Source organism: Callorhinchus milii, unplaced genomic scaffold, assembly GCF_018977255.1.
Source record: "Callorhinchus milii isolate IMCB2004 unplaced genomic scaffold, IMCB_Cmil_1.0 Scaffold3, whole genome shotgun sequence".
Lineage (NCBI taxonomy): Eukaryota > Metazoa > Chordata > Chondrichthyes > Chimaeriformes > Callorhinchidae > Callorhinchus > Callorhinchus milii.
This window is the reverse complement of record NW_024704744.1, coordinates 53,724,384-53,785,533: the sequence shown is the minus strand read 5'-3', so window position 1 is coordinate 53,785,533 and position 61,150 is coordinate 53,724,384. Positions and strand designations below refer to the sequence as shown.

The 61,150-nt window shown below is 43.0% G+C and overlaps 2 protein-coding genes across 2 annotated transcripts; both read left to right on the top strand.

The window, feature by feature from the left end:
- The first annotated feature begins 846 nt into the window (after nt 1-846).
- Nucleotides 847-1,162, top strand: LOC121848577 (mitoregulin-like). The gene has a single exon (XM_042333509.1). It carries the CDS (start codon nt 990-992, stop codon nt 1,158-1,160), a length of 171 nt encoding a protein of 56 aa, XP_042189443.1. The 5' UTR covers nt 847-989; the 3' UTR covers nt 1,161-1,162.
- A 5,043-nt stretch (nt 1,163-6,205) lies between these two features.
- nphp1 (nephronophthisis 1) lies at nt 6,206-35,441 on the top strand. The gene is made up of 20 exons (XM_042333503.1): nt 6,206-6,448; nt 8,418-8,494; nt 10,011-10,071; nt 11,298-11,434; nt 12,781-12,958; nt 13,819-13,924; nt 14,443-14,557; nt 17,334-17,376; nt 19,010-19,094; nt 20,863-20,957; nt 21,666-21,794; nt 22,292-22,366; nt 23,551-23,661; nt 25,304-25,386; nt 27,753-27,829; nt 28,542-28,635; nt 30,129-30,241; nt 30,767-30,840; nt 31,529-31,573; nt 34,722-35,441. Exons 1-20 carry the CDS (start codon nt 6,383-6,385, stop codon nt 34,998-35,000), a joined length of 2,043 nt encoding a protein of 680 aa, XP_042189437.1. The 5' UTR covers nt 6,206-6,382; the 3' UTR covers nt 35,001-35,441.
- The last annotated feature ends 25,709 nt before the right edge of the window (nt 35,442-61,150 follow it).

Below are 61,150 nucleotides of genomic sequence, written 5' to 3'. Positions count from 1 at the left end.
TGAGCTGTGGGGGGTGGGGGCAGTGTGAGCTGGTGGGGGGGGCAGTGTGAGCTGGTGGGGGGTCAGTGTGAGCTGGTGGGTGTGTTGGGGGGGCAGTGTGAGCTGGTGGGGGGGGGCTGTGAGTTGTGGGGGGGGGGGCGGTGTGAGCTGGTGGGGGGGGCAGTGTGAGCTGGTGGGGGGTCAGTGTGAGCTGGTGGGTGTGAGGGTGAGTGTGAGCTGGTGGGGGGCGGTGTGAGCTGGTGGGTGTGTTGGGGGGCAGTGTGAGCTGGTGGGGGGGGCAGTGTGAGCTGGTGGGGGGGGGGCAGTGTGAGCTGGTGGGTGTGGGGGGGGCAGTGTGAGCTGGTGGGGGGGGGGCGGTGTGAGTTGGTGGGGGGGGGGGCGGTGTGAGCTGGTGGGGGGGGCAGTGTGAGCTGGTGGGGGGGGCAGTGTGAGGTGGTGGGGGGGGGCAGTGTGAGCTGGTGGGGGGGGCAGTGTGAGCTGGTGGGGGGGGGGCAGTGTGAGTTGGTGGGGGGGGGGGGGGCAGTGTGAGCTGGTGGGGGGGGGGCAGTGTGAGCTGGTGGGGGGGCAGTGTGAGCTGGTGGGGGGGGGCAGTGTGAGCTGGTGGGGGGGGGGCAGTGTGAGCTGGTGGGGGGGGCAGTGTGAGCTGGTGGGGGGGGGGCAGTGTGAGCTGGTGGGGGGGCAGTGTGAGCTGGTGGGGGGGGGCAGTGTGAGCTGGTGGGGGGGCAGTGTGAGCTGGTGGGGGGGGGGCAGTGTGAGCTGGTGGGGGGGGGGCAGTGTGAGCTGGTGGGGGGGGCAGTGTGAGCTGGTGGGGGGGGGGCGGTGTGAGCTGGTGGGGGGGGGGGGCAGTGGCTGCAGTGTGAGCCCTGTGGGCGGGTGTGTGAGGGTGTCGGGTGTTTCCGCGCGCGGTTCGGTTTTGAATTTAAACGCGGACAGTGGGGGTCGGTTTGGCTGTTGAACCGTCTCCTCAGTGTGTGGCCCTGAGGGGGAAAATGGCCGAAGTGTCGGAGCGGACGCTCCAGGTCGCCATCCTCGTCTCGTTCACCTCGGGAGTGCTGGTGGGCTGGGAGGCCAGCAGGCTGAGGAGGAAGTTCCTGGCCTGGAGGCGGAGGCGGCTCCGGGCCCGACTGGCCGACACTCAGAAGAAACTCGACTTGGCTTAGAAGGGAAGGGACGGGAAGCAGCGCGTGATGGCGGGTGAGGCCCTCGGGGACGGGATCCCCACCGGATTCCCAAGAGAAACGCAGAGCTTTCGTTTGGAAGGAATGAGGACTCCCAACTGCCGCCCCGAAGCCCTCTTTTCTCTAACATATATATATATATGTTATATATATATATAAAACCCCTCACACTTAACATGTCCACCAGCCCTGTGCAGGTCAGGAGAACCACAGTGCCTCACATGACTGACTGACTGACTGGAAGTGGAGAAACAGTGTGTGTTTTGTAGGTCAGACCCCACAGCCACAGGTTATTATTCACACACACACACACACACTATATATACAGTGCAGCAACAAAGTGCTTAACAAGTCCATGTTTGTAATGCCACTTTGTTCTTGATCAGCCAGGCGTCTGACACGGGCGGAAACCGATTTGGTGTCTGCATGTCGCCTGCACAATCGATATATAATAATATATTATATATAATATATAATAATATTTAATGGTGTAATCAATATATCTGATATGTAATGTCCTGGAATAGAGTGCGCGCTCTCTCCGCTCACCTCATTCTGCAGAGTATTTGGTCCATGAGACAGGGTTTGGGGGTATACCAGACTTATGTTTCGTTATTTCTGGAGTTTAACGAACTAAAACCGCATAGCTTGCCATTGCGATCACGGTCATTGAGCAATGCTTGTCCAGCTAGGTCCACCCTCCCTGTTAGGCATTTGGGTTGCAGGCTTAATGAGCTGAGTGGAAAAAGTCCTTGCGCGACCCCCCCCCCCCCCCTCCAGTTATTCTATGATTCTGTTGTACAGAATAACTGAAGATATTTTGTCTTCAAAAAAAGATTTTCGTCAATGAACATGGTTTACAACTTTTATTTCAAAACAAAATTAATAATTCTTCCTATTTTGTGCAACTTACCAAATTCCAGTCATTTATTGTTTTGATGTTGCTTTTCATTCTCTAGGACTGTGAGGATACCAAAGAAGCTACAACAACAATTTGCACTTATATGGCGCCCTTCACACAGGATAGCGTCCCAGAGCACTTGGGTAGGTCCCAAGTTGCTATCAATTAATGACATTCATCAAGGGAAGAGCCTGGCTTTACTATATATGAAACAAGGCAAAGGACTGCTCCAGTTTACAACTTGCAACCTTTGTGATGCACAACTACAAAACTCTTGCTGCTCCAGATCCTATGCAGTTCATATGTTCTTCTGTAGAAAATTTATACAGCTTGAATGAAAATGTATGCACTTTGCCAAAACAAATTCTAGTACAAAGATGATGGGAATATTAGGGCAATTCTTAAACTGTAAGTGTATCCCTGAACTCCAGGATTACTGACGTCCTGACCGACTGCCTGTCCGACATCAAGTCCTGGATGTGGGCCAACTTTCTCCAGCTCAACATCAGCAAGACCGAGGCCCTCCTGATTGGCTCGCGCCAGCGCCTCCGCACCTCAGGCATTGGCAGCATCAGCCTCCACAGCTGCATACTCAACCTCACTAAGCCAGTCAGGAACCTGGGTGTCTTGTTTGACCCTGAACTGTCCTTTCTCCCCCACCTCCGTGCCATGACCGGCACTACCTACCGCCACCTCCGCAACATTGGCAGACTCTGCCACTGCCTCACCCCTCAGGCTGCCAAAACCCTCACCCACACATTCGTCACCTCAAGGCTTGATTACGGGAACTCCCTCCTCATCGGACTTCCGAACTCTTCCCTTCACAAGCTGCAGATCATCCAAAACTCTGCAGCTCTTGTACTTTCTCACGTACCAGGCTCCGTGACCCCATTACTCCCACCCTCGCCTGACTATTGGCTCCCCATCCCTCAGAGGATCGAGTTCAAGATCCTCGTCCTCACCTTTAAGGCCATCTATGGCCTTGCCCCCTCCTACCTCTCTGATCTGCTGCTTCCCTACCAACCTGCCTGCTCCCTCAGCTCATCAGGCTCTAGCCTGCTCCATGTCTCCCGCCCGACCCACCCTACCATCGGTGGCCGGGCTTTCAGCCTCTGCCCCCACACTCTGGAACTCCATCCCACGGTCCCTTCGCCTCGCTTCCTCCCTTGCATCTTTCAAGGCTGGACTCAAGACCCTTCTCTTCGACCATGCCTTTGGTCTCCCTCCCACCTCTCTGCCTTCCCTCACCCCTACACCACCCCTCCCCCATGCTCGGGCCCCGACATCTGACTGTTCAGCGCTTTGGGATGTCCTCCCGACGTGAAAGGCGCTCTAAAAATGTAATTTTGTTGTTGTATGTCCCTGGATGAGTCTCATTTTTTTCCTTTTAAACCTGTAGAGTTCACAACAATTTTGCAGCTAAAAAGGATGAATGCAGAGAAGCATTGTTATGGAATTATTTGGAAAAGATAATCAATTTTAAGCTAATTTTTGGATGCAATCTTAAAACATAATTACCTGGAACTCTTCAGGGCTAAATACTTACCACTATATTAAGTTTCCCCTTTAAGCACTGAATGTTTTAGGTGAGCATTGGAAATGTGGCTTCAGATATACTTAGGAAAATTTTGAATTTTGTTTTAAACTTGATATTTTTCCAGTTATGTTATCTCTCCCACAATCTGAAGTATTTTGCGCTGATAATCCAAATTAATTGAATCCTTGCATTTGATATAGCTCCTTATCACATATTTCAAATGCCTCAAAGTGGTTCACAGAATGTTACTATAAAATCACGTGACTGTATTTGTAGACAAATGTGGCAGCCGATTTGCACAAACAAACAGCCATGAAGTGAATGAACAAATGTATCTGGAGTATTGTTAATCAGGAAAATGGTGGAAGCTAAGCCCTATCTGCTTCTCTTGTTGTTTTGAATGGAGACATTGGTGTATTCCTATTACCTATACTAATACAATATCAAAAACTAAAGTTATTGTCTACAGAAATTCTAATCTGGATGCAAGTGTATCCAAGCTGTGGGAAGAAAGTCCATTTGTCTAGATTTACTCAGCATTTTAGAGCATTTGGATTTTGTAGATTCTTAAATCCAACCTTACATTAGAAGCTGATTTTCTGTGAGTTTTTTTAAGAAATACTGAACACCAATTTCAAACTCGAATTCAACAAGTTGCAAAATTTTTGCAAACTCTGAAATGCTATATAAATTAGACCTCGGTGGAACTTCTCCTCACTAATGCTGAATTGAAATGCTAACCCAAGAAGTAGTATGTTTTATTCTATTCTATGTGCTATGATGCTGGCAGATCTTTTGGAGCCTATTGCGTTTGTACCAATTACTATACGATTCTACAGGCAATTGATGTAGCGCTGTATCACTTCGAAATGTCTCGAATTGCTTTACAGACTACTTCCATAAAGTTCAGTAGGCAAACCTGCAGTCAATTTGCACAGCAATTACTATTGAGTACCTTAATACTGGTGGTGGACTGGTGTGAAATTCCACTTTATTTGGAATTCACCACTGTACAAGATGTTATTTGGGCAAATGTAGAACAATGGAGAAAAGAGAAGAAATGGTATATCTCTGAGGTGTTTCTAAATACAGTATGGTCATCTGTCATCATTACTGTATCTTAACTAATAAAGTTGGGTCATTTGTACTTGTACAATTATTTGTTTTTTGCCCCATCAGTATAATTTGTACATCCAATAGATCAAGTAATGCCTTGCCACTTTGTTTTTACAACTAGGAATTACAACTTTCTAATGACTCAAATGAGTGGAAATATGGCAAGCAGTCCCAGAATCATACAATGTTTGGCCCATTGTGCCTATGACAGTGCTAGGCTCCTTCGCTGGCGCTGTCTACTCCTGTAATAACCATCTCATGATTAACCCTTTCAATTGTGAAGTTTAAAAATACTGATCTTTCAAACAAAAGTTTATTTTCTCCTTGGTTTACAGACTTTATTTTCAATGCATGCATTTTCAATTCTTATCTATTTACTGGTCTGAGGTTGGAATTGAAGTCTTGTATTCCAAGAAATGATAAAGAAACCAATGCCATTTGTACGTAACTAACCTGATTGAAAGACTGTACAAGTCTCTCAGGCAACACTTGCAAACTCTGAAATAGTTGGCTTTTTTTTATGTGCGTGAATACAGTAATAGCATTTTAAGATATGGATGGCATGTCAACCCAATTCCAACCTTTTACTTTAAAAAATAAAAAATTTCAGACAAAGACCCTAATGAGTGAAAATAAAGTACAAAGTGTTCAGTAATTTGACATACTTAAGATTAGGTCCATATTGTACTTGATGAACGAAAGCTGACTTCATAGGTGAAAGTGGCAGATGATTTGAGCACAGAAATTTCCCACAAATAGCATAAAGTGAATGACCAATATTTACAAATATAACTCGCTGGCCAGGACCCTGGGAAAACAGTCCGCCTTTCAACTGGCTGTGGGATCTTTATAGATTCACGTGAACAGGCTGGTGGGACCTTGATTTGACATCATCTATAGGACAGCAACTCAACTCTTGTGTTCTCCCAGCACTGCACTGAAGTGTCATGAGCTCAAAGTCCCAATGTGGGACCTTTTGACTCGGGTGCCAGAGCGCCACAAAGTGAGCCAGGCTGGTTCAGGTGGAATTTTCCATTCAAGCCGTGTCATTTTAGAAACTCTGGAGACTACAGACCCGCTGACATGAGTGCAAATGGTAATAATAATCCTTGCGTTCGGCAATAGAGCCTTAAAACGATGACATGCATTCATATAGCGCACTTTGCACGAGGTCGCACCCCGAGGAGCTACGCCTTATCCCCGGACCTACATCTTATTGACTTCGTCAAGATGTTGCAAAGAGTCTCACGGGAATATACCGTTAAGAGGACTGACAGTGCATTGTGTGGACGAATGCGACGCAGCTTTGCACGCGAACAACGTCCCACAAACAGCCGCGGAGCGACTCTGAGCCACCGCCGGGACCTGCTGTCGGTCAGCTCGGTGGGGAGGCGGGGCAGTGCTCGCGCTCTCCCCGCCCTCACTTCCGGTCTGGCGGCTGTGATTGACAGCGCGGGCCGGGGGTGGGGGGGGGGGGTTGCCGTGGTGACGGCGAGGGAGGCCCTGGCAGCCCCGCAGCCTGTCCTGGCGGCTGAGGGCGGGTCACTCGATTCGCTTACGAACTAATGTGTTCCTCACTGGGGGTTTTTTTTTATATATATATATATATATATGTATCTCAACAAAAAAAGAAAATAAACGAAGGAGGCGATGACCTCCAGACGGAGAGGGCCGTTGCAGGCCGTCCAGCTGGTCACTGAGGACTTGAAGACCCAGGTATCACACACCTACCCACCTCTGAGCAGCAGTCAATCCGCTGCACTTACATCATCTCTTCCTTTCACATCTCTCCTTATATTTCTCCTTTCCCGCTGCTTCTGTTGGTCTGTATGGCAGTTGCAATTTATCTCTGATATAAACACGTTTCGATACCCCCCCACACACACACAACCCCACACCCCCACACACAGACACACAACCTCCACTCACACACCCCCCACACACCCCCCCCCACCCCCCCACACACACACAACACACACAACCCACCCCCCCCCACACACACACACAACCTCCACTCACACACCCCCCACACAACACCACAACCCCCCCCACACACACAGACACACAACCCCCCCCCACCCCCACCACACAACACCCCCCCACACACACACAGACACACACAACCCACCCCCCACACACACCCCCCCCCCCACACACACAACCTCCACTCACACACCCCCACACAACCCCCCCACACACACACAGACACACAACCCCCCCCCCCACACACACACCCCCCCCACACACACAGACACACACAACCCCCACACCCCCCAACACACCCCCCCACACACACACACACAACCTCCCCACACACACACACCCCCACACACCACACAACCCCCACAACCCCCCCCCACACACACAGACACACAACCCCCCCCACACACACCACAACCCACCCCTCCCCCCACAACACACAACCTCCACTCACACACCCCACACAACCCCCCCCCACACACACACACAACCCCCCCCCCACACACAGACACACAACCCCCACACACCCCCCCCCCCACACACACACACAACCCCCCACACACCCCACACACCCCCACACACACACACAGCCTCCACTCACACACCCCCACACAACCCCCCCCACACACACACACACAACCTCCACTCACACACCCCACACAACCCCCCCCACACACACAGACACACAACCCCCCCACACACACACCCCCCCCACACACACAGACACACACCCCCCACCCCCCCACACACACACAGACACACAACCCCCCCACCCCCCCCACCACACACAACCTCCACACACCCACACAACCCCCCCCACCACACACAACACCCACCCCCCACACACACACAGACACACCCCCACCCCCCCCACACACACCCACCAACCACTCACACATCCCCACACAACACCCCCCCCCCCCCACACACACACACACACAGACACACAACTTTGGGAGGATGAAAAGTTACGTTTTCAGTTCAGATTTCCAAATGCCAGGCTCGTTTGGAATGCATTTTCAAATGCAGTCTTAATAATAATAATAATCCTTGCATTTGATACATCACTTTTCACGTCTTCTGGACGTCTCAAAGCGCTTCACAGAATATACTGTAAAGTGAATTGACTGTATATTTGTTGACTGTATTTTTGATTCCTGCATGAAAAACATCTTAGTTTGTCATAATCTGGATTGTCATATAAAAAAATGCATCCCAATCTGGAGGGAGGGTGTATGAGTCAATATTGATCAACTAATTTTATATATATCGTGAAGTCCTGTAGCTCTGGTTAGAGCACTTGCCTTGTGAGCGAGAGACCTGGGTTTGATTCCCAGGCAAGGCGAAATGTTGGGTGTACCCTTATTCTATATGCCTCTGTTTACCAAGCAGTAAGTAGGAACCTGGTTGTTAGTCGATTGGTGGATCGCTTTTCCGGGGGTAATAATTCCTTCCAAAAAAAAACTAATAAATTGGTCACTAAATCTTGTTTGTGGGATACTGCTGGCGCAATTGTCTGCTTCGTTTTGCCCACAAAACATACAGTTAATTCACTTTACAGTATATTCTGTGAAGGTCTTTGAGACGTCCCAAAGATGTTATAAGGTGCCCTATCAAATGCAAGGATTATTATTATTTTGTACTCACTATCGTGCACACAAACTATGTTTTCTTTACATTATTTTGGATTTTTTTTCCTGTTAAGGTTGATGTTTTGTTAAAGAAAATCCAAACACCAGGAATTGCTCAGCACCCTACTAGACAACGGGAAGCTTATGAGAGGTGAGGTGCTCATTTCTTGATGAAGCAGTTTTATTGTAACAATTAAAACAAAGTTTGGCTTATTTTGAGTTATATTTGCACTTTTATCTTGCACCAGTGAAAAAAAACAAATGATTTCTACGCTTTAAAAATGTGATGGCATTTCTGTTGCTAAAGCCAGCATACTATTTTAAATACATGCAAAGTTGAATGGGATTTTCTGAAAATATACTTTTTATTTAATCATCTTCTCAATATATGGTTCAGACACTAATTATATTGAATCTTGATGCACTGCAGCCAAAGTATTATTATTCAGATTTTGATGTTAAAGGAAAATATTTAAATAAAGGGATCACATTGGAAAGTTTAAAACAAGTTGTTAGTTAATGTAAATCCAAATATAGTAATTTAATGTGCATCAGTACAAATCAAGTTCATAGTCCCATTTAAAAAAATAGCTTTAACGGTATATTTAAAAGGTTCACACATTATGATAGATACATAATGTGTACATTTGTTTTTTACTCTCTCTGAGGGTAGATAGTGACTCCGTTCTACATAAAGCTTCATAGTTCCCTTGTGAATTAGTGAATTCACTGCCTTGCCCAATAATAATAATAATAAAATAATCCTTGCATTTGGATATAGCGCTTTTCACGTCGGGTGGACGTCCCAAAGCGCTTCACAGAACACACTGTAAAGTGAATTGACTGTATATTTGTGGACGAACGCGGCAGCCAATTGCGCACAGCAATGTTCCACAAACAGTCGTAGATTGAAAATGACCAATTTATTATTGTTTTTGGTTTTTGGAGGGATTATGTCATATGTCAGATGATGAGGCTGTTCTCTAATGGGAGGAGATTTTTCCAGTAAAGGTCACTGATCAGTGACCATAGTGATTAGTGTTTGGCATGAGAACCCCGATTGGCTGGTTCAAACGTATAACATAGATAGTATGCAGAACCAGTGATAGAAATCATTCAATTTAATAATAGCCATTTGGGTTATTTATGTTCTGTATATCACACAGACTTTGGCTTACAGAAGTCATGCACAAAATATTAATTTAACTTTCTTTCATATGCTTTTCTATTTGTGTTGTAAATTAGTGCTGTTATCCCTTCCTCTCTCAGATACATAATATATATTTAGAAAAATCACATATTATGGGGGACAAAAACAGAAGTCGCTGGGAACACTCAGCAGGTCAGGCAGCATCTATGAAGAAATGCGAGTGAGTCAACGTTTCGGGTCCACGACCCTTTGACCTGACGAAGGGTCGTGGACCCAAAACATTGGCTCACTTTCCTTTCTCCATAGATGCTGCCTGACCTGCTGAGTGTTCCCAGCAACTTCTGTTTTTGTTTCAGATTTCCACCATCTGCAGTATTTTGCGTTTTGCTTATACATATTATGGGGGAATTTACAAAAAGAACAAAATATGGAATCATAATTTTGGATCATACTGTGATGCTTGTATTCGTTTTACATAATATTTATTTTTATATATATTTTGGGGTGGTGACTATAGGTGCTTGGAGTTAAAGAATTCGGTGATTGAAAACCTGGAAATTTTACATAATTTGAAGAAAGTAAGTACAATTTACTAAAATCAGTTGGAGATGTAAGTTTTTTTGGTGCCCATAGTAACTCATAAAGCAGCAATAACCACTGTGTAGCTGTCAACAGCAATGTCTAATGTCAATGGCTTATCTCCAGGGGGATTGAAGCAATTGTCTTGGGAGTATTTGTGATGTACAGGGGATTCCATGGAAGAAATGATTCTGTAAAGTATTGTCCCACAAACAGCTGTGAAGAGAATGCCCATTTTTAAAAAAAATCTGGGAGATTGTTGGCCAGGATACTGGGAGAAACTCTCTTTGTTTTTTCGAGTAGTGCCTCCCACCCTCAAGCTCTGGTGCCCAGACAGAATTGTCAAGCGCTTTGGGAATTCCTTCCCATGTGAAAAGAGCTATATAAGTGTGAATTGTGTTGTATTGGCACCTTTAATGTCCACTTGAACAGGTGGAACTCCATCCTAAAAAATTCTTTAAAAAAATAACAAAAATTTGTTCACTCAATCCACACCGTTTGTGGGATGCTGCTGTGGCAAATTGGCTGCTGCGTTTATCCCACAAAATACATAGTCTATTCTGTGAAGCACTTTGAGATGTCTCAAATGTGTGATAAAAGTGCTATATCAAATGCAAGGATTATTATATTATTACACTCCCTTTGCCTCACTCCCTCTCTTGCCTCCTTCAAGGCATGATTCAAGACACTCCTCTTCGACTGCGACTTCGACCGCCCTCCCTGATCCCAGCCCCCCCCAGCCCCCGCTTGGATCCAAATCCCTGGCTGTCCAGCACCTTGGGACATCGTCCTGACGTGAAAGGCTCTATACAAATGTAATTTTGTATTGTATTGTAGAAAGGCCCTTATTTTAACAGGTCATCCAAAGAATGGCACCTCTGATATTGCAGTGCTGGAATGTCAGATTAGACTATGAATTCAAAGTCTTGACATGGGAGTTGAACTCACAACCTTCTACTACACATGCGAGAGCTGAGCCAGGCACACACCCAATTTTCCACTATCTTGCAGGACCTTAATTTTTATGAGAAAAGTATCCTATACGTCAAAATTAGGTGACATTGTGGGCTTCATGTGAAGAGGAAAAGAATGAAGTTTATAAAATCGAATATGTGTAAAAATATACATCTGCAATTAAGCAATCCAGTTCCTTTAAGAAATCAGAGCAAATTATTCATTCTTTAGATTCTCTATGTACTCTGATAAGGTACATGTCTATTATCAGGCAAACGAACCAGCTCCTGTGGGTAATTATGCTCAACGGAAAATGGATGAAGGGAGACAGCTTACCAGCTTGTCCCTTTTACTTGATGAACTTGCAGAAAAATTACAAAGCAGAGGTTTGGAGAATATCTTGGAGAGGTAAGAGGAAGAAATTCACTGTATTCAAGACCCGTATCAAGACCCTCCTCTTAGACCGTGCCTTCGGTTACCCTCCTACCCCTAACTGTCCTCCACCCTCCTGATCCCAACCACTAGCTCGGGTGTGGATCCTTGGGTCTCCAGCGTTTTGGGACGTCCTACTGACGTGAAAGGCGCTATAGAAATGTAATTTGTTGTTGTATTATATCATGATGCTTTGCAGTTACAGCTTGACTAAGTGGTGTGTTCAGACATCAGATTCTGTAATGTACACCCGGACTAGCAGAATGGCACTGAAAATAACCAGTTCCATAACAAAAATAATTCTTCCCATCTCCTCCCCCTCCCTCACCTCTAACTAGTTAGGCCTTGAAACGCAATTTAATTTACGACAACAACTGCCATTTAAATAGTGCATTTGAGAGTGATTTAACTGGATGGAGGTTGGACAGTGAGCAAAGAGTGGGAGGTGGCCATAGGCCTGTTCAAAGAGGTAGGATTTGAGGCTGGACTTAAAGACAGAAAGAGATGGGGTGAGACAGAGGAAGTTCCAGAGACATAGGAATTGAAGGTCTGGCCACTGGTGATGAATTGGAGAGGATGGGAGACGTGCAGCAATCCCAAAAATGTAGAATTTAGCAGAATTCTAACAGTCGTCCAAATTGAGGAAATTTCAGGCAATGATCTGATCAGCTCATTCTGTGACACTCTCTTCCTTCGCTTCCTTCACTTGCTCTCTCGTCTTCTCTCTCTTTCTTCCCGATGAAGCTCCTGGTTTGGAAACTCTTGACGTTAATCTCAGCGGAGAAATGAAGTGAATTTATAATTTTCCACCACTCGCCATGTGGTGATACTGTTGGTTGTGATAAAGATAGCTGTCTGGCCCATTTGATATCCATCCACAACAGCGACCTCACTTTCTTCAATTACAAATTTAAGTTGTTTATTAAATGAGGCCAATATCCTGGACTTAACAACACTGCCTGGTAACCCATTCCAACTGTTCATGACGCTGTGTAAATAATTATTAACTGTCTGTCCTAAAATAATCCTTGACAACTCTGTCCCTTGTCCTGCTGCTTTGCTGTATCTGAAAGTATTGCTCTAAGTTTACTGTATATACCTTATATGACATACCGTCTCAGACACCTCTTTTCAAGGCTTGGCTTATCTCATCATTTCTCATAGCTCATTGTTAACATTACAGATCAGACTCATTATTTTCCTCTGCAGTATCTTTAGGGTCTCATTGACATCATCCACATCACTGATTGCAAACTGGTGCTTGACTTGTAACTGCGATTCAGACCCTGTAGGAACTTACTGCTTTAAATTGTTTTTACCAGGGACAAAAAGGGTCCAATTGCTGCAGCGATTGAGAAAGAAAATGCTGCTTCAAGTGACGACATAGAGGATGAGGATGACAGTGAGGATGAAGAGGAATCTGAAGACGAGCAAGATCCTTCCCTGTTCATTACAATTAGTGACTATGAAGGTCAGCAGGGCTGTGATCTGACATTTAAGGTAAATCTCTGTTTGTACCAGTCACCGGGGAGGGAGCATAGGTTTGTCCCACTTAGTTCCTACTACTCATGCAAGTGAAAGCTCTAACAGGTAGGGTGGCCTAGCTGGAAAAGCAGCGGGAAGCTTGCCAGAGTATTCTCAATGACAGATTTTGCCATTAAAACTTCTGGTTAAACTAGCAGTACCTTATATGGCATCTGATGTCCTCAAGTCTCAAGTTGATGAATGAGACATTAATTAGAGGTCCTGTTTGTCTGTTCAGGTGGATACTAAAGATCCTATCACACTATTCAAATGGAGAAGGGAGTTTTTTCTGTTGGCCAACAATGCTACAGATGTTCGGTCACTCACTTCTGGCTGGTTGTCGGACCTTGTGTGAATATTGGGCGTTATATGTACCTGCAAGACAAATTGAGCCCTTTGAAGCACTTTGAAAGTGTAGGCACTATATCAAAAATGCAAAGATTTTTATAAAATACTATAAAAAAAAGTGTTTAGTACAGTTTTCTAATTATAGAAATGAGTCTCTGTTTGTGGAGTCCTGTGGTTAGAGCACTCGCTTTGCAAGTGAGAGACCTGAGTTCAATTCCAGGCAGAGGGCGAAACCTTGGGCAAGTTTCCTTACTCCACACGGAGCCTAATAATAATCCCTCCAAAACCAATAACAATAATAAATTGGTCATTTTCAATCTACGACTGTTTGTGGGACATTGCTGTGCGCAATTGGCTGCCGCGTTCGCCCACAAATATACAGTCAATTCACTTTACAGTGTGTTCTGTGAAGCGCTTTGGGACGTCCTCCCGACGTGAAAAGCGCTATATCAAATGCAAGGATTATTATTATTATTATTATGATGCAGAAAGGCGAAGTTCTAACAATTCTTCAGCAAAAACCTGATGGCTGGTGGATGGGACAAGATTCTCGGGGAAATAAAGGCTTGGTCCCTAAAACCTATTTACAGGTTAGTACTTTACCAACGAAGGATGATACTGTGAGATAGTTACGATGAAAGTTGAACCATATTGTTGATTATGGAGTTGTATTTTCTGGCGCACATGATAACACATTTTTACAAACTGTCACATTTCGGATCCAGGATGAGAAGCCAATTGGTTTCCACTACCCACTAAACAACTACCGTGAGTGGGTTCAGCCATTTCATTACATCTTGCTAGAATTTCCTTGCCTTTTCTTCACATCTCACATCTTCATATTCAGTAAACGCTGTCGAGCACAGGGTGAAATAAAGTAAATTGATTAGATCTTGGTTTAATGTTTCTTTAACTTTTGTGAGATTCTGTAACAATTTGCAGTGCTGCAAATCAACCTTTATCTATAGGAGGTTTGCTTGAATCGTTCTTCATTTCAAACGTTACTTGCAATTCCATTTGTCTATTCTTGCAGGTATATAAAAAGGACAAGGCTGTATTGTCAACTGCAGCTGGTGAGGAAGAGGAAGATGGAGAGGAAGATGGAGAGGAAGATGGAGAGGAAGAGGAAGAGGAAGAGGAAGATGAAGAGGAAGATGACGAGGAAGAGGAAGAGGAAGAAGATACTGACATAGATGAAACTGGAAGAGAAGGGCCTAAAGCACAAGGGTATCATGCTGTTACAAGATCATTAATTTCTCTGCTTTCTAAACAAAGGGTAAAGGTTAGGAGTCATATCCTTATATTTGGAAGTGAGTAGATTCATGTTTACAGTATTGTACAGGGCGAAACCTTAGGGACGTTTTCTTACTTCATACGCCTCTGATTACATTGCAGCATGTAAGAACCGGCTTGTGAGCCTCTCCTATCCTCACCTCAAATGCCAACTGTGAGGCGATGCTGGACTTCCTTGAATCCAAAGTCCAGGGAGTCTGCTCAGCTGCCTCTGCCACTGCATCTGCTTCCCCTTGTACCTCTCACAACACCTGCGCTTCATCTCCACAAACGGCTTCTCCTCTAGCCTCCGGACCGTCTTGTGTGATGTTCCTCAGGGCTCTGTCCTTGGTCCCCTCCACTTCAATATCCATATGCTCCTCAGTGACATCATCCGCAGACATGGGGTCAACTTCCACATGTATGCGGATGACGCCCAACTCTCTCTTTCTGCCTCCACCCTTGACTCCAGGACCACTGCTGTCTTGACAGAATGTCTGTGAGACATCAAGTCCTAGATGAGAGCTAACTTTCTTCAGTTCAACATCAACAAGACCGAGGCTCTCGTAATTGGCTGCCGTCAGCGCCTCCTCACCTCAGGCGCTGACAGCATCACCATCCGTGGATGCGCACTCCACCTTACTAAGCCAGTCTGAAACCTTGGCATCTTGTTTGACCCTCAACTATCCTTTCTACCCCACATCTGTGTCATGACCCACTCTACCTTCCCCCACCTCCACCTTCTGCCACTCTGCCCCCACCCTCTGGAACTCCATCCCGCAGTCCTTGTGCCTCGCCTCCTCCTTTGCCACCTTCACGACCCATCTCAAGACCCTCCTCTTTGACCGTGCTTTCGATCTCCCTGCTTCTCCCTCTACCCTCCACCTTCCCCCACCCTGACCCCCAGCTTGGTTTCGTAACTCTCTGTCCAGCACCTTGGGACGTCCTCCCGACGTGAAAGGCGCTTTACAAATGTAATTTTATTGTTGTTATTAGTCGATTGGCAGATTACTTTAGTGGGGAGTAATCTCTTCTAAAATAAAATTAAATAATAATTTTATCTCTCAATCCACGGCTGTTTGTGGCACACTGGCTGCTGTGTTTCACACACAAAATACGCAGTCAATTCACTTTACAGTATATTCTATGAAGCGCTTTGAGACGTCTCAAAGATGTGATCGGGTAACATATCAAATGCAAGGATTATTATTGTTGAGAAATTTGCACAAAAAAGCAAACCAGATTTGGAAAGTGAGAAAGGTGAAGCAGTCCGGTGTTATTTGTTCCACAAATGCCAATTCAATCTTGTTGCCAAATATAAGTTTATCTATTTGAAAGTGATATCTGTGTTCAGCAAGTTGAGGGTTGTCAATGGCAGGGAATGGAATATTTTCATCATCAAGTGTTTCATACCGTTTCAACTAAACACCTTTTGTTTCATCTCAGAAGACCTCTGTCTACTTTGTTCTATTTTAAATGTTGCTCAATTTAGCAGCAGGATTCTTCCTTTTTACCCTATTTTCACGTAGAATTGAATTATTGTTACCATTAGATTAGAAAATCACACAAGACACTGTCCTTTTAAGAGAATCATACCCTAAATGTTGAGGCGATCTTTTCCCCCTCCAATATAAAACATTGTGTTCAGTGCTACCGCTGCACTGCTGATTCTTTTTATCTGGTCATTGGCAGCAAATAGAAAAAAAAACACTGTTGCTTTTTTAATTTAAAATTAGTTGAATAACCGCTTAAATCCTCTTACAATCTCAGGGTACGTTGAGTGGTCTTTTTCACGTTTTGTTCAGTTTGTTTTGCAGCATCAGTCTGCAAAGTTCCTGCTATTTTAAGTGCATTGGTCTTCCACAGCCTGAACCAATTGCGTTGAGTTTATGTCTGCCCCTACACTGAACAGACCGATGGTGGGTGCCAGCTCCTGGCTTTAACATCATTGTTGAGTGATCTGCGTCGTTCTCAGGAGCCATCTACAAGACTGCCTGTCTATTGTGTCTTTCATCAGTACACACCTTTCTGAAGTGTGAAGTTCATGTGTCTAAAATCTGAACAAAGGCTCACTCTGTACTGGGTCATTGGCTCAACGGCAATCATAAAGTTGGGCTAAGTAGAGATTTCTGAAACCAACTCAGCAAAAAACTAACCCCGTTCATTCTGCCATACCTTGGTCAGATAGAGAGTAGAAAGTGGGCAAATAATGTTCACATGATTAACTTCATAATGATATATCACTCAAGCCAGTTTTGCATTTGTGTAAGAGGTGAAAAATTGCAGTTCTGATAAGAGCAGGAAGTCCATGAATTATTTAGATTATGAATTGTACATTGGAGACGTGCAAGTAAAACTGCATCTGCTGAGAATTTCACCTGAAGTGAAAGATAGGATGAATTATTTCTGTCTTATCTTGGCAGCCAGTGATTACAACCTGTTCAATCGTCTAGTACGCAGCACTACCCTACCTGTTTATAGTATAGAATTCAAAGGCATGAGGCGGTGATTAGCAGATTTTACCTTAATGGTGCCATCCGTTAAATCAAACAGCTTCAGTTACTGAATGTCGCTGTATCCACCTGAAGTGATCAAAAGCAGTGTCCAGGTTAATCTAGCTAGTCACAAGGGTCGGATTTGTGAACAGTTCTAGGGACACAGGATTTCTCTGTGTTCACTGCTTCATGTTAGATGTCCATATTGACTAATTTACCACTAATTGTTTCTACAGTAAAAGCTCGTCCCAGGCTGCTGTCAATAAAGTTGCTTTGGAGGTGAGCACTTTTTACTTTCAGTTGTTTCAGTCTCTTGCTTGCATCAAGCACTGTTCCCTTGCTTGGAGGACAAGGAGATAAACCCTTCTAAAGCCTCTTCAACTAGTCATTAGCAGGTCCCTTGCTTTCTCCCTCCCTGTCTGCAAGAAGCGTACACTACTCAGCAGTGCAACTGAGGTTGAGAAGTTGCCATGTACCAAATTGTGGACAAGAACCCCTAGCCTGCTGATGGTGCCACTAAGTTTAAGCGCTCTTGAGATGCCGTCTAGCATGGAGGGCTCCATACAAATCCAAGTTGTTGTTGCTGTAAGTCTGCCATTTCAAAACTGTTTATTTTTGTCATTATGGTTACCATGCTTATGGTACCATTGTGATAAAGTAAATGATGGGCTACTGTTTTTTCCATGTTCATCGGCCTTCCCATCTCTTCCCTCCACAAACTGCAGATTATTCAGAACTCTGCAGCTTGTATGTTCTCTCCCACATCAAGCTTCATGACCCTATCGCCCCCCTCCCCCACTTCAGCCGATTCCATTGCTGGGCTGGGAGAGTGTTACATTTCTGGAGGTGCCATCCTTCAAATGAGACATAAAACCAAAGTTCTGTCTGCCTGTTCAGTTAAATTTCTCATGGCACTATTTGAACAGAAAAGGGAGTTTCTCTCGTTGTCTTGACCAACGATCCCCCAAATAAAGTTGCTCATTCACTTCATGGCTGTTTATGGGACACCGCTGTGTGCAAATTGATTTCTGTGTTTGCCCACAAAATACATAGTTATGGTACAGTAAATCCTGTGAAGTGCTTTGAGGTGTCTTGACAACACAAGATGCATAATGGAGCGTTATTTATTATTTATTTACTTGGGTGTCTGTCAACTCCACTTTGCAAATGGCCTCCAAGAGAGTGATGGTTCAGTGTTTCAGAGCCACATGTGTGCAACAATTGTGTGTTTAATGTGGTTCAGACAAGCATTGTGTGATTTGGGGGGAAAATTGTTTTTGCATAAGTAGTTGGTTGCATTTTCGTCTGCTAATAACATTGGCAATATTCTTCTTGTTTTCTATATTCGATATTTCTAAAATTTGGCATTTATTTCACCATGATCCTCTGGGTGGTCCTTTGATTTTTTTAAAAAAAATTCTCTGGCACGATCCTAAACTGTAGCTCCTGATTTAGCTAGAGTGACAGCTTTTAAAACTGCCGTGATACAAATATTTAAGGTAGTTGTGTTGAAATATGCAGTACTCTAAACTCTGAAATGCAATTGGGACTCTTGAGAAGAATTACATAAGGTATCAGGTGCTCACAGTCTCTATGCAAGCATTATGTGTTATTTATTTACTGTATTTACGATGTCTGTTAACTCCACTTTTCAAATGGCCTCCAAGAACTAAATGTCAATAAGACCAAAGCTTTCCTGCTTGGCTCCCATGAAGAGCTTTCTCACCTCAGGTGCTGACGGCATTGCTCATTCCACCTCAAGACACCTCAAAGCACTTTACAGTGTTTGCTGTATAGTAACTATGTTGAATAATGTAGGAATTAGTCCTGTGCTTACATCAGTTTCTGTCTTGCTGGACTATATTGAATTGAATAGTTTTTTTTAATGTAAAATTCTTTGCTTAATCCTCAGGTTAGTGCCACAGACGTACTAACATCAATGGGAACCATTCCCAAAGGATTCAGGCCATCTACTCTTGCATCGCTGTTGGAAGAAGGTACAGGAGACTTCAGTGTGATCAGCCACAATGCAGTGAGATTGGTTGTTAATCATTTATACATATCTGTCATTTAGATGAGATGTTAACTAATCTGCCTGTTCAGGGGGATATTAAAATCCCATGGCACCATTCGAAAAGAGAAGGCAGTTTCTCCCCTGTTCTGGTCAATAATCCCTTAGATAAAATTGGTTGTTCAGTTCATAACTGTTTGTAGGACTAATGGTTGCCACGCACACCTACAAAATATATAATTACTACAACAACAACAATAAAATTACATTTATAGAGTGCCTTTCATGTCGGGAGGGCGTCCGAAAGCGCTGAACAGTCAGGTGACGGGGCCCGAGCATGGGGGAGGGGTGGTGTAGGGGTGAGGGAAGGCAGAGAGGTGGGAGGGAGAGCAAAGGCACGGTTGAAGAGAAGGGTCTTGAGACCGGCCTTGAAGGAGGCAAGGGAGGAAGCGATGCAAAGGGACCATGGGTTGGAGTTCCAGAGCAGAGAGACTGAAAGTCCGGCCACCGATGGTAGGGCGGGTCATTCGGGAGACATGGAGCAGACTGGAGCCTGATGAGCGGAGGGAGCGGGCAGTTTGGTAGGGAGTCAGCAGGTCAGAGAGGTAGGAGAGGGCAAGGCCATGGATGGCCTTGAAAGTGAGGATGGGGATCTTGAATACTACAATTTACAGTAAATCTTATGAAGTGTTTTGAGATGTTTAACAATGTGATAATTACTGGGGGCTGGCAGTTTTCATTTTTTCAGTTTGCATTGGGTTTCAATAGGCTGGCATAAAGGCATATTAAGGGAGAGATTTGAAGGAGGTTCTGTATCAGGTCTGAAGCGGTGCAGAATTCATTGCAGACATGGTTTGATTTCCAGGCTTTGAGATAGGCACATATTCAGGATTAGGCTCTAGCTGGCCTCAGATTGGCACAGATAGATAGATGTTCTTCACCAGCTTTACTTGTACATGTGCATTCTCACTGGTCACATTCTGCCTTCCGAAGGCATGAGCACTTTTAACATTCTTTGAGCACAAAAAATAAGATTTAATAATTTAACTTAAAACAAAAAAAAGGAACTTGCATTTTTATTACTGCCTTTTTGTGTTGAAATCTCAAAACACTTCACAGCTAATTATTGAAGATATTGACTGTTTTTTTCAACCCATTAATGTCTCTCCATAAGCCAATGGACTTGCCAACAAAGTCTCACAAACAATGATGAGATAAATAAGCAGTTAGGATTCTTGTCCATGACACTGGGAGAAACTTCATTCTCTTTTCAAGCAATATATATCCACAAAATATACAGTCAGTTCACTTTACAGTACTGTGAAGTGCTTTGAGATGTCTCGAAGATTTGATAAGGCGCTATATCAAATGCAAGGATTATTATTAATATCGTGGGATTTTTAAAGTCCACCTAAACAGGTGGATGGGACCTCGGTTTAGTATCTCGCTGAAAGGTGGCAGCACCAACAATAAAGCATTCCCCTAGTATTGTACTAAATTGTCAGCTGAGACTCATCTCAAGTCCAACATAGGATGTGAACCTTGTGACCCAGAGGACGTGTGGTACTATCTGTCGAGTTGACTTTCCAGTTCCCTGATTTGGATCCACCCCAGTTGTAAGACTGAGCCAGGTGTCTTAAGGCATAGTTTCAACCTCCCAAGTAATGCTGTAGTTCAGGTCTAATTTGTTTGCCAGTCATCCCTAATCTTTTTGAGATAATTGTACACAAAGCCATTGTTTTTGTTTTACACAGGAAACAAATTTCACCTGAATTCCTTTATGCAACCTGTATTAAGTGAGTCCAACTTAGCTTTTAAAGACCTGCACTGGGACCTTGACAATGATGGTGTGAGTATGTCAGTACTCAATACAATTACCCTCATCAGAACATTTAATTTTAACAGTGAGTTAATGTCTATCAGCTGAGTGCTATTAACAGTTATATTGTGTTATATATTAAGTCCCTGTTTGAAATTGGGCCATTTTCTGTTTTTTTCAACCCATTAATGTCTCTCCATCTGCAAGCTCAATGTCTCTACCACTTTTGATACCATTGACTAACTCCATCCTGCTCCATTGTCTCCTCTCCTTCTGCCTCCATGATTCTGTCCTGGTTTCACTCTTGTATCTCAGCATCTTCATTTTGTGTCTCCCTATGACCTCAACCTCCCAGCCCTCGTAGACACATGGAGCATTCTTCAGAACTCTATCCATGGTTTTCTTTTTTTCACAATCTGTATTTTCCCACTGGTGACATCGTCTTCAGATATGCAGTCCACTCCACATGCATACCAATGACATCCAACTCTATCTCTGCTTCTACCATTGATTCCAGCTCTAACTTTCTTCAGCTTAATGTCAATAGAAAGGAGACCTTAAGAAGGGAGAGCTCCTCTAAAATTGCCAATCTTGACGAGCAGATAAGATTTACAATACAATTTACATTTATATATAGCATCTTTCACATCAGGAGGATGCATCAAAGCTCTTTAGATACAAATGCCAAACGTCTTTGTTCCCCGCGAGGGAGTTTACCTAATTTCTGTCTGTTTGCAGGTCCGACCTAGTCAGGTGCGTGTATCACTCTTGTTTACGTTGTGGAACTGTAGAATGATTCCTGTACCTGGGTCTGGTCTTCAGGTGCTGAGCAGACATGTTCGATTCTGCCTTTTTGATTTTAAAAAGGTAAGTCTTCTGCTGGTTGGACAAACACTTGTGAAGAAACAGAGTTCAAAATAATATTTGCTTTTTTTAAAATAAAACTAACCCTATCCTGTTACAATAATATAATGAGATAGCAACAGATAAGATAATGATAATAATCTTTGCATTTGATATAGCGCTTTTCACGTCTTCTAGACGTCTCAAAGTGCTTCACAGAATAGACTGTAAAGTGAATTGACTGTATATTTGTGGACGAAATGCAGCAGCCAATTGCGCACAGCAGTGTCCCACAAACAGTCGTGGATTGAAATGACCAATTTATTATTTTTTTTTGAGGGATTATTATCAGGCATGTGGAGTAAGGAAACTTGCCCAAGGTTTCACCCTGCCGGGAATCAAACCCAAGTCTCGCTTGCAAAGCGAGTGCTCTAACCACTGAGCTACAGGATTCCACAGATACATGGATTGAAGTTTTCGTTTTGCACTCTTAGTATTTATCACCTTAATTATTTTTTCAGGTTCTCAGCAACATTCATACAATTAGAGCAACCTGGCAATCAAAGAGCCCCAAGACATGGACTTTCTCTCCAAGAGTAAGTTTACTGTTCTCCAGCTTAGATTCAGTAGATGCACAAGCCAGAATACTTTGAAGGAAATTGGTACTCATTTCTCTTTAGTAGCTGTCTGTGAAACCATTGATAATGTCTTGTATGTAGTTGGGACCTCTTGGGATGTCCTCAGTGCCTAGGGACGTACTCCTGACGTGAAAGGCACTAAGGTAATTTGTTGTTGTTGTAGTTCCTTCAATGACTTTTAAGACAGCAACAAATGTGCAGTACTAAATCCTTATTCTAGATGAGGGAGGTCACAAGTTTAAAACAGGTTTCTGTTGAATTAGCTGAACTCAGTTAAGGTAGCAGAGGCAGATCCAATTAGCCTAAAGATCCCAGCATTAGGAAGGGGAAAACCAGCCAGGTTCTCACCCTTGATATCTATCCATAGACCTGTGCTAAAATGTGTGGGGAGATATGTGGATGTTTGGTGAGGACAGAATTGGACTGCGCTGTTAACACTTGCTCTCAAGAATGACAATTTGGGCCGGGTAGTAGATTGTGCCTATGGGATCGTGACACCAATAGGAAAAAAAAAGAGTCAGAAATGCCTGCAGCCTGCTCTCTCCACACCACCTCGATGGGTGAGCTTCAGATCCAATGCCAAAACTGAAATTTCGGGTGGCATTTTTTAGTCTTTAGTGATGTCGGCTGCTAATGGGATTCCCCCATTATAATCACCAAAGCTGCCACGTATAATATCAACTAGAATTTCACTCCAGTGATGTGTGAGGTTTACATAAATCCTATTGACTTGTGTCCACGTTATTTCCCCTGTTGAGTTAGTTAGTATGTGGTGAAAGCGACGAATAACATACAAAGTCCTTCTGATTTTCTTTTTAATTTGAGAATGAGAATTTGGGAATTTATTTGTAGAATAAGAATTGTCAATCTTGTATTTGTTTCTTCACGGCTCTTTTGTACCTCTCGAGTGCCTCAAAATGTCTAAAATCCCAAACAAGTCCGATTTCCAAAGATAAATTCTGTTGCTAAATAACTTTCTGTATATTGTGGCATGACGTCACAAAATCTGTCTTATTGTGAAAGGTATGGTACAGATAATGCCTACGTTTTCTTTTTCCAGCAATATGACTGTTGATCTAAACCTGTGACAATAGTGGTTTCAAAAAAATATATTTTCATTTATCATTTTTGGATTGTTGCAGGTTACAGGAATACTTCCAAGCCTGCTGGATGGTGATTGCTTTATTAGATCAAATTCTCAGTTTCCAAACATCGGAATTCTGTTTGAGCTTGGGATTACCTATGTCCGTAATGTAAGTGTCTTTTCCTACCTTTTACCAACTGTTAGCAATTTCAGGACAACGCTGGATGACAGATACTACAACATTTTAGAGGATTTGCTCAGATCCTACAGCATTAGGATTGCTGACTTCAATGAAATGTTTATTCATTTTGAAATTCTGCGATTGAAGTACAACAAAGACTATTTTAAAGGGAAGAAATTGCTAGTGAATTGATGTAAATGTTAAATAGGCAACTAGTCTCAATTTTCACGCCAGATATCTCCTAATTCAATTTTAAGACCAAATGGACTCTGGAGTCCACTGTCAGTGAGAAGATCCGTAATGGCATCAACTCACCAGTTGCTCTTGAATGTTAGCCTTGAAGCTGTAGGTCACCTATGGACCTGTATGAATTAATTTAAAACGTAAATATCTACAAAGCTTTAACTGTATCTATTAGCAAGATCAGGAGAGCACTGTACATTGAAATTACTTCCCTATACACTTACCTGCAATGTATACATATTTTTGCCTGGCTCGGTTGACAGGACTCATCGCTGCATCAGGAGATTGTAGGGGGTCAAGACCTGAACCCTAGTCCTAGGCATCCTGTGCAGTGCAGTACTGGAGAGTGCTGCATTGTAAGAGTTACTGTTTCTTGGGTGAGAGAAACAATGACACAATTCAAAAAGAGAAGGCATGTTAAACAAACCTCGATTTTAATTTCATACGGAATATGAGGTCAGTAACAATCATAAAATTGTAAAATATATACTGCAGTAGGAACATATTTGTCCCATTGAGCCTATATTGGTGCTAGCTCCTGCAGGGGAGCTAACTACAGTATTCTAATCGCAATTCCCTGCTGTACAGAATCACAGTAAAGGGTTTTGATTTAATGAGAGTGCTTAGATTGTGCTTCAATTGAGCATTAAAACAGTGATTCATTGGTCAGAGTAGATTATCCACAATGGCTTAACTAACAAGAGTTCAATGCTAATTATTGCTAAGATTCAAAATAGAAAGTAACATCTCCAGTGGAGCTGAACAACATGCCACGCAAGTCACCGTGGGGGTGAAATTGCTTTTGATGTTGACTGTCAAATACCCCATTATCATCAAAGTCAGATGGCGAAAAGCATCTGCAGAAAAATCCTTCAATGAGTTTTCACCAGCATTTCTGATTTATCACAGTAGCCTGACAGCATGCTGACATTGAAGCCAATAACCGTGGTAGTTTTATAGACTTAATTTTATAAGTATTTGTTTTTCGGTCGTAATACTAGATGAGATTGCAATGAGACCATATGATGTACATTTTAGGAAGTGCTCACACAACAATGAAGGCCATTTGAGGCAGCTGTTCCATGTATAAAGAAACGTGAAAATATTCACAGAGTACAGTCTGTTGTGATTGCATATGACTATTTCTATCTATTTTGTTGAAAGTTTTTGATGCATTCACTGCGATGGTGATTTTCTCATTTAAACTGTTTCCGTAACCTAATATGAAACAGTGGAGAAAAATCTTCAGAGCCTCGTCTCTGGAGGCTGGTGATTGATATTACTTTTCCTGAAAGAGGGATGGGGGAGTGCTGGTGAGCAGAATACTTAGCTTCACAGTGTCATGTCCTGCATTTTTTTGATTGTAACTGTTGTTTCCATGTCCTAGTTGACTGGACACCAAGGGGAGTTGAGCTGTGGCTGGGCTTTCCTATCGCTGTTTGATGTTAATGGAATTGCTGTCCCCAACAGGTAATTGTGTGCTCTGTAAAGGAAATCCTGCATGAATACAAGCCTACGTTTGTTTTTATGCAATCTCTATAATTTTTATACTTTTATCAAAGCTTTAAATACATGCTGACATTTTTGTAGTGCAGTTTGAGTCCATAGAATAAAACATGCTTAAAATAAAGGGTGCCGGTCAGCACTTCCAGGTCGTTACGTTGCTGCTAATGTCACTTGCTATGTGTGGGCGCTCTGCACAGGAGTGGGCCAGTCAGTATCAGAAGTGTAATTTGCTGTGGTTTAGCTGGGATCCACTACACCGTCTCTATAACAGAATAGATTTTCTCCTGAGGGCCTGCCAACAATCTTCCTAGATAAATTCACTTCATGATGGGTTGTGGCACTTTGCTGACTGTTTTTATAGGAGGTATTTACCTATAAAAACAGTCACTACACGTGATAGTCATTACTTTTTAAGTACTTTGAGACATTTTGAGATGATAAGGCATTATAAATATGAAAAAAACCTTGCTCTCTTGCTTGCATGCATTCCTGTTGTCCACTTTGGTTTGCTCACCATTGTACCCATTTAAATGTGGCTGAGTGTAAGCTGGTGAGCATTAAGGGTGCTGTCTGAGCGTTCCAGTAACTGCAGTGGGAGCTGTTAACCATTCCAGAAAAGGGAAAAGGCAGGTGCAACAAAGAGGCCAGCAACCAAAATAATAATAAAATAATCCTTACGTTTAATATAGCGTCTTTCACGTCTCACAGGATATACTTGTAAAGTGGAATGACTATTTTTGGGTGGGCAAAAATATACTTGTCTTTTTAAAGTATATGCATAATTACCTTTTTGAAATTTTTTATGGCAAGTTAATTCTAGAGTAAAGATGTTGCCAAGTCTTATCCTGGAGCATTTACTCAATGTAACTTAGCACTGGAATAATGTTTCTCTACCAACATGCTGTGCTGTAAATTCTCATTGTTTTTGCACTATGCTGCATTTATAATATCTGCAGACAGGTGGCATTATGTCTCTTTGGCAGTCTTGATTATGCTACAAGACCTGCTTTAGGAGTTGATGCTATCCTATGTAATTGAATCCAACTGAAATTATTTCTAGAGTGGGATGGGCTCTCTCTCACTAATTGTTTGATTTTTTCATGCAGCACAAAACCTGCATTGGTTTTTTTTGTGTAGTTGGTGGTGGGTGGTGGTCGATGGTGGGGCGATCCAGGCGGGTTACATTAGAGCAGGCTGGAGCTAATTTAATGCAAAAGTGTTTTAGTCTTTTCCACTATAATTTAAGCACAGACCTGCCTAGAAGTTATTGTGAGACAGTTATTCCGATCCAGCAGGTTAGTCCCCCCGTATTTTGGCTGGTAGCATTGTCACCTCTGAGTGAGAAGATTGTGGGTTCCAACCCCATGTTGGGCTTTGACTTCATAGTCTAGGCTGACACTCCAATGTAGTGCTAGTGTAGTTTTGCATTGTCAGAGATGCCATCCTTCAAAAAGAAGTTAAGCCAAGGTCCCGTCTGCTTATTCAGGTGAAATAATCCATGGCAGTATTCAAAAAGAAAAGGGAGTTTCTCTCGGTGTCTTGACAAACAATCCTTCAGATGAAAAAGTAGTAATTCACTACATGACACTTAAGTGCACAAATTGGCTGCCTAGAAATACACAGTCACTGCACAGCAGATCCTGTGAAGCACTTTGAGATATTTTGAGAACATGAAAAGGCACTACATTGAATGTAAGGATTATTATTATTTTTAAGATATGACCTGTACACTACATTTCTCTGTATTTTTGTATAGTTTTTAACTTCATACAGAGGATTTAGCCTGTTGTGATGACTCGTGCTGGACACTCACCAGTGGCCTGCATGCAGTTATTGTTCCATGACCTGGCCAATGAGTGGAGACTAGAAGAACTATGACCTTTTCTATTGGAATAAAGAAGGTTGAGGGGTGATCTGATTGAGGTCTTTAAAATTATGATGGGTTTTGGTAGTGAATAGGGAGACATTATTTCCACTGGTCGCGAGTCTGTAACTAGAGGGCATCGACTTAAGATAGTGAGTAACCAAGCAAATGGGTAGGTCAGGAGAAAGTTTTTTCACAGACAGATATGGAATGCCCTGCCAGGAGTGGTAGTTGAGTCAACATCCGTATTGGGCTTTAAAAGGGAACTAGACAAATACCTTAAGTATCATCTATAGGGGTACGGAGTAAGGGAAGGTAAATGGGATGAAAGGATTGAGGTTCTATGATTTTCTTGCCAGATTGACAGTTCATCGAGGAATAATTTAGCTTTGATTGTCTTTGTGTGATTGAGATATATAGATAGTGATGCTCGTTTCTCATTTCATATTTTACACAATTATTGTAGGACCTATGAAGTTGCTATACATGGTGGAACACCTTATGAGAAAGACATAGAAGTGGATCCAACATTTTCTAGAAGGGGTAAGCTCTATTTTATTGTTTACTTTTGTGCCATTATCAAGTCATATTTGTGGAGTGGTTACATAGCAAATGAAGGGCTGGAAAAAAACATTGAAGTCCATTTACATGGGGCAAAACAAATCGTTTACTACTCCTTTCTTCAAATCATCACTTTGTCAGATGGCTACCTAATTCTCTTCTGTATTTGCTCCTACAATCTGCCTCCACCATCTCTCTGTTTAATCAATTATGTTTATTTACCACTCTGTACAGTTTAATGTCTTTTCACCTCAACTCCTCTGCACCCATTCTATGGCCTTCAAATCCTTCCTATAGTGAGGTGGCTGAAATGGACACAATTCCCCAACTGCAGCCAAAGTAATGATTTATACAGGTTTACGATTAATCCCTTTGCTTTAATATTCTATGCTATTATTCATAAAACCTAGAATTTCATTACTTTCTTTGCAACTTTATCCCCTTGTCTGCCTATCTTTAAAGATTTGTGTATACAGTGCAGCTTTGCTCGACTAAGCTGCATTTGTTTAATTTGGATCGATTGATCCAGATTTAACTACGCATGCACACAATCCACTATTCTATTCTATATAAAAAAAGTGTGATAAAGTTGCCTGAGTAATGAATTTTCCTGAATACTGAGGCGTCTAAAGATGAAGTTCAACTGTATTTAATAATCATTGAACCATCCTAGTTTATATCTTTTTTGCTTTAGCCTCTCTTTTAGGGCAGTTGGTAATGGCCAGGAAGCAGCCCAAGCTACTGGTGAAACTGATGTCACCAGCCAGTAATTTGAGAAATACATTAAAGTAAGTATTTGTGTATACTATTAAAATGGGTGCTCATCTGATTGCAATGTAACTTTTGTCTGTAAATTTAACATCTTTAACTTGGTGTGAAAACCTCAGTGTTTAGCTTTAATAATAGTAATAATCCTTGCATTTGATATAGCGTTTTATCACGTTGTTGAGACGTCTCAAAACACTTCACAGAATTTATTCAGGCATTAGTTTGTAAGGTAAATACCTTAGACAAGGTGGGGCCCCATCTTCAACAATGAGAATGAAGGAGCGACTGACTCTCAACTGTTTACTGTCAAGCTCCAAAGTTAAGCTAATCTGGATCATGACCAAATAAATAGTAATAATAATTTTGCATTTGATATAGCGCCTTATCATGACTTCAAAGCGCTTCACAGAATATACTGTAAAGTGAATTGACTGTATTTTGTGGGCGAAACACAGCAGCCAATTGCGTACAGCAGTGTCCCACAAACATTTGTGGATTAAGTGACCCAATCTTTTTTGAGTGGATTAATTGGATTAAGCGATCCGCTAATTGACTAACAATCAAAGTCTTATTTATTTACTGCTAGATAAACAGAGGAGTGTGGATAAAGGAAACTTGCATAAGGTTTCGCCCTGCCTGGGAATTGAACCGGTTCCTCTCGCTTGTGAGGCAAATGCGCTAACCACTCCAATAATAAATATAATATGCCCCTTACCCTGGATTGTTGGTCTCAACTGTGTTGGTTTTGGGTCCTGACGTGGGGCTTGAGCTCGCCAAAATTGATAATTCCCTTCATGGCTGTTCATAGGACATTGTTGTGTTTAGCAGTTACAAAACATTATTCTTCACAGAAGCACTTTGAGACACCTTGACGACGTGATTATTTGTCAAATGCAAGGATTATTATTATTTATCATTATAATTAAACGTACAGGAATTTCATGAACAGGTATGACTATTATAATTCTTCCTTGTTCGTTCAACAGTGCCTTTGGGAAATCCATACCTTGAACAGTCAGCTGAACTTTCTTTACTCTGTTGCATACAGAGTCTTTTTCTGGATCCTTAACATTTCTCTCTCCCCCACCCCAAAAAAACATTGTCAGAAGGTGTGACTCACTAGGAAATTCCTCTAGTCTGGGAGACTGAGAATCACTCTTTCTTTGGTTTATAGCCACACCATAGTCTCTTCCCACAGTATTTGTAACGTAGTGAGCTATTGTGCGCTGTTGTAACAAATTGTAATCTTATCTGACATTCAGTCTTTGGGAAGCACTTTGAAACGTTCTCCCTATGTGAAAGGTGTTGTATCCACAGATCATTTATATAAATGTAAATTGTTTTTAGAGCATGCTGGCTCATTAAACATGCAGTGATCATTATGGTGCTTATGGGAACCCTTAACAACATTTTTGAATTAAATATCATTGAATAGTATATAGTATTAGTCAGATTTCCTACAAAGGCCTACAGTGTCAATTCCTATGATATAATTGCTTCCTTTTATGTACAGCTTGCTTCCAGAAACTCTGGTGGGTCCCAAATGCTACATCCACCTGCTGGGATTTTATCGGCAGTTGCTTGCAGATGTGCTTCTTAAAGACAGAATCAATTTGCAAAATGCTGGTAAGAACATCAAGAGAAACCTACATCCAGAGTTCAATCTCACTGAATTTACTTAATTTTTACAACAACTTATGCTTATAATAGTGCCTTTTACGTAGCATACGTCCTCTTATTTACAGCCTGAAAGACTCACTTTTTAATTTTGACTCACCTGAAAGAAAGATTTTATTTTAAGTTTAAATGAGGTAAAACATGAATGAATTCACACAGGCGGAGACAAAACGCAACAAGTGTTGCTAAGATCTGGTGTTAGATGCTTAACATAGAGGCTGTCACATGCTGTACTTAAACCATGTGTAATGCAGGCTAATTGGCAGCTGCATTAAGTAAAATTCTGAGGCGTGTGCGCTACCACTGTCCGAGTCTGATACACACAAGAGTACGACAATTGTCCTTACTGACACACGAGATGTAGTTGGTCTTCCATGTGGAGTCTCACCGGAACACTGCACAGCTTATTCTATGTCGTAATCTACTAGTCAAATAAAAAGTTCATCATGACGCAATTGGTTATTGTCATTACAGATCTTATCTCTAATCCAGTGCTGGCAACATTTTCGGATCTCCTGGAACAACCAGATATTGTAGATGGTCTGAGGGTAAGCCTTTTGTTGCTCATTACTGACACATTCCCTAGCTTGTTCTCCATACAACACTATATAGCCATCTTCCCAATATGACAGGGGCTATATATACCAAGTATAAGGATTATTATTGCTCTGCAGTTTGACAATTCATTAATATTCTAATTCTGTTTTTCATAAAACGTAGAGAATACTTTTTTTTAGTAATTGATTGGGAATAAAGGGGAAAAATTACAATTTGGAATAAATAATCACTTATCTTGAATAACATCATGCAAACAGTATGACTTCTCATGGATTTCCAAAAAACAGCTCCTGTTATCCCTGCAGGCCAAAGCTCTAATGGGTAGGAGGTTCTAGCTGGACAAGCAGTGGGAAAGCTTGCCAGTCAGTGTCTCAATGGCCAGCTATGTGATTTTAGCTGGTTAGACTCCAGCAGTATCGCAACACACACTTGAGAGTCCCCAAGCCTTGGCTCTTGCCAACCTGCACCAATACTCTGGAACTCAGTAAGCAGGGTGTGTCCCTCGAGGGAGAGAGTGAGCATTCCACTCCAATAAACATCTCTGAAATTTCCATTTGTAGATGGGATGCATGGAATTCTTATTTTTATTTAACTACTCTTAAGCATGATGCTGAGTTTCCACATGTGTCAAACACTTGGCTGACCAAAAAAAATAATGTTTCTTTTTTAAATCGACAGAGCATGTGGTTTGAAAGGGAAAGACTTTTAAAACGTTCAGAAAAGGTACCGTATCATGTTTTATGTGCATACATATTGAGCTTGACAAACTTCTTGGTGCTGCTTGTAAATAAATTGTATGAAAACGCGTTGTTTAAAAAGTCCTTTACTGGAACTTGTGTCATTCAAGTTCTCAAATCTCAGCCATGCCACTGTGAAAAGGTAACAATACTGCTCTTTGTAAAGGGAAAGGATATCAGTGGAGGCTCCTGTTGCGTGTCTCATCGATTAGCCAAGTAAGCTGCTCTTACCTCTCTGAGTGGAACTCAGTAGCTGGCTTTTATGAGTAATGGAGAGTGTCCCTGGGTGGCTCACCTGTCAGTTGTTGCTTTAAGTTATATTTTTTTGTTCCCTGGATGGATGCATCTAACATCCCTTCCTTGTGACCGAAACTTACGTCAAAAGTTGAAAATATAATATTCAGTGAGTGTGGCAAAGCTTCTGTTACAATGTGGTGGTGGGTGGGAATAAATAGAAGGGAAAGGATTGAGTGCTGTCTCCCTGTGCTCAGGACTGTCTTTAAAACTGCCTGCAGTTTGTAAATGAAGGTGAAATTACTCCCCATTTGGATTGTTTTGGCTGTTTTATTCCCAACTACAAACACAGAGTGCAATCGTGTTAAGTATCAAATTACATTAAAGCCGCCAAAACACAAGCCTTCTTTTAAAGTCACAATGAATTTGTTTTTTGCCTGTCACATAAAGTACACCTTAGCTGCAGATGCACAAGCTGCTGTTGCAGTCTGGAAAGCATTGGTTAAAGGTGATGATGCTGTTCAGCGCTCTAAGATACTCCTTGAAGTGAAGGGGACTATATAAATGCAAGTTGTTGTATTTAATTCTTAGTCATCTGGAATCTTTATAATGGTATGTGGTATTGTGAATTTGGGACTAAAATATCAGCTAATCAGCTGAAATTAGCATGTAAATATTCAAAACCAAACATTCGAAGATTGATTGCAATGGGGTTTTACTTTCTCAGCACAAGTCATAGTAACAGAAATCTCTGCTGTTATTTATAACTTGGATTCTTATCTACCTGTAATCTAGATTCCTCATGCATTACATACTAGCTAAAACCAACCAAGCAAGGTGCCAGATTCTCAATCTGGTGATAATCGAGTTTCTCTCAGCCACCTCAGGACTTGGAGATCTGGAATGCTAAATAGAATGCCTGCATCTGGGGGACCAAACCCACCTTCACATATTTCCCTGAATAGTTAACATTTTCTGATTCGTGCACTCCTTCCTGTCTGCAGTCATTCGCTTGCTTAAGCTTTGGAGGTGGAGAAAGGGGTGCTCGTGTGAGCCAAACACTCAATATGGGCTTGAGTTTGTGCTATGTGGGTGCTATTTTGATCTCATCTATTCTGCTCTAGGAAGAAATCTCTTTGTAGTTTATCTGTGACATGTCTGGCCATGGAACAGATAATATTTCCCAGATATTTCATATAGGTGATCATTCGTTCAGATAGTCATCTTGCCATACTCTCCTTTCAGTGGTATCTAAAGGTAATGGTGCAAATGGTTCAAACTTTACCCATTTAACTTTTGTGCACAAATGCAGGGAAATGTATCTGCCACCTCCCAACCAAATGTTAATTGAGAGTAACAAACAAAAGTTATTGGCAAGGTAGCTAACTAATGGAAAGTTACCTAAGGCAGTGTTCAGGTTTTTATGAACAATGGGAGCTAGACAGTATGGAAATGATTAAATACAATTCTTTAAGTGATTTAAGTGTTTGGAAAAAGGGTTTGGTGCTTGTAAAATAAGACAACATACAGTGCTCCCATGAATCTTAAAGCAAATTGCAGAGAGCAGGAATTCTTCCCACTCAGCTCCTATTCACCCTGCAAAAGCCTAACAGGTAGGGTAGTTCTAGCTAAACAAGCAATGGGAAGCTTTGCAGATGTTTTTTTTCAATAACATTGGCTATGTGGTTTCAGTGGTTAGACTCCAGTTGTACCCCAGTACGCATTCTGGGGTCCCCAAGCCTTGGCTGTTGCCAACCTATGCCTAATATTCTCCAGAATTAGGTAAACAGGATGAGTCCTGCCAGGGTGAGAGTGCACATTCCATTCGAGAGCGGGGAAATTTCGATGTGTAGGTGGCAAAGATATGTGGAACTCTTAAATTGGTTTGGATACTCTTAACCATGATGATGGCTTTGTTATGAGGTAGACACTCGGCTGGCTAAAAACATATTTTAATAGTAGATTGAGAATGAAATTATTGAAGATTTAAAATATCATCGGTGTGGTGGACAAGTTGATATTGCTCTCGATCCTATTATAGCACAGTGGTATAACAGGGTAAAAATAATCTCCACAATCTGGATCAAATGAGATTCTGTGTTACAACAGGCTGATGCCTTGTGTGTCATAGTGGCTGGTGTGTGTTGCAGTGCCCTCGCAGTTAGCACTTGCAAGTTGTGATATTCTATTGAGCACAGAAAGCTGTCTCACTCGGTTGCTGTGATGTTGTTGGGAAGCCAGCAGTATCTGCATGCTATGCACAGGAAGTCAGTAAGTCAATGGCAGAAGTCAGAGGTGCAGTGATGTATGGCAGCGCTTCCAGGAAACTGGGTTCATGAAGTGCCTGTGGTGTATGGCAGTGGGGTCTGATTGAATAGAGTAAGAAGCGGAGTGTTTGTTCTCTTGCCTTCCTGCTTAGCGATGCATTATTGTCTATAAAGATACGTTATTCTATGGCATAAGTGAAATAATAATGTAATACAATTTATATTATATAATTGATAATATAGGAAAGGCTTACATAAGAGCAACCTGTTGGAGTGGTAAATAGGATCTTTCAAACTGCCTAAAGTTTCTGGACACAGTACCCAGGGTTGGTTGTGGGTACTCCTTCCCACTTTTAAAGTAGGTATCATAATGAAAATCTTCAAGGTTGAACATACAGTAATATCAAATAGAGCCAATTGTTGAGAGCTAACAGAGCGATTTGCTGCTGGGGGAATCAAACATAATGATTGAAATGTGAGGAGAGCAAGTTGTTCTGAAGAGGAATTTAGGAAAATGCTGAAATCCAGCATGCACTTAATGGAATAACCTGCAGCTGTAAATGACAGCAAATACTTATTAGCAATTATTAGATACTTGATCCTTAATTACTTTATATTTTATTTTTGTTTCAGAGAGATAAAGAGTTTATGAAACAAGAATTTGTCAATGTGTACTATAACAGCGCATATCCCCTCCTTTATTCCGTGACTCTACCAGACAACAAGTGGGCCAATGATCATGTGGAAATCAGCCGGTGGAAGTATATTGCCGAATTCCTACAGAAAACCCGAGAGAAAGGCAGCTCTCTATATTCTCTACTCTCACCCGAGAATATTCATCAAGCTTTTGATATATCAGAAACAACCTATGATTTATTGGGAACACGCAGGAAAATGACTATCAATGACTGAGGCATCATTTTCGTTTTGCCCAAAAAAATGTTTGGCAAAACTTGGGAGAAATGGGCAACAGCTGAGCACTGTGTTTCATCTTTCTGGGATCATCTTGCGTAGTATTTGCAAACAAATGGAATGAGATTGGTCAACAAATCTTGTGGAGATGGTTCCTCTATTAACAGTTCGAGTTGCATTTTTTTTAAACATGCCAAATACTGTTTACTTTTTCTGAACTAGTAATCATAAAATTCACTACAGTTACCGTTTACTGCAATCTTTATCAATTTTTTAGTGTTTACTGATAAATATTTATTAAATTCACTGCAATTAGTTACAGTCAATCCTCTAAGTTTTAAATTTAGTCCGTTCAGTGTTTAGTGTAATTTTCATGTACCAGTTTTCTCTTGTGTATACTGCTGCATATTTTTTGTTAGTAAAGTTAATTTAAATTTTAAACTTTGTCTGTTTTCTGTCATCGGCATCTACCATTTTTGAAAATAATAATAATAATCCTTGCATGTGATATAGCGCTTTTCATGTCTTCTAGACGCCTCAAAGCGCTTCATAGAATCTGCTGTAAAGTGAATTGACTATATTTGTGGGTGAAACGAGGCAGCCAATTGCGCACAGCAGTGTCTCACAAACAGTCGTGGATTGAAAATGACCAATTTATTGTTTTCTTTTGGAGGGATTACTATTAGGCGTGTGGAGTAAGGGAACTTGCTCAAGGTTTCGCCCTGCCTGGAATTGACTCCAGGTGTCTCACTTGCAAAGCTACACTGAGCTACAGGACTCCACCCATTAAGTAATAAATATAGATTCTGTATTTTTTAAGTGAAAGGTGACCTTTCCATGTTATGGGCTGTTGATAGGGTTATTTTTTTTNAAATCCACAAAATTAAAAACCCCAAGTATTTTCTGGAGTCTATTTTTAGGGGCAAAAATTAGGATAAAGTCAGTGGAGGGAGGAATTGATGCAAATAGCCCCAAGTAAGTTCAGTGAAAATTGGTGAAAGATTAACCTCTGATTTACATTTTCAGCCCTATTTAAAGGGAAGCAGAGCTTTCGCAGCAAAAACTCCAACCAGCTCCTTCACTCTCAGATCATGAGCAACACATGTAAGGGATGGTAACAAACTTAGTAACATTAATGCGTTCAGATGGTCACAGAGTCAGTTAGCTGAATTGTGATGCAACCTCGCCTTTTCTCATTCCATGTATTCTTTGTGCATTGGGATCAATATAATTTAACCATTGCAGACTAAAAGTAACATAAACATAAAATCCCAATAGCTGTATAATTTTGTTGTGGCTGGTAAATCATGTGCTCACGAGTTACAGCCAAAACCTCAGCTTAATTAATACTGAAGCACTTCATGGAGAAGCATAGTAAACCTCTTCACCTGAGTAATAATAATAATCCTTGCATTTGATATAGCGTTTTTCACATCTTCTCGATGTCTCAAAGCGCTTCACAAAAATAGACTGTAAAGTGAATTGACCGTATATTTGAGTATACACCAATTGATCATGTAGTGGGTAAGGGAACACTAGGTGCATTAGTAAACCTTATGGAATCAGGTTCAATTACTGATCTGTACCAAGTTAGCTCACCTTATCCAGGGCAACAGTTGAGATGTTGCAATTCCTTTGTAGCCCTGGGCTGGGGAGGGACAGAAAAATTATGATTCGTGCATATAATCATCATTCAGTGCTCACTCCCCTCAGTGGAATGTAATGGGAAAATTGTGGAGTCCTGTAGCTCAATGGTTAGAGGACTCGCCTTGCAAGCGAGACACCTGGGTTCAATTCCAGACAGGGCGAAACCTTGGGCAAGTTTCCTTACTCCACACACCTAATAATAATCCCTCCAAAAACAAAACAATAATAAATTGGTCATTTTCAATCCACGGCTGTTTGTGGGACACTGCTGTGCGCAATTGGCTGCCGCGCTTCGCCCACAAATATACAGTCAATTCACTTTACAGCATATTCTGTGAAGCGCTTTGAGACGTCTAGAAGATGTGAAAAGCACTATATCAAATGTAAGAATTATTATTATAATGAGAAAATAGGATGGAGCTCGTCTGTGCAGCCCTCCAAAATCCTATTAGAAATCAAATGCAAGAATTATTATTAATCACACATATTGGCCACTTGGGGTGTGATACTGTTGTATAGCGAGTGGGACTGTAGCTCAGAAAGAGTGTGTGTCTTCAAAAGAGGGAGGAAGGATAGGGAATTTTTAAAAAAAAACGGTTTTGAGCAGGTCATTGGAAAGACAAAGGGGGTTGAAAAGAGATCTGAGTGTGAGTTTGTGTGTGTGGCATTTAGTATGATAGAGAGTCTGGAGAAGATCAAATGCGAGGAGAATTTGAAACATAAATGAATTTGGTACAAAGATTTGGATAGAATATATTGGCCACCCTCTCCCCCTGCCTCTGATGATCTTGCAGGAACAATATACCAGAATTATGCTAACAATGTCATCAAGTATTTTAAGAGATTGGACAGATATTATCATTCATGCTGCAGGGATCAGGAAAGAGTGTTGCTCTCCCTGGTGAAAGGTATCTTTCACGCATTATAGAAGAGAGAGTTTCACTCTCACCTCTCATCCGTGGGTCAGAATATATATCCCACACATTGTAAGACATTCCACATTCCAACAGGACTCTATAAACATTCTTGTAACCTCCCTCTGGGAAAGGTGGGCATGAAAGAGACACATTGCACATGACTGTTATATGCATACCTACATAAGTATTTAAATTCCTAGCTGTGTGGACCTTGCCCCTGTGTTTTCAGTGTTGCATTAATGATAATGCAAAGCAGCAGGGGAGATTAGGATCATTTTATCTGAAACTCCCTTTTTATCAGGTGAGACTAAACAGGTCTGTATTCAGGTGGACATTAAAAATCCCATGACGTTATTTGTAAAGGGAGGGAGTTTCCCCCAAAGTCCTGGGCACAATTCCTCTGGATTAAATGATTATCCAAACATGATTGTTTGTGGGACCTTTATATGTGTCTACAAAACCACTTGACAGCAATCACCTGTGACAACAACAACAACAACAACAAGATTCCATTTATTGAGTGCCTTTCATGTCGGGAGGACGTCCCAAGGCGCTGGACAGTTGGGTCAGGACCCGAGCAGGGGGAAATGGTCAGGGTGAGGGGAGGGAAAGGAGGGAGCGAGGAGGGGGTAGAGAGTCGAGAGGCGAGCTGAAGGCACGGTCAAAGAGAAAGGTCTTGAGACCGGCCTTGAAGGAGGAAAGGGAGGAGACGGCGAAGGCACTGGGGGTTAGAGTTCCAGAGCCTGGGGGCTGAGAGGCTGAAGGCCCGGCCACCGATAGTAGGGTGGTTGGGGCGGGGGATGTGGAGCAGACCGGAGCCAGAGGAACGGAGGGTACGGGCAGGTAGGTAGGGGGATAGTAGGTCGGAGAGGTAGGAGGGAGCAAGGCCGTGAATGGCCTTGTAGGTGAGGGTGAGGATCTTGAATTCGCTTTGACACGCTTTGAGATGCTTCAATGTGATAAGGCACTGTAACGAAGGTCTTTAGTTCTTTCTATATCAATGTAGGAGCTGGGGGGAAGACCACATTTATTTTATCTGCACTGCTATCCATTGCATTATTTAAAATTGCAGCCCAGAAGGGAGATAACATTGTATTTTATCTGCTAGCAGTACTTTTTTGGACGTTGTTCAAGAATTGTTTTTAAAATGGAATTTAAGATCAAACAATTGTAACTACATAGCAGCACACCGTGACCTGAAAGTGACAAGATTAATTTAACTTTTCATTTACTCTTGATCTATTTACTGCATTGTTCGGATCACCTGCTGAGCAGTGCGATCACTGAGTCTTTATCCTGGAGGAAGATACTGTTCATATCTTACCATCAGTTCTTTCAGTTGCAGGTTAGGCTGTGCAGAAATGGTAACCTAGTGACACAGTTTACATACTGGAATGGTTTACCTTTAAAACCCGCAATTGCTGAAGCTGATTCCAGACTTTATTGCTCTGCTCTTTCATTTCTCAACCATGTGACATAAATAAAATTGGTCATTCACTTCAAGGCTGTTTGTGGGACATTGCCTTGTGCAAATGTGCTGCCGTGTTCACCTACAAATATCCCAGTCACTATACTTAACAGTAAAATCCCGTGAAGCACTTTGAGACGCCATCCTGATGTGAAAGGTGATTTACCAAATGCAAAGATTATTTATTTATAATGGGGGGGAGAGTATCTCCATTACTCAAACAACATAAGCAAAGTCTGAAACTCGGGTGACTTTGTTCCCAGCTTTTTTGGTGATTCCAGCCAGTGGTGATCCCCAGATGATCCGAATGGCATTTTGTATATGAAACTCATCATAATACGTCTGATGGGGTCAAGTTGGGGATAGAGAACATTGCCGGCTCTGCTCAATCTAACTCAATGACTATTCAGTCTCACGTTGGATCTGCTGTATGCAGAGGCCAGTGTGGCAATGTGGCAGGCTGTGGTGTGTAGTATCTACAGAGTATACAGTAGCACCTCCCAGCCCTCTGACCTCCACCATCCAGGGAGCATCATGCAGGGGGTACCACCACCTCCAAGTTCCTCTCTACGTCACTCATCCTGCTTGGGCATACATCACCATTCCTTCATGGTCACTGTGTGAAATCCTGGTACTCTACCCAACCCCATTGTGGGAGCACCATTGGGAGTCCTCTGAACTCCTCTCCCTCTGGCCTTCAACCCTCACTGACCCCTCTTCTGCTCTCACCCTCCTCCACAACACCAACTACTCCACACTCGACACTCTTGCCCCTATCACCTCCCGTATTGTCTCTTACTCTCGCTCCGCCTCCTGGTTCACCACCCACCTCCGCTCACTGAAGAGCCAGGTGCGGGCTGCTGAACGCACCTGCCTCAAATCTGGCCTAACGGTCCACCGGCAAATCTGGCTGGACCTCCTCAAAATCTACGGCTCCACTCTAGCCTCGGCCAAGTCGTCCTTCTACTCCAGGATAATCCTGGAGGCGAAAAACAACCCCAGGCTTCTGTTTTCTACCACATCCCGACTCCTCCGTCACCCCCGCCACCCCGCGCAGGTCATCTCCTCCAACCATCACTGCGAGGAGATGCTGGATTTCCTTGAATCCAAAATCAAGGGAAACCACTCCGCGGTCACTCTCTCTCCAACATCCACCCACCCCCCACCCCTTCCCTCCCACACTCCAACTCCTACCCATCCTCCCCTACACACCTTCGAACCCGTTTCCCCACCCTCTGTTACCAAACTCATCCTGGCCCTGAAACCCACCACCTGCTCCCTTGACCACATCTCCACTCCACTCCTTATCTCCCAGCTCCACCTCCTTGCCCCACATATCACAGACATCATCAACCTGTCCCTCTCCTCTGGCTTTGTTCCCATTCCCCTAAAAACTGCCATCATCACTCCCACTTTGAAAAAACCCTCCTTTGATGCGTCGCAGCTATCAAGCTACCGGCCCATCTCGAACCTCCCCTTCCTGTCCAAGGTCCTTGAAAGAGTTGTCGCCTCCCAGCTGCACTCTTTCCTCTCCACCCATGCATTAATCGAACCCCTTCAGTCGGGTTTCCGTGCTGCCCACAGCACAGAAACCGCACTGGTCAAAGTCACCAATGACATCTTGACCATCTGTGACCAGGGCTCCCTCTGCCTCCTCGTCCTCCTCGACCTATCGGCAGCATTCGATCGATCGACCACGCTATCCTCCTCCACCGCTTGTCTCCCACCTCAACCTTCAAGGCCCTGTTCTTGAGTGGTTTAGGTCGTACCTCTCCCACCGTCTTCATTTTGTTTCCACAAACGGCTTTTCCTCCAGTCCCCGCACTGTCTCGTGCGGTGTCCCTCAAGGCTCTGTCCTCGGTCCCCTCCTCTTCACCCTCTATATGCTCCCCCTCGGTGACATCATCCGCAGACATGGGGTTAACTTCCACATGTATGCGGATGACACCCAACTCTACCTTTCCTCCTCTACCCTCAACTCCACGACCACCGATGTCCTGACAGCCTGTCTGTCCGACATCGAGTCCTGGACGAGAGACAACTTTCTTCAGCTCAAAGTGCGCAAAACTTAGGCCCTCCTGACCTCTGGCTCCGGTCTGCTCCACATCCCCCGCCCCAACCGCCCTACCATCGGTGGCCGGGCCTTCAGCCTCTCAGCCCCTAGGCTCTGGAACTCCATCCCCCAGTGCCTTCGCCGCCTCCTCCCTTTCCTCCTTCAAGGCCAGTCCCAAGACCTTTCTCTTTGACCGTGCCTTCAGCTCCCCTCTCGACTCTCTACCCCCTCCTCGCTCCCTCCCTTCCTTCCCCTCACCCTGACCATTTCCCCTCTGCTCGAGTCCTGACCCAACTGTCCAGCGCCTTGGGACGTCCTCCCGACGTGAAAGGCGCTCTATAAATGCAATCTTGTTGTTGTTGTTGTTGTTGTTGCTACAAGCACTGCAGCAGATAAAAGAGGCCACACCACACCTTCTCAAGTCACCAGGGATGGGCAATAAATGGCCCACATCCTGAGATGAATTTTTAAAATTACAATGTTAGTTGCTCTGAAGGTGCGGTTGAAGAGGAAGGTCTTGAGACAGACCATGAAGGCCGTGAGGGGTTTGAGTTCTAGAGGGTGGGGGCAGAAAGACTGAAGTCCTGACCACCGATGGTGGGGATGGCAGGACAGGGGACACGGAGCATGCCAACACCAACCGTATTTCACAATTAATTGCAGTGTTGTCAATTGCACATGAGCTATGAAGGGGGGAAATTGAATAGGATTCCTGTTCTTCATTTCCAGTGACCTGTGTTGGAAAGTTAAAGTTAGGAAGCTAAACTGGAGGAGGGAGGAATACAGCCATGAGACTGGGAGCACTCTGAGACGTGGGTCAACTTCTACACGTATGCAGATGACACACCCTTAAGGTCCATTTGATCTCGTCACTGTAATGTTTGTAAATCCAAAACACAGTTTAGATTCACTAGTTCCTTTATTTAAACCTTACTCTTCCATAATCTGCCCAGTCACTTTCCCAGAATGCTTTTACGCTTGCTTGCTTCTCATTGTCAATGTCCAATTGGTAAATAAGTCATTAAAGCAATACGCAATAACCCCTCCAGAACACCCACCCTATCATCCTCCCATTAGAGCATTAAGCTGCTTTTTAAATTGAGCCTGAGTCCTGGCCTCGACTACCCTCCCTGTCACCCTGGTCACAGTTTCTGCAAGGATTTTATCTAAATTGACCCCCTCATTCGCCTACAAATAATAATAAAAATCCTTATATTTGATGTAATGCCTTTCATGTTGGGAGGACATCTCAAAGCACTTCACAGGATATACGATAAAGTGTAGTGACACTGTATTTTGTAGATAAATGTGGCAGCCAATGTATTTAAACACCTAGCCACTATACTTTGTGATTACTGTGAAGTGCTTCAAGATGTTTTAGGATGATAAATTCCTATCTCTAATATGAATGACATATTGAAGGTGCCAACTGTATCCCAGAAGGGAAAAGTTGTCACAGGCTTTTTAGAAGGAGATAAAATAAACAAAGGGAAAAAAAATCAAAAATGCAATGTCCTAGATAGTCATTTCAATAATAATAACAATCATTGCATTTAGTATAGCGTCTTTTATATCAGGAAGACGTCTCAAGGTGCTTCACAGAATATATATATGATAGAATGACTGTGTTTTGTGTGGGCATTTGGCTGGAATTTTAAAAAAGATGCATTAAAACTACTCGCAAATTTTTTATCTCTAGTCAAAATGAAATCGAAGAAAGAGTCATGCTTCTTTGGAAAAAATAAAAGCTTTCAGTACATTTGTATTCAAGGGTACGACGACTTCAGGTATTTTTGCTTAACTCAACCGAATACTAATTTTTTAATTCAACAATAAAAGGTTTGAGATGTCCTCCCCCGACGTGAAAGGTACTATATAATTGCAAATTCTATTGTATTTACTTTCATTGCAAAGTTGTTAATATGAAGAGAAGAAGCTGGGTCATGGAGTTTTGAGGTTAAACAACCAAAACCAGTTCTTCAAGCGGAAACCATAATAGGAGCTGTGTCTACATCTAGATCTATTCAGCGGCGCCATAGCCTACCTGTTGCAAGCAGCAAGGCATTGGGATTTTCAAGAAGATTGCATTTTAAGGGAAAATCATAGCATCCACAGAGGCCAGCATGAACAATGATCCTCCTCCAGCTTCTATACTTCCTTCAGGGCCAAAGCTGCTAGCCAACATCCCAGACTTTCTGATGGTAACTGAGCTGGTGAGTATGACAACAAAATACCATGATTATTCTTGATCACTGCTGTATTATATGGTGAGAACTTGCTTTTGGCATTGCAGCATGGTTTAGACAGCGTCTGCATTTCCTTTCAAAATTCAAATGTTGGAAAGAAACAAAATCTGTCATATTTAAGGAACAGTGTATGGAACAGTCAGCATATAAGCCCAAAACACTGGTGCACCTCACTGAGCCTGGAGCTCTGTAGATGAGCTGTAATTACAAGTTACTTCCAGTCATTGAACATCGTAGGTACCTGCACAAACAATGTGGCTGTTAGAGGCACCTGGGCACAGATGCAGGCTGCTGTTTAGACACTAGTTCCAGAACATTCCTGCTTTCTTTTGTGAGACAGAATGAAAGATGCAGTGACTCTTTCGTTGGTCAGCTGGATATTTTGACACCCACATCTTCTATTACAAATGTTAGTGTTTTACTGTATATGGAGTTCATTTCTTCTGATGGTTACCTCTTGGGCAAAATTCCTATGCTTTTAGTGCTGTTATTTCTGGATGTATTGCAGTGGGTCCCGAATTTGCTATTATTTTGATGTAACTTAAATTAATGTGCAGCACAAACAGGCAGGACCTGTACATTTCAATGTATGGTGGGAGCCATGTGAGAGCTTTAGAGGAATGGGGGCATGTGAGCTTTGAATTTGTTCTCATGAAGGTAAAATACAATGCAGTGTATGCACGAGATTTACTAATGCAAGAAAGCTGGGAGATAAATTCCATTCCAGTTGATTCCTTGGGATTGATTCCCAACTGATCAGCTGCACACAAAATAAACTGGTGCTGAAAATTGCCTACTGGTGGAGCTGGGCTGTTGGGTTGGCATTATTGAGAGTGCTTCAATGAATTAAAACCTCCACAGATAAACCTCTGGAGACATGAGATTGTAAACAATAACTGTACACTCTAATACTGATCCAGGACTGCTACAGAAGCCGGATGATTCAAATAAAAGCTGAAACAGTCAATGTGGAGGCCATAAAGCATTGAAATGAACAGTAAAAATATGCAAAGTGAGACTCACAGGCAGAGATGGTGGTGGTTTTTAGATTGAGAAATATTTGGGTGAAATTGGAATTGGCTACTCTGGAGTGGAAGTTTCATTGGAGTTGAGGCCGACCTGCCTCACTGACAAATCGGAGGTGCCCGTTGAACAGGAAGTACCAGAGGGTACATCCTAAATCACCCAGAAGTCCATTTCCTGTTTCATGAGTCCTATGGATCATCGTTTGGCTAATCCTAATCCTAGGAACAAATAATTACTGAACATCAGATCAAGACCTTAGGAAGAGACATGGTTGGTCCACAGTCTGAATCAGACTTTCTGGAAATTGAGGTCCTAAAATCTCTACTTTAAACCTGCATCCTCTTGTTCTACTGTTTTGGTGCATCCAAAGATATTGTTCTTTACTTCCTTAAACTTGTTTCAAATTTTGTAAATCTCTATAAAGTCCCCTAAAAACATCTCTTTTCAAGTCTGAAGAACCCTTGGATGTCCAGGGTTGTTGTTCATAGCTTATTCCTCTAATACTGGGAATCATCCTCACTGTTCTCCTCAAATCCATATCCATGTCTTGCCCTCAACACTCAGTTACATCAGTTTGTGGAGGAAACTCATGTAGTACTTGGTCAAACACCTTTTGGAAGACCATTACATCACATTGCTTCCCAGTCAATTTAGGATGTCATCTCTTCAAAAACTTCTATGAGGTCGGTCAGATAAAATTCATCCCTTCTGAAAATCATATTATTTTTTATACAGGTAATCCTCCATTTTCTCTATGATGATTGACTCTATCATAATTCCATTACTGAGGTCAGGATAATGGGTCTGCAATTTAATTCAGCTTTATTAAATATTAGAACCATATTTGCTAACTTCCAGTCTGTTGCCCATCTAAAGTTATATATAAGAGAGTGTTTGCATGTTTGTGCACACACACTCTTATAGACAACATTAGATGGGCAACAGTTAAATTGAATTTCATTGAGCTGTGATAACTGTCACCTGGTGGATCAATTGCTGTAGGTGTTATTCAGACAGTGTTTTGTTTTATTTCCCCTCTACAGGTTACTGGTGAATTAGTCTGAATCCTTGCATTTGCTATTAGTCTGGATCCTTGCGGCTGCTATTGACTGTGACAGTCAAGACTAGGTGATGTTTGTTTCTGCCACTTGTTTTGCTTTGACTCTGGCGCTACTGTTGTGTTATGGTTCTGGATGGCCTTGAAACTCCACTGGATGGTGTTTATTAGTGAGTAAGCAATCTCTTGTCAGCTGGGAGCTTTTTAAAGATGAGCTATGATGAAACCAAACCAGGCCTATATGAGGTCAAAGTCCCTACATGGGGCTTGGACCCACGGCCTTCTGACAAAATGTAAGGCATATGAATATTGGCTATAATTTTTAGTAGGTAGAAATTGAATACACAGTTACAAAACGGTTGAGTTAAATCTATTGAACTACAAGGCACCATGTATAATGTAAGGAGCATACACTGTGACAGCATCAGAAAATTTCCTTTGTAAGGTCTTCATTGTAATAAAGCATCTCACATCTCTTTCTTGAATGCACAAATTCATGATTGTTAAATAACTGGCGACAGCTGGATAACTTGTTCACTTTTGTACATATTCTACCACAGATAAATCTTGTCAAATCATTTTACAAGAGAATGTTGAGGTTTCAAGGGGAACAAATACATACTTATTGTATCAGTCTCAGGATATTCTTTTGACAAGATTACCAGAGAGATTTACAAAATACAACAAAATACAAAATTACATTTGTAAAGCATCTTTCACAGGGGGAGGATCTCCCAAGGCGTTGGACAGTCAGGGATTTGGACTCGAGCTGGTGGGCGGAGGGGGAGCCTCAGCCGGAGCCTGCTGAGCGGAGGGAGCGGACAGGTTGATAAAGGTTAGCAGATCACAGAGTTAGGAAGGGGCAAGGCCATGGAGAGCCTTGAATGCGAGGACGAGGATTTTAAACACTATCCTCTGAGGGATGGGGTGCCAGTGGAGTTGGGCGAGGGTCGGAGTGGGCAATGTGGCAGAGGTGGAGGAAGGCGGTCCTGGTCAGGGACTGGATGTGGGGGAGGAAGGACAGCTGGGGGTTGAACTGGACGCATAGATTCAGTGAGCCCAGGGAGGCTGAGTTTAGATCCGCAGGAATGAAACGTTGACCGGAGCCAAAGAGTATGGCTTCTGTCTTGTCCACATTTAGCTGCAGGAAGTTTGCACTCATCCACGCCCTGATGTCTGCCAGACAAGCTGATAGAACATCAGTGGACCTGGAGTCGATGCTGGAGGAGGCAAAGTAGATTTGTGCGTCATCCGCATACATGTGGAAGTTTACCCCGTGTCTGCGGGGTAAACTTCCACATGTATGCGGATGATCAAGAGGAAGCATATAGATAAGGAAAGAAAGGGGGCCAGGGTTGGAGTCCTAGGGTACCTCGCAGATGACCAGGCTGGGCCGGGAGGAGAAACCATTTGCCGAGATGAAATGGAGGCAGTTGGTTAAGTATAGACTGTGGCGCACATTACAATCAAGCCTGATCCTCTGCTCACCCAACATCCCATCACATTCACTTCAATCAGGGAGTGGGAAGGGGAATGATAATGAACAGGAGTCTAGGCTGATTTTCCTCTCACCCAAATGTATTGCTCCAATGTCCAATGGCCTAATACAATGTGAAGGTGATAATCGCCACGTCTCCAACCTGGAACAAAACCAGAAGTCGCTGGGACACTCAACAGTTCAGGCAGAGTCTATGGAAAAAGGAAAGTGAATCAATGTTTCGGGTCACAACCCTTTATCAGAATTGGGTTCTGACGAACCAACCTGGAGTTGGTTCTGGCAAGTCTCACAGCTCTCAGATTCTGATGGGGGAGATAATGAGGATGGGGGATATAGCAACAGCTTATAACTTTGATTACTGAGTCTTTTCCCTTTATTTGTTTCATCAGGATGCTTTCTCGATGGTGTGTCATCTATCCTTTACTTCAGTGCGGCAGTCCTACAGGCTAATTCAACCATACGCCAGCAAATTGAGGCTGGAGAAGAAGACAGAGTTGACATTGCTGCCTCAGTAAGGAAACACTCCAATAATCACAGTTCACTCCCTGCTCCGTGGCTTTTTATTGCTTAGCATTCTTGGCATTGGCCTAAAGACATCTTCTCATCAGTGAACTGGGACTAGCAATTTACTAATCCCAGCTCACTTTTACTCTTCTGTGACCATTACCACATCATCTGGGTCCCAGACACATCTTTTCTCTCTCTGGTCTGGCTGTTTTGTTGCAATTTCCACCCCCGCTCGTTTTGCATCATTAACACCTCTTTAACCCATTATCCCCTGTTCTCTACCTCATTTTCTCCTTTGTCTTCCTTGCCCTGCCTCCCCCCTTCTGTTAGCCCTTAAAAGCCTCCTCCTTCCAACATACCCCAGTTCTGACGATGGGTCGTGGACCTGAAACAATAACTCATTTTGGTCAGGGTGAGGGGAGGGAAGGGAGGGAGCGAGGATGGGGTAGAGAATCGAGAGGGGAGCTGAAGGCACGGTCGAAGAGAAAGGTCTTGAGACCAGCCTTGAAGGAGGAAAGGGAGGAGGCAAGGCGAAGGCACTGGAGGATGGAGTTCCAGAGTCTAGGGGCTGAGAGGCTGAATGCCCGGCCACCGATGTTAGGGCGGGGGATGTGGAGCAGACCGGAGCCGGAGGAGCAGAGGGTACGGGCAGGTAAGTAGAGGGATAGTAGGTCGGAGAGCTAGGAGGGAGCAAGGCCGTGAATGGCCTTGTAGGTGAGGATGAGGATCTTGAATTCGATCCTCTGGGGGATGGGGAGCCAGTGGAGGCGAGCGAGGGTGGGAGTGATGTGGTCGCGAAGCCTGGTGCGGGACAGTACACAAGCTGCAGAGTTCTGAATGACCTGCAGCTTGTGGAGGGAGGTGCCGGGAAGGCCGTTGAGGAGAGAGTTCCCATAGTCCAGCCTTGAGATGATGGGGGAGCGCTGCATTGTTGGAGGTGCGGTCCTTTGGTTGAAACATTCAGCCAAGCTCACAATTGCATGTTCAGATGAATGTTATTGATCCTGTGGCACTATTTTAACAGGGAAGAGATTTTTTTGTGGTGTCCTGGTGTCTTGGCCAACAATCCCTTAGTTAAAAAAATCAGTCATTTACTTCATGGCTGTTAGTACAGACTGCTGTACTCAAATAAGTTCGGTGATGGGGAGCCAGTGAAGCCCGGCTAGAATGGTGAGATGGGGGTACAGAGCTTGGTCCAGGTAAGTATGCGAGCAGCAGTTCTGAATGAGCTGGATTTTTTGAATAGTGGAGCTGCGGAGATCGGAGGGAGTGCGTTTGAGTAACCCAGGTGGGAAGTGACAAACGCATGGATTTCGGCTGAATTTGGGGTAAGGTACGGTCTGAGGCAGGTAATGTGGTGGTGGGGGAAAAAGGACAGCTGGGAGTCGAACTGGACCCCAAGGTTGCGCACTGTTGAGTCTGAGGGAGAGCTCAGGTAGGTTGAGGAGTTCAAACCGCAGGAGTGAAGACGTTGACGGGAGACAAGGAATATGGCTTCCGTCTTCTCCACATTCAGCTGCAGAAGTTTATCACGGGGTATAGTTATCACATTGACCAAAAAAAATCAAAAGCTGCCACTAACCATGGGATGAATCCATCCCATAATTATTGCTTCCTATTTCATAGCGAATGTTGCAAATTGTGTGAAACTGAAATGATTTCTTTACACACACTTTCAATTGAGTTATGAGCTAAAATTGATTGTGTTTTATGTTTTATGTTTGCAGGTATTCTCGTTTCTAACCACGTTTCTAACTATGTGACACAGGCTGCATTTGTGTTCAAAAGATGGAAGACTGTGTAGATGCTTTCAGGATGTTGGGAAACAATTGGTTAAAGGGCCGGCATTAAGCTGGTTTTTAACAGTTTTTTTTAAAAAAATGAAAACGTTTGACTACGTGACTCTTTACAACCATTTCCAACAGTGAAGTCCACTGCGTCGAGAATTTGCCTATATTAATACTTTTTGGCCAATGTTTTTATGTTCTTTGCCTCATTTACTACACAGAATGCTACCCATTACTCCGAGGGAGTCACAGATGTCCTGCCACAGGGCACAAGCTATGCTGGGCATCATTCATTCACATTTATTCAGGAATGTACGGCAGTGCCCGGATCTTATTCAACAAATTTTTGCCTGCTGTTCCCTTGAGGAGAAATTCACTCTTGTGGAGGTCAGGAATCCACCATGTGGAAACACATCAATTAGCAACTCACTCCTCAGGCGGGGGTTGGCGCATTTAATTCCATGTCACTGCTATCCGCAGCACTCCTCAAAAATAGTTCATTTTCTACAAAATATAACAATAAGCAGCTTCTCTCTGCTTGTCCAATGTGTTGTAGAGATATTATTACACCACGGGCTTGAGTGAAAACATTCCATCCTTCCGCACTGTTGGCCTAATAATGTAGAGGTTTCCCAGTAACTGCAGACTGTATTGGAATATGTTACCAGGTATATTGAGCCACAAAATAGCAATCCTGCTAACTGATCACGGCCAATGTTTGGCAAAGTTTTGGTGAAGACTGGTTCACTCTTGCCCCCCTCCCTTCCCCCATCAATGTCAGGATCCCTATTTGGCTCTTTATATTCTTTAACAATCTTGCTCCTCTCTAACCTTGCAATCTCCTCCAGCTTTATTTTCCTGCTCTTGCCTTCCATTCTTCTGACACTAGTTTATGACTCCTTTCTAACCTCTCCACCTTACTATTTGTGGCCAAGCATCAGCCAATTCGCCCCTTCCTTCTGGAACTACTCCCCTCACCTTGCCTCAAAAATCTGCTTAAATTTTTTTCCTTTTGATTTTTTTGGTCAAAATTCTCCACTTTCCTTGTAAATGATGTTCAGCGTTGTTGCAAAATGTTTCAGTGTTTCAAAATACTCCTCCTATGTCAGCGTTGTTATACAGAATAAGGTTACACAAGGGCAAATGGTTACGGTTGTTGAAGGGAAAAACACGAAACAAAAAAATGGATCCGGCACAATGTGGCCTTTCATTTTCAATTAAATATAAACTAGTTATTCTCATTGAGAAATGTGTTTTATTACTGAGTTATATTTACTCTACAGTTGCGGCAAGAGGAAATGGTATGCTGCCCGTGAGGCCACTTTGTCTTATAACAATAATAATCCTTGCATTTGATATAATGCCCCATGATGTCCTTGAGACATCTCAAAGCGCTTCACAGAATACACTGCAAAGTGAATTGACTGCACATTTTGTGGGCGAAACGCGGCAGCCAACTGCGCACAGCAATGTTCCACAAACAGTTGTGGATTGAGTGAGCAAATTATTATTGATTTATTTGTTTGTTTATCATTCCACATCATAGCTGTTTGTTTAACCTAACTTCCTTGGTTTGTTTCATGTTGGCTTTTATTTGAACAGGCAAAAATGTAAGCGGTAAGTGGTTTCCTTACTCAATTGACCCTTATTACCCCAGGTAATACCAACCTAATTTCTCAATCTTTCCAAGAATTCTGAACCTTAAAAAAAATCTAAATGTTGGCAAGATTATAGTAAAAACTTCCCTGCAGTACTAACTGCTTCAAATATAGCTGATTTAGTGGAGGGAAATTAGCATTTTTCACATTTAAGCATCAATTATTTAATACACTTTAATGTGATAACATCTCTGGACATTCAGCTCCTGTAGCAGCTTCTTCATTCTCTCTAGCTGGCGGTGAGATTTCTGTTGAAGGAATTACAGTGACTTTTTAAAATTTTTCATTCTGTTCTTCCAACTGCTGAATCGTTCTCTTGCAAGCACGCATCTCCAACACAGTAGCTTCGGGTCTCAGCGGTCATAAATAGTCAGAAGATCACTTAGTAGTGTTGGTTCAGACATCATATGAACGCTTTGTACAGGTTCGACTTCAACTTCCACTTCTGTTATGGATTGTTTTCTTGGCGTCAACATTTCCAATTTCTTTGTTGTTTTGGTCGTGTGAAGCAGGATATGGAAAGGACAGAGTTTTCCTCCAGTATTTTGTTGTTACAGTTCCTTCTGAAGCAGTCTGCTGTGAAGTGTTCTGAGCACAGATTACTGTTTTGGTGGATGTAAAATTCTGCAGCCCCCACCCACTTCTTGCAGAGCTCAGATCGTTTCAGGGAAAATCTGTGGAAGGAGACTCCCTGGTCCTTGTCATACCGGTTCTTCCAGCCATACGTGGAGCATGACAAAACCATCCCTTATATATTTTAAGGGAGTTCAGATGTATTGAACATTTATAATTCAGCCCCCATTTAGAATCTGGCTTTCCTCAGCTCTTAAAAATTATTAGCTTCCAAATTCAGACTGAATTTGAGAATTTTCCACAATTCTGCAATGCCTTAAATTTTAAGCCCAAACTATCCTACAGACTGAGACTAGGTGGAATTTGGGGCCTTAGGGGTCTCCACAAACTACTGTGGAGTCAGATTCTGTGAAGAATTAAAAGGGTTTGTCAACATCGAGTAGGGTTGCTAGGATTGTCCTGGAGACTCCAGGAATAATAATAATAATAATAATTCTTGTAGTTGATATAACACCTTATCATGTCATTGAGATATCTCAAAGCACCTCACAGAATATACTGTAAAGTGAATTACTGTATATTTTGTGGGTGAAACACGGCAGCCAATTGCGCACAGCAGTGTCCCACAAACATAAGATTAATCTCCTGGACAATGCTTTCAGCAACCTGAGAGAACAATCATAGGGAATTCTCAAAATGCATAATAATAATAATAATCCTTTCATTTGATACACCACCTTATCACGTCATTGAGATGTCTAAAAGCACTTCACAGAATATACTGCAAAGTGAATTGATTGTATATTTTGTGGGTGAAATGCAGCAGCCAATTGTTAAAATGTAGAATGGTGAATCAGATTTATCTTGTTATCAGCTCGTTTATTTCATATACACCTCGAGTCTACACAACCGAACCAGTTTTTGAAATATCAAGGCAATGTGCGCTTGCTTTCTTACAATCATCTCCTGGTCTCCTGGTGCTGCGATTTAAGTTATCTAACTATCTATTGGTCCGTGCTGGCTCACTTTACATTAGCGACTAAACATAACCCTGGCTAATGAGCAACCACAGAGTTGTGTGCTTTCAGGAGGAGCAGAATCATTTTTCAAAATGGTTTATGTATCGCTCCATAGTGAATTTGCTTTGGAGAAACTCAGTCCTTAACTGCATTATGTCCTTTGATGAAACCTCCTGGAATATATCCAAACAGAGCTACAACTCTAAGGTTGAGGCATTGAATGTTTTCTTTCAGTTTGGTTGGTGTTCAATTGGTCAAGGTTCAAGATGTAATTTTAAAAATAATTTTGAAACTGAAACATTGTTGCTACCAGGTTAAGATGTTAGCTGATATGAAGCAATCTATCTGTTTCACTCTGCGTACCTGTATCTGAAATGTTGCTGAATGATAGCCTTTGTATCTCACGTGCATCAAGAAAGTTGTGAACATTGTTAAAAATAAAGGAAAGCTATTCTTTATTTCAAATGTAATTGAATCCTCACTACAATGCAGCAGGAGGCGAGCAAACTGTTCATTCAATCCCACCACTCTGTCCTATCCCCATACTCCTTCAAGCCTCCTTCGTATACCAGTCTGTTTCCCTTTTAAAACCCACTACAGATACTGCTTTAAACATTTCTTGGTCAGCCAAATGCAGAAACCTGTCACCAAGCTTAAGAGTATCAAAACCAAACTGAGAATTCCATGCATCCCACCAACACATGGAAATTGCAGAGCTGTTTATTGGAGTGGAATGCGCACTCTCTTCCTGTTGGGATGCATTCTGCTTACCTAATTCCAGAAAGTATCTAGTGCAGATTGGCAAAAGCCAAAGCTTGGGGTCGCTATAGATTTTATCCCACTGATTCACAACCAGTGCCTTAAAAAAGTACCTTGTAACAGAGAATGGATCTGCTCTTCCCATCGCCATGATGACTGTGGTTGTGAGAATCTGCTTTTGACCTGAGATCTTACTGTAGTCGGAGGTCAGAGTGAGGCTCCTGCAGCAGATGCCATTTATTGTCCGAGTTCCCATTCAGACCACGGTTTTGCAATTCAAATGCTTTTTCAACTTTTCTCCTCAAAATAACGAGCTCCACCGTACCTTGAGCATGTATTTAGGAGGAGAGGCAACCCATTAACCCATTGATAATGACCCCTTGTCTTTGTTATTGCCTCACATACGCCCCAGGAAATGGGAGCAGTGGTGTGAGACCTCAGCAATTCAAGGGCACCACAAGGACATTGCCCCTCAGTTAAACAATACTTCAAGCAGGACGTTTATTTATTTAGGAAATTATCAGCAATATAAATTGTAAGCATGGCAATTCTGTTGCAACATCACCAAATAAGGGTAAAGCACACCTTTTAGTTCAAACAGAAAGCTAGCGTTCAACTTCAGTCAGGGTGAAACTTGAATTTTATTGCGATACATTTCAGTTTGCTTTCAGTCTCGCAATTACATCTTGACAATAATCCCACCCAACCATCCAAAGCATTTGATGGCTTTGAGATACACATACTGAAATTGCTGGGCCATGGGTCTGACTCCATTTACAACAAAGGAAAAAAATACTATTAATAATAATAATAATAATCCTTGCATTTGATATAGCGCTTTTCACGTCAGGAGGACGTCCCAAAGCGCTTCACAGAACACACTGTAAAGTGAATTGACTGTATATTTGTGGGCGAACGCGGCAGCCAATTGCGCACAGCAATGTCCCACAAACAGTTGTAGATTGAAAATGACCAATTTATTATTGTTTTTGGATTTGGAGGGATTATTATTAGGCGTGTGGAGTAAGGAAACTTGCCCAAGGGTTCGCCCTGTCTGGAATTGAACTCAGGTCTCTCGCTTGCAAAGCGAGTGCTCTAACCACTGAGCTACAGGACTCCATAATAAATACTATTATATTTGTGGTGATTGTGTAGTCCATTACTTTGCAACCCCCCCGCCGCCCCCCCCCCCCCCCCCCCCCTCTCCCACCAAAAAAAATGGAACAAGGCAGTAAGTGCTGGCAAGATACAAAGGTAGTGTCTTAAAATTAAACATTAACAAATGATTTCCTTGAAACAATAATATATCATTAACGACATAAGATAGACATAGGAGTGAGTGACACAATGGAACAATACAATACGATACAGAACTACATTTCTAAAGCACCTTTCACTTTGGGAGGACATTCCAAGTCGTTGAGTAGTCAGAGATCAGAACCCAAATAGGGGGGTGGGGGTTAGGATCAGGGAGGGTGGAGGGCAGAGAGGGTAGGAGGGTGGCCGAAGGCACGGTCGAAGAGGAGAGTCTTGAGGCCTGTCTTGAAGGAGGCAACAGAGGGAGCGAGGCAAAGGGAATGTGGGATGATGTTCCAGAGGATGGGTGGTGCCTGCACACTGGATATCTATCTGACATTAACGTTAGTTCAGGCTCGGGAATTTCATTGCTCCTGTGATGATGCTGATTTGGATTGGAGCTGAAGCCATTCACCACAGCCGGCCCTGCTCCCTTTGTTCAGACAGTGTGTGAAGCTGTGTCAGATACAGTAAGAATATTCTCAATAGGTAAAATTGCTGTTTGAAATCATGATGTGAAGTTTGTAGTTTGTGGGTTTCATAATTATCACAAGGAGCATTTATGAAAAGCCTGAAACATCAACCCCAGTGATGGAGTGAGGAGCAAAACTCCTGCAATGATAGCCACACTGCTGATCTGAAGGAGTGGGCTAAGGACACTGCACTAAATGATGCATTTTCCGGTTCCAACATCTTGATTTTCTTTTTATATATTGCGTGCTTGATTTTGGTTGGATGATATGTAACCTTTTAAGATTTCAGAGCCTTGGGACATTCTCCCGACGTGAAAGGCTCTATATAAATGCGATATGTTGCTGTTGTCGTTAGTATGAAGAGGAAAATTAAATGTTAAAATAATTCCTTTGTTGAAACAGTATATCATTGTAAATATTCTGTGAAATCTTTGCTCTTTTGTGTTTTTCATGGACACTGCAACTCAGACATCCAGTCAGTTGAGAAGGGTCAATTGTGAAGGGCGTTATATCAATGTCAATTCTGGCCTTGTGCCACACCACTGGAGCCTCTCGGAATGGCAGCTATCACTACACAGGCCATCATCTTACAAAGGAAAGGAATTGCTAGCATTTAACACAAGATATAAAATCCACATTTAACTGGAAAACTATGGTCTGAATCACCCTTTCAGAAAAAATTGCATTTTCCCCTCATTATTTGAGGAGAAATTGGTGCAGTGCCAGTACTTTCAAAAACAACATCAAAATTACATTTGTATAGCGCCTTTCACATCGGGAGGATGTCCCAAGGCGCTGGAAAGACAGAGTTGCGGACTCGAGCTGGGGGTCGGGTGAGGGAGGATGGAGGGCAGGGGGGGAAGCAGGGAGATCAAAAGCACAGTTGAAGAGGAGGGTCTTGAGGTGGGTCATGAAAGTGGTGAGGGAGGGGACGAGATGGAGGGACTGCGGGATGGAGTTCCAGAGAGTGGGTGCAGAGTGGCAGAAGGCCCTCCTGCCAATAGTGGGGCGAGCAAGGCGGAGGATGTGAAGCAGGCCAGAGCCCACTGAGCGGAGGGAGCGAACAGGGTGGTAGGGGATTAGAAAGTTGGAGAGGTGGGGGGAGCAAGACCATGGAGGGCTTCGAAGGTGAGGACCAGGATCTTGAACTGTATCCTCTGTGTGATGGGAAGCCAGTGGAGTTGGGCGAAGATGGGGGTGATAGAATCCCGGAGCCTCGTGCGGGAGAGGTCACGGGCTGCAGAGTTCTGGATGATCTGCAGCCTGTGGAGGGAGAAGTTGGGGAGGGAGACAAGCAATGAGTTTGCATAGTCGAGCCTCAATGTAATGAAGGCATGTATGAGGGTTTCGGCGACCTGTAGTGTGAGACAGTGGCGGAGCCGGGCGATGTTGTGGAGGTGGGGGAAGACAGAGCACGTCATGGTGCAGATGTGGGGTAAAAAGGATAGTTGAGGGTCAAACAAGACCCCAAGGTTCTGGACTGGCTTAGCAAGATGGAGTGTGCAACCATGGATGCTGATGCTGTCAGCGCCTGAAGTGAGGTGGCGCTGACAAGAGCAAATCAGGAAAGCCTCGGTCTTGTTGACGTTCAACTGAAGAAAGTTAGCTCTCATCCAGGACTTGAGGTCTGACAGATATTCTGTCAGGACAGCAGTGGTCCTGGTGTCAAGGGTAGAAGCAGAGAGGTAGAGTTGGGTGTCAACTGCATACATGTGGAAGTTGACCCCATGTCTGCAGATGAAGTCACCAAGAGGGAGCATATAGATATTGAAGAGGATATTTCAGCCATTATGTCCTAAAACCCTCCCTCAATCCTTCTGCCTTGCCCCCTCCTTCCCCATTTTCAGATCATGCCTGAAGATCTTTATCCCCCCCTGGCTTGGAGTCAGGCTCCGCCACTGCTTAGTGCTTTGAGACGCTACCCTGTGCAAAGAGCGCTACATAAATGCAAATTGTTATCATTGCAGTGCAAAACACACTTCTCATGTTAGTGTTCAGAGATGTTGTTTCTCCCATTGGAGTTCTGTAGCTTAGTGGTAAGAGCACTCGCCTTGCAAGCGAGAGGACCTGGGTTCGATTCCCGGGCAGGGTGAAACGTTGGGCAAGTTTCCTTAATCCACAAGCCTCTGTTTACCTAAGAATAAATAGGAACCTGGTTGTTAGTCAATTGGCAGATCGATTTTCTGGGGGTAATAATATTTTCATAAAAAATAATAATAATGATTTGGTCACTCAATCCACGACTCTTTGTAGGGCCATCAATGGTAGCACTCTTGCCTCTGAGTCAGAACGTTGTGAGTTCAAGCCCCACTTTGGGACTTGGAAACACGTTGTCTAAGCTGACACTCCAATGCAGTGCTAAGGGGCGTTGCATTGTTGTAGGTGCCGTCCTTCGGATGAGGTATTAAACCAAGGTATCATCTGGCTGTTCAGGTCGATGTTAAAGATCCCATGGTACTATTCAAAAAAGGATGACTGAAAGCACGGACATAGAGGTATACTTTGAAACTTGAAAGCCCTTTGAGGTCCCACCTGCCTGTTCAGGTTGAGATTAAGGATCCCATGGCACTACTTGAAAAGAGAAAGAAGTTTCTCCCAGTGTCTTGGCAAACAATCCCCCAAATAAAATTGGTTACTCACTCCGTGGCTGTTTATAGGGCACTACTGTGCTCACTTGGCTCTTGCGTTTCATCCATAAAATATACAGTCAGTTCACTTTACAATATATCCTATGAAGGGCTTTGAGATGTCTCAATGGCACGATAATGCAAAAATTATTATTATCACAAAAGGAGGAAGGGTACGGAATGGCTGGAAGCCCACCCACCTATTTGGCACAAATAGAGTAGAGGATATGAAACAGGCCTGTGCTCGCTGAGGTCGGTTTGGCTGAAGCAAGACATAGAGGTTGGTCAGGGCGAGACTGGAGGGATTTGAATGTGCGATTGAGGATCTTGAACTTGATCTGCTGAGGACTGGGATGTTAGGGGAGCTGAACCAGAATGGGGATGACAGACTTGCGGAGCCTGTTGTAGTAGAGGACATGGGCTGCAGAGTTCAGAGAATAGTCTGCAGCTTGTATAGGAAAGAATTGGTTTGGCAAGCAGAGCATTGGCATAGACAGGTGTGAATGTGTTAAAGGTGTGAATGAGGGTTTTGGCAGTCTGAGGAGAGAGGTAATGGTGAAGGTGGGCGATGTTTTGGAGGTGAGGGAAAGCTGAATGAGTAAGAGCACGGTTGTAAGGTTTGAAAAACAGTTGGAAGTCAAACAAGAGCAAAGTTCTGCATCAGCTCGGTGAGGTGGAGTGTGCATTCGTGTGCATTGATGCTGTCAATGCCTGGGTGAGAGGGAGTTAAATAGGAGAGCTGTATCTTGCCAACATTCAACTGAAAAAAGTTAGAACTCATCCAAGAGTTCTGACAGGCAATCAGTGAGAAAAAAGTAGTCCTTGAGTCGAAGATGGAGGCACAGAGATAGCGTTGGGTGTCATCCGCATATGAATGGAAGCCAACACCATGCTTGCTGCTGATATCACAGTGGGAGTATCTCGATGGTGAAAAGAAAAGGACTGAGGTTAGAGCCCTGAGGAACATCCCATGCAAATGTTCTGGGGCAGCAGGAGAAGCCTTTTGAAGAGTCAAAGTGGAGACCTGGGATAGGTAAGAGTGAAACCAGGATATGCCATTACCCACAAATAGCCATGAAGAAAATGACAACTTTTTTTTATCTGGGGGAATGTTGGCTGGGACACTAGGAGAAACTTATTCCTCTTTTCAAATAATTCCATGGATCTTAACGTTCACCTGAACACGCAAATGGGACCTCGGTTTAACATCTGATTGAACAGTGAGCGTGTCCCCAGCACTGGACTGGAGTGTCAGCCTGGACTATGTTGAAGGATTATATATATGGAAATAACCTAATAAACGACACCCCAGCATTGATGTAGGGGGAAATCTTGACTGACAAAGCTCATAGATGTTTTCAGGTGGTAACATCTCAAACTGACAGAGAGAAACCATTTGATAGAATTTACCTATGAATAGGCAGTGCTGAAGAAATGTTTTCAGTACACAAGTACTAAATATGTGGAACTACCAATAAATGGGACAACTGGTTTGGCCTAATAATAGTCACAGCTGTTCCTTACAGTCATAGCTGTTTTGTACAGTGACAGCCGCTTTGTACACTCTCAGATAATCTGTATTGTGGTCCTGTCTATCCAAGTAGTGATTTCCCAAGTAGTGTAATAAATTGTATTTCCTGCCACACCTTCGCAGAGTTATATTACAGTTTATAGCCATTATATCAGGGCTCAGGAATCTGGGAGTTATCTGCCTTAGATTGTGCAATTCGTGGTATGAACCTTTTATGAGTTTCCTTTATAATCTGTAATCGATACAGATTTGGGCTCTACTCCCTGTGATCTCACCTAACACTTTCTGAAATGCTGCAATGCTCTTTTGATTCTTCTCTGTGTGTGTAGTTCTGTGCTCTTTGTCATTCAGGGATTAAGTTAATATCATTAAAATATTGTGTTGATAATCATTCAAAGTCGTGTTAAAGGTTTTATCCCTTTATGGATCCTATATGAAAGCCAACTTTCTATAACTGAACGTTGACAAAACAGAGGCCCTCCTGCTTGACTCCCGTCAGTGCCTCCTCACCTTAGGCGCTGAAAGCATCATTGTTCAAAGATGCACTCTCCACCTCACAGACCCAGAGTGGAACCTCAGTGTCCTGTTCAACTCTCATCTGTCCTTCAAACCCCTACATCCATGCCATGACCTGTTTTGCCTTCACCCACCTCTGCAACATTGCTTGCCTCCGCCAGTGCCTTCCTTCCCCCCTGGCAGCCGAGACCCTCATTTATTACATTGAGGCTCAACTATGCAAACTCCCTGCCCACTGGATTCACCAACTCTTCCCTCCGCAAGCTGCAGATTATCCAGAAACTCCTCTCCCATACCAATCTCTGTGAACTGATCACTCCCATATTCGCCCAGCTCCATTGGCTTCCCATCCCCTTGGAGAATTGATTTTTAAATCCTTGTTCTCACTTTTAATTGGTCTTGCTCCTCCCTAACTCTACGACCTCTTAATATCATACTAACCTTCCCGCTCCCTCCATTCAGTAGGCACTGACCTGATCCATGTCCCCTGCCCTGCCCTGTCTTCAGGTTTTCTGCCCCCATCCTCTGGATCTCCATCCATGAATTCCTTCGCCTCATCCCCTCTCTCGCCTCCTCAAGATCTTCTCATTGACCATGCCTTCAGCCATATTCCCACCCCTACCTCCCCTACCTTCCACCCCTCTTCATTCCAACCCCCAGCTCGAGTGCAAACCCTTAGCTGTCCAGCACGTTGTGATGTCCTTGTGAAGTGAAAGGTGCTATATAAATGTAATTTGTGGTTGTTGTTGTTCATGTGGGAGTTGGGAATGAAAGCTGTTCCAAATAGAGCTTTTCTTTTATTGTCACTAAGATTTAATAATAATAAATAATTATAATAATCCTTACATCTGATATTGGATCTTTCATGTCAGGAGGAAGCCTCAAAGCATTTCACAAGATTTACTGTAAAATGTTGTGTATTGTAGGTAAATGCGGTAGCTAATTTGCACATAGCAATGTTCCAGAAAACAGTCTTAAAGTGAATGACCAATATTATTTGCGGGATTGTTGGTCAGGACCCTGGGAAAAAGTCTCTTCTTTTTTCGAATAGTGCCATGGGATCCTTAGCATCCACCTGAACTGATAGAACAGACATGGACAGTGGAGTCCTGTAGCTCAGTGGTTAGAGCACTCGCTTTGCAAGCGAAAGACCTGAGTTCAATTCCAGACAGGGCGAAACCTTGGGCAAGTTTCCTTACTCCACACAGAGCCTAATAATAATCCCTCCAAAACCAAAAACAATAATAAATTGGTCATTTTCAATCTACGACTGTTTGTGGGACATTGCTGTGCGCAATTGGCTGCCGCGTTCGCCCACAAATATACAGTCAATTCACTTTAGAGTGTGTGTTCTGTGAAGCGCTTTGGGATGTCCTCCCGACGTGAAAAGCGCTATATCAAATGCAAGGATTATTATTATTATGGTTAATGGTTAACATGGTTTAATGTCTCACCTGTAGGACAGATCTGCCTCCTTGATCTCCTGATCTCT

Coding starts and splice junctions, on each gene's coding strand:
- LOC121848577 (XM_042333509.1), top strand. CDS start 990: ATGGCCGAAGTGTCGGAGCGGACGCTCCAGGTCGCCATCCTCGTCTCG.
- nphp1 (XM_042333503.1), top strand. CDS start 6,383: ATGACCTCCAGACGGAGAGGGCCGTTGCAGGCCGTCCAGCTGGTCACT. Junction 8,495..10,010: donor CAACGGGAAGCTTATGAGAG/GTGAGGTGCTCA, acceptor TGGTGACTATAG/GTGCTTGGAGTTAAAGAATT. Junction 23,662..25,303: donor GGATTACCTATGTCCGTAAT/GTAAGTGTCTTT, acceptor TCCATGTCCTAG/TTGACTGGACACCAAGGGGA.